General features: G+C 43.2%; 4 protein-coding genes across 13 annotated transcripts; 1 reads left to right on the plus strand and 3 right to left on the minus strand.

Annotated features, from left to right (window-relative positions):
- Window positions 1–433: 433 nt before the first annotated feature.
- Window positions 434–18,867, minus strand: TMEM170A (transmembrane protein 170A). Of its 2 annotated transcripts, none has more exons than XM_028502045.2 (3): window positions 18,589–18,867; window positions 7,025–7,126; window positions 434–4,062 (listed from the first exon to the last, which is right to left on the minus strand). In XM_028502045.2, the coding sequence occupies exons 1-3, from the start codon at window positions 18,719–18,721 to the stop codon at window positions 3,932–3,934; spliced, it is 366 nt and encodes a 121-aa protein (XP_028357846.1). In that variant the 5' UTR covers window positions 18,722–18,867; the 3' UTR covers window positions 434–3,931. The 2 variants fall into 2 exon arrangements, with proteins under 2 accessions (XP_028357846.1, XP_028357845.1); XM_028502044.2 differs by having other exon boundaries at window positions 6,956–7,126.
- Window positions 18,868–19,819: 952 nt separating this feature from the next.
- CHST6 (carbohydrate sulfotransferase 6) lies at window positions 19,820–33,827 on the minus strand. Of its 8 annotated transcripts, none has more exons than XM_028502063.2 (4): window positions 32,706–33,827; window positions 32,357–32,562; window positions 26,191–26,265; window positions 19,820–25,386 (listed from the first exon to the last, which is right to left on the minus strand). In XM_028502063.2, exon 4 carries the CDS (start codon window positions 25,369–25,371, stop codon window positions 24,184–24,186), a length of 1,188 nt encoding a protein of 395 aa, XP_028357864.1. In that variant the 5' UTR covers window positions 25,372–25,386; window positions 26,191–26,265; window positions 32,357–32,562; window positions 32,706–33,827; the 3' UTR covers window positions 19,820–24,183. The 8 variants fall into 8 exon arrangements, 7 of the variants coding, with proteins under 7 accessions (XP_028357864.1, XP_035868120.1, XP_035868123.1 ...); XM_036012227.1 differs by having other exon boundaries at window positions 32,684–33,827; XM_036012230.1 differs by lacking the exons at window positions 32,357–32,562; window positions 32,706–33,827 and adding exons at window positions 26,597–26,673; window positions 28,021–28,049.
- A 569-nt stretch (window positions 33,828–34,396) lies between these two features.
- Window positions 34,397–55,607, minus strand: TMEM231 (transmembrane protein 231). 2 transcript variants are annotated; one of them, XM_028502162.2, is made up of 7 exons: window positions 55,344–55,604; window positions 55,068–55,237; window positions 46,959–47,087; window positions 46,474–46,617; window positions 38,617–38,698; window positions 36,672–36,777; window positions 34,397–36,315 (listed from the first exon to the last, which is right to left on the minus strand). In XM_028502162.2, the coding sequence occupies exons 1-7, from the start codon at window positions 55,480–55,482 to the stop codon at window positions 36,135–36,137; spliced, it is 951 nt and encodes a 316-aa protein (XP_028357963.1). In that variant the 5' UTR covers window positions 55,483–55,604; the 3' UTR covers window positions 34,397–36,134. The 2 variants fall into 2 exon arrangements, with proteins under 2 accessions (XP_028357963.1, XP_035868127.1); XM_036012234.1 differs by lacking the exon at window positions 36,672–36,777 and having other exon boundaries at window positions 34,397–36,304; window positions 55,344–55,607.
- Window positions 40,904–42,068, plus strand: LOC114488450 (protein phosphatase inhibitor 2-like). Its single transcript, XM_036012235.1, is given in 2 exon segments — window positions 40,904–41,760; window positions 41,848–42,068. Coding segments are annotated over 2 exon segments (894 nt in total). The 5' UTR covers window positions 40,904–41,087.
- Window positions 55,608–58,596: the final 2,989 nt, after the last annotated feature.

Raw genomic sequence — 58,596 nt, forward strand, 5'->3', positions numbered from 1 at the left:
TATGTCAAGTAATTTAGCAAAGAGACATGTTTAGAAAAAAAAAAAAAGGGTTTACTAATATGTTCAGCAAAAAAAAAAAAACAAACCCAAAATTTTTGCCCTGGCTGGTGTGGCTCAGTGGGTTAAGCACTAGCCTGCAAACTGAAAGGTTGCTGGTTTGATTCCCTGTCAGGGCACATGCCTGGGTTTCCGCCAGGTCCCGGGTGGGGGCATACAAGAGGCAACTGATTGATGTTTCTCTTGCACATTGGTGTTTCCCTCCCCCTTTTTCTCCCTCTCTTCCCCTCTCTCTAAAAATACATACATAAAATGTTTTTAAAAAGAAATAATAAATTTTTCACACTATCAGCTTTCTATCATTTCAGTGTATAATCATACAAAAGTCTGCTGACAGTACTATATAGCCCACAAAGTGGAGTTAATAGGACTCAAATTCACATGTAAGTACAGTTTAATCACATCTTGGAACAAGAATTTTATCATAAATTAGTAAGAAGTTGAACATAAAAGGAATACTGCTAAACATGTTAAATACTAAGTTATAAAAAAGCCCCAAGAACTTAAGTCAGACAATTGTATTACAAAAGATTAAACTCATTGGCAACTGAAAGAGAAATAATAGTTCCAGTTCACAGAATTGAAAGTAATTCTTTATTGATAAACATTTATACCAGAATTAGAAATGTCAGTAGAAAAATAAAATTTAAATAATTTTCTATCATACAAATAGTTGATCAGTTCGACTGTAGCAGTTAGTGAAATAATCTAATACAAAAAGTTAAGCTGATTTTAGTCACAACCAGCCTCAGAGAGTGCACAAAAAGAAATGCAGGTACATAGAAGTTTCTGCCTATGGACCGCTCACGGCACCAGGGTTTCACATTCCAGGACACGGCGTCTCAGGGAAGGGTATATGCACTGCAGTTGTAGTAGGAACTGAATTGAAACCAGAGCAGTGAGAAAGGACATCCAGAGCCAACATACAACTTAAAAAACTTAAAAAACAGAAGGAAGGACTTCAAGGTAATAATTGCATGAACTTTTTCTCACTAGGTTAGACATTTCCTAAGAAGTAATATTTCCTGGAAAAAAAAGGCGGGGGGGGGGGGGGCGGGGTTAATAGCACAAAGAGCCATGGTTCTCTCCGAACATTCATTATGCATTTAAATGTGGACCTAAGTTTTTGCAAAATGCCTTTACCCTGAAACACCCATCGTAAAGAATCCAGAAATCAGCTTTTTGGTTGAGGGCTGTCTCCTTTCCCCACATTAAAAGAAAAAAAGTGAATATACAGCTGGGAGTTGGGCTAGTTGTGCATGTGTCTTAAGAAAACCAGGTGTTGGTAATAATTATCAAAAAACTGTGCAGTAAAATACAATGTTCAATACAAATGCCAGTATTTTTTTCATTTGAGCAACTATTCCCAAATAATTGTGTATTTGAAATGAGAAATTTAAAACAATCAAATAAAGAAATAAGGAGGAACAGCCATTTTTTTATCATTCAAATAGTTTGGTCCTAAAAACACTTCAAGCTGCAAAACTGAATTTATATGAAGTATATACACATATATTCACAGAAGAATGTTCACATACTTGGATGAAGGAAACATTCAGTTTGAGGATACATTTTATATTTGAAGTTTTTAAAAAGAGCAGATAATCAAAATATAGCAAATACAAAAGGATGAAAACAGGAAACACTTTTCAAAATGCGTTAATTTTTTGTTTCTTGGCTCTAAAAGAAAAATAACCAAACATTTAAATCATAGATCAATATGGTTTTTAAATTAGTACTCTAGGGGAGGGGTCCACCAATCACTGGCCCACTTGTTCAATTTGTGAAAGTCTATCCAAAAGAATGTTCTGGGGAGAATGCTGAGGCATCCTTCAATAGAGATTGTTAAAATCATTTCTTATAATAAAGGATATATTCTAAATTTCTTAGACTGAAGGGCTACTTTTCAAAATCACAGCTCCTAGAGTTGAAAAATGGAGTCTTTAATTAAAGGCTTAACAGTTGCTTGAGAGAAAGATTTGAGCATTGGAGAGTAACCATGGGTGTTTATAAAGACTTTTGTCTGCATTCCAACTCTACCTGTAATTTTCCACCTAGGCTGAGTATATGTCACTGTAACTTTGACAAGTGGTCTAATGGCCTTTAGTGGAAAGAAAATGTCCAGTTAATTTTTGTGATCCCTTTGTAATTTTTCTCTTTGACTATCCCTGGTAAATTGGTCCCCCTGGCTGTTTTTAATCAGAAGCCAGAATGTGTATTTCTTTGAGTGAAACTGTTTGTGTGTATGTGACCTCATGGGCTGTCAGCCTTACTCTCACAATAAAACTTTCCTTCAAAAAATGTCAAACTTAATTACCAGACGTTATTTTGAGAACAGATAACAACAACATTGATTGTATTCCATACAAAACAGTTTCGGTTTTTGCCATCCTTTCTGTTTTGAAGGTCACAGTTTTCAGGCCTTTTAATGAAAAAGATCATTAGGCAGTCAAAGAAAAATTTAAAAAGCTAAAATTGGATTTTAAAAGCCTCTTAATATTTGCCCCAGCAGGTGTGGCTCAGATGGTTGGAGCAATGTCTGTGAACCGAAAGGTGGCAGGTTCCGTTCCCCGTCAGGGCCTGTGCCTTGTAGCTGGTTCAGTCTCCAGTTGGGGCAGGTATGAGAGGCAGCTGATCAATGTTTCTCTCTCACATTGATGTTTCCTTCTCTCTCTCTCTCTCCCTCTCTCTAAAAATCAGTAAGCATGTCCTTGGATGAGGATAAAAAAGAAAAAAACCTCAATATTTAATGTTCTTTAAGGACATAAATTCTCTTAAAGGAAAATCTAAAGGACGCAGTGGAAGGCATATCTGAAAATTAAACTTCAGGCACTTTCTGGAAGTGACACCCACCACTAAGTAACTAAGAAGACTAAGTAGCTATTAAAACAAAGAAATCGATAACCCTAACACTAGTTTAAGCTGCACTTCTATTAATTTTTCAAGAGCCCGTAATAAACCAGTCACTAAGAAAAACTATAACGGAATGTTTTAAATATCTTTTTTATGTGCCTTAATGTCAAGAGTACCCTAACCCATGTGGGTTAAAATTTTCAACTTGAGTTATTTAATAGGGTATTTTTCCAATTAAACTAAATAAAATTAATAGAAGTAACAGGAAAACATGGTACTGGAATTCTGGAGGAAAAAAGTCTCAATTAGCTAGCTAATTTTGATAAAATGTATAAAACAACAAATTCACATCTTTTAAAATATATTAAATAATCAGAGGTTAAGATACTTATCCATAGAATGTCACATCATTCAGTAGTTAGCTCCTTTTTTAAAGAACAGTGGAATCAAAGCCACTACTTGTGTTATAGATTTTTTTCTGTTTTATTTCACCAAATTTGTTCACAAAGCTATATTCAATCATAACTATTTGGCACTTACTATTGTGAAGGTGTAGCAAAAAAAAGTCTGCCAAATTTCAATCAAGATTAGATCAAATAAGATTTTTTAGTACAGTATAGTCTGCTTAGAAATAAACCAATATTTTCCATAGTTTTTCTGAAATATGCATCACTGCATTTTCTCACGCAATATTGTGAATTTCAGTGCGAAGACTGCTGACCCAGAAGCACAGCTGACCTGGCTTTGGGTAAAGGTGCACCTATAAAACTGCTTAAATTAAATATCAAAACAAACAAACAAAATAAAACCTGATTTGTTTGGTTGCGAACAATAAGAGTCCAAAAGGATCTTCACTTCCTGGAGCTTCAAATTGAAGAAAAGGCGGAGTTGCTGTTCTTCACATACTTCTTCATCCAAGTTGCTTCCATTTGAAGAACTAAGAAAACACTACGTTCCATATTATATTATTTTTGAGGATTCTATGAAACTTAAGTTCAACATCATAGCATAAGGGTCTATGCTATAGAGTAGCTAAAACCCGTAAAAAGGAGACCACCACTACACAAAATGTCTGTCCGGTGCCGAAGGTGAGGGCTTCAAACGGAATCATTTCCTTTCCTGCTGCTCGGTACACTCCTGCAATGGCTGCGCCTGTCCAAGAGTTCAAGAGTGTTAAAAGAAAAATCAAGATTAATATAATCAGGAAATTATAGCACTTAAAATTCTACCATTAATAAACTGTTCCAGATTTTTTACATTAAAATTTAAACACTGTACAAATGTTTTTGTTTTCCCTATTCATTTGCGGACTGTTCTGTGTTTTAAGTATTCCTTATATGGTTTGCAAATTATTGATCTATGCTTTTAGATATTTTAAAGTGACACCTTAAAACTGAGAGCCTCCTAGACATAGTGAATAAAACCCATCTGGAGGTCATAAACCACATCACAAGGACTGCAATTTCCACATGACCTGATCACAAACTCAAAAACATCTCTTTCTTCCCCATGCACTTAACAGGCACCTAATACATTCTTGGCAATAAATAACAAAGCTTCTCCTGTGTGAGAGTGAGCAAGAAATATTTCAGGAAAAGCCACAGGGAACCTCCACTCCACCTTCTACTACACTTAAAGTTCTCTCTAGGAAGTGGATGTAGGAGGGAGGAGAGGGGTAGAAAAAGGAAGACAGGAGGACTCTAACCCTATAAAGTTGCTACTAATTCAAAGGGTACGAGGAAAGAAATACTCAGGGATTCCTTTCTGTTCCCTACGTCATTAATTATTTTTATTATGTTAGTCACTGTAACTCCCTAGAAATAGAGTAAACAGAACAAGCGTATTTGTATCTACTCAGGTACCCTGAGTTGCTGCAGGGACTCACCACTGTGCCAAGAAAGTTAAGATTTCATTAGTTTGAAAAGGAATAGATCTGAAGTTCCCAGATAAGCCCCCCACCAAATGCTCCCAACAAGATTCTCCTTGGTCACAGAGTGTTCATCCATTCAAATATTTATATATTTCTATGTTTTGTAAGGTATGATCCCTGTCCTCTTAGTACACAGAATCTAGCTGAGGACACAAGACAGAAAGCACAAGCATAAAAGAGGTTCTGAATGACTCAAGACATAGAGTGTCTCAATCAAATGTCTACACAGTTTATAACTATGATGTGAAGGTGTATTAACCAATTTAAGAAGAATATTAACTAATACCTGTGCTGGTTTCCTGCAACATTTGAACTGTGGAATGCCCATCTCCAGTGGCCATGCACACATACTGTGCCACTGTCATCTGAGAGGCACATGCTTCATTGAGCCCCTTCTAGAATTTAGTTCCAAAAAAGTGGGTTGGGTACAAAGAAGCTAAAGCAACCTGACCTGGGCCTTAAAGTGGGATCTGGATGATGAAGAAGGGAAGAAAAGAAAAAGCTTCCAAAAAGATCAGCAATATGAGAAGGGAACAGACTCTGTGCACAACATCTTAAAGACAAACACAGCATTTAGGGCACAATTACTGTGTGTTTGTATTATGTTAAACTCTTCGCATACACACTATTTCGTTTAGTCATCACATGGCATAGGAGGTGGGTAGTATCATCCTCACTGCATGGGTGAGAAATCTGAAACAGGTCCTCACAGCCAGTCATCCAGTAAAAAAACTGGAGCAGAGGGTCTCTAAAGACAGCTGATGTAGCTCAAAATACTGGAAAAGGCCAGTTATGGAAACTCCTTAATGCAGACAGGAGAAAACTGGCCTCCCTCCTGTGTTATCTCAAAGGTTTTATCATTTGCAGAACACAGAGAAAAGAGGCCACTTTGTCCCCAAAAAACCCCTCACGTCAGAGACAGAGGGAGACTTCTGCTTGAAGCTCAAGGCTTAGATTCACAGGAAAAGAAATAAAGTTACAAATTAGTAGGAATGTTATGTTTCTATTTTGTACAAATATATTTATGTTTACATGTATACCTAGAAAAGAGCTGGAAAGCACAGACCAAAATGCAAATTGTGGTTCTCATTTAGGAATGTGGCAATTGAGGATTTTTATTTTTCTTTTCTTATACTTTTTAATTTATATAAAATATACATGTTAGTTCTATTTAAGTATGAGCTTAAAAAGATTTAAACTTATTCACATCCCTGTGACATGAGCAAAAGCCAAGGGACAAAAAACAGGTAAAAATAATTTATAATATGAATGTTACTCTAATTCTTACTCAGGAATTCCTGAGAGGAAAAAAATTACCAGGTACTTTTTAAAACAAGCATTCTTGTCATTGGAATTATTCTTCCATCCTTAAAGTAACCACACCTGAATGAGTAGAAATGATTCATCAGCCATCCTATCATGCTATCCCTCAAGTGACAGCTGATGAGAAAGGAGCAGTAGCTTCCAGAAAGACAAATATCTTCCTTTTGCTGGTGACCAGTTAGAAGATTTAATTAACATAGAATTAACATAGGCCTCCCTGAAGCCAGCAAGAGGAAATCTGACTCAGGAAATCAAAGATGTTAGCCCAATGATAATGGGGGACGAGGGTGAGGAAAACAATACATAAAAAAGGGTCCTGTGCAATGGATCGATGTTTCTCTCACACCAGTGCTTCGCTCTCTCCTTTCCCTTCTTGAAAAGCAATGAAAAAATGTCCTTGGGTGAGGATAAAAAAAATTTTTTTTAAATGGGCCTGTGGTTAAAGACCACTCTTTCTCTGCATCCCACTCAGGCCTGTTTCTAAATGGGTCCTGAAATGAACTGACAAGTCATATGAAATATTTTGACTGGTATTTTATTTTTAGTTTTACTTCTTATTGAACTTACTAGGGTGACATTGGTTAATATAATTATATAGGTCTCAGGGGTATGACTCAATAACACATCATCTGTATATTGTATTGTGTGTTCACCACCCCAAGTCAAGTCTCCTTCCACCACCATTTACCCCCATTTTCCCTCTTCCACCTCCCCCTACCCCCATTTCCCTCTGGTAATCATCACACTGCCGTGTGTGTCTATGATTGACTGGTATTTTAATGTCTAACATACTTGTCAAGATTCCAGCAGTTATTGGTCCCACGATGCCCATCAACAGGATGCTTACAGACATGAACCTACCATATTTGTGATGTCTGAGGGTGAAGAGGGCCAGTAATCCAGCGGGGACATGAAAGAAGAGAGAGGACACCAGTGCCCACAGGAACACACCATACCACATCTCTACAAGGGAAAGCAAAGAGGGTCACAAATCACTGCCTTTCCCAGTGCAGTCATCACAGACCCATGACTGGGTCATGACACCCAGTTAGTCCATTTTCAAAACCATTCAGTCGCAAAGTAGGTTCATCAGTGAACTAGCCAAACAGTGATGGTTTTAGAGGGATCAGCAAACTGCAGCCAGCGCCTGTTTTTGTCCATAAAGTCTTACTGGACCACAGTCATGCCCACTCATTTAAGTCTTGTCTATGGCTGTTTTTAAGCCACAAGAACAGAGCTGAAATAGTGTCAGGGACCACATGGCCTGCAAAGCCTGGAATATTTACTATCTGGCCTTTCACAGAAAAAGATGACCAATCCCTGATAAGCTACCTCTAGCCCCAAACACTGAAAAAAAAAAAAAAAAGGTTCACTCAGATTTGAAAACTGCCCTAAATCATGTCCCTCCTGTAAGAACTACAAGCCTCAATCACTGACAGGGTGCCATGCAGTCAACACCTGTTGATCTTTCCTGGCGTTTTGATTATTCAGTCTCCTACAATGGAAAGCTATAAATTACATTCATTCAACAATCATCTTCAAGATAATACAGTAAATATCAAGCCACAGCCTCCTTTTAGGCTATCAAAGCTCCGCAAGATACGACATAAATACCAGGAAATAGGAATGTTTGGTTTGAAGACAAACAGTAAGTAAAGGGCAGGTTAGAAGAGGAGCTGGTTCCTACAGAGAACCTCTAAATCACTCTTAGGATGACAGTAATTCAGAAACATTAAAAACTTTGATCACCACCCATGCACGCAAACCTGTGCATGAGACACCTTGGAAAATACAAAAAAGGAGGCAATACCATCCTGCCCTCATGACTTTATAATTTGGTAAGTGGCAGGCACAGCATTCCCCCGCAGCGAGCCCAGGCAGCTTCAGATTTCTCCGAACAGCTCTCTAGCCACCCACATGGATATAGAGAAGGTGACAGACACATCAGATAAAATCTTGTCCATCCTCCTGCTAGAGGCGAGTAAGTAACAGGCAATTTAAGAGATCAGTCAATAGCTTAACTCAGGGTTTCTCCATCACAGCACTACAGCCGTTTGGACCACATAACCGGTGTGGGTGGCTGTCCTGTGTGCTTGTAGGACCTGGAGCACCACTCCTGGCCTCTACCCACTGGATGCCAGCGGTACTCCCTCCCCAGCTGTGACAGCCAAGCATTGCCAAAAGTCCCCTGGAGGCAAAACTGCCCAAATTAAAAACCCACTGGCTGAGGCCGAGGGTTTATAAGAGCAATAACAGTTAAAGGTGCAAAGATAGATGGGGTCACATTACCGTGAGCTTTGAAGCCCAGACTGGAATTCAACCAATGTGAAAGCCCTGATGTACCATTAAAGGTTTTGAGCAGTAAAGCTTTGTCACACATTATATTCCAGGTCCCACCTTACATTCTCAGTAGAACAAACTGGAAAACCTTTCCAGAGGGTAATTTGGACACATGTATCCAAAAAAGTCAAATGTGCACATGCCCTGCCATGGCGATTGTGCTTCCAGGAATACAGCCTACAGGGACACGCACGCAGGCAAGGACAGGCAACGAGACGTTCTCGGCAGCGCTGTCTGTAAGGGAGAAAGCTAGATCCAACGGCATGTCCGTCAATGTGGGATTACTTGTGAAACACATTTGGTGCGTCCACAAAGTCGAACATTACACAATCATATGAAAATGTAAGATAGATCTTTCTATAGTGATAGGGTAGGATGCCATCAGTATAAAAAATAATGTAAAAGAATGTCAATCGCAGAATAGTATATAGAATAAGATCCCATTTTGTAAAAACAAAACACAAACATTCACGTGTGAATGCTTCTGTGTACTCTGAGAAAAGTCTGGACATGTTTGTTTAATAAATATTTACAACATGCACAGGTGCTGCTCTAAGTGCTTTACAAACATCAGCACATGTAATCCTCTAAACTCAGTGAGGCATGTATCATTAATACCCCCAGCTCTCAGGCTGAGACAATGGAGGCAGAGGGAGGTGAAGAAATCTGCCTGAGCCTACCCCGAGCGCAAGGTAGGGTCCGGGTTCAACCCTGACTGCCCTCACTCTCCAAGCGCCTCTTGGAGCACACTAAGCAACAGAAAATTGTTATTTCTGGAGAGTAGGGTGGGTTGATGACAATTCACTTCTCACTTTGAAAGAAAACAACGAAACTTGTGTTTTAAAAAGAACTGTTCAGGAAGCCTGGTCCAACTGGGATGAACAGCTGAAGAGGGGCCAGTGAGGAGCATCAGTCGGCCGTTTTTCAAGCTGAATTTGAGTTGTAAGCTTCTGTTGTGTGTGTGATTTTTTTCCCAGATAAATTTCTTATTCTTCTTGGCGGAGGGGCAGGGTGTTTAAGGGGCTTACAGAGATTAGGGGTAGGGGTCAAATCCCCCAAACCACCCTCATCATTGCCTCTGATGACTGTGTTCTTTGCTCACTGAGTCAAATAAAGCTTCAGTTAATACCATATTCTACATATACCTAAATTAGGATGCCTAGCTCCTGTTTTGGATGGAAGGCTCTGAATGAAAGCATCGGAGGGGCACCACCCAGGGCTCAAGCCTTATTAAAAATTAACAAACAACTGAGGGTGTTTGGCACTTTTGTTCTGGTGAAAAACTATCAGATGGCTAAAAAAAGTTTCAAACGGTTTGTGAGCTTTTATTTTTTATTTCTGCTGAACAAGCTGTTATGTTTCTTTAGAATTGTTTTTTTTTTTAAAGATTTTATTTATTTATTTTTTAGAGAGGGAAGGGAGAAAGAAAGAGAGAGAGAAACATCAATGTGCGGTTGCTGGGGGTCATGGCCTGCAACCCAGGCATGTGCCCTGACTGGGAATTGAACCTGTGACACTTTGGTTCGCAGCCCGAGCTCAATCCACTGAGCTATGCCAGCCAGGGCTAGAGTTTTATAATACTGTTGAAATTGGTCTATTTTGTTTGATGATAGATGATTTTTTTTTTGCAAATTCTGTTAAAGCAAGTTAAATCATGCAATATGGAGTATAAAGTGATTAAATAGCTGTGTCCCAAGCTTAAAATGAAATATATTACATATAAATAACTAACATATGTATAATATATAAAAATATATTATTAACTATTGCCCTTTCTCTATAAAGAAATAACCACTTTTCCAGTCAAAGTGTCTATCAGCAATTGAGGGCAGGATTCTGAATCCTCAGGGTCTGGGTCCCATCCTCCTCAGAAATAAACCTACATCACTGTGGCCTCCTTTTCCAGCCTTGGGTGGGAAGCCATTCTTGCTTCCCCTGCCCAGGAGACTTACCCTCTCTTCTTGTCTGGTGTCTAGACCATGCTTCTCCCCAATAAAAGTGTACCTATGAGAGCTCTGACACCCACAAACCCCTCCTGCCTGGGCAGCTTCTGCTGCACCCTGGCTCAGTGATAGCAGCCTGGCCCCCCAGCCGAAGGCCCCCTTGTACACCACCCCATCAGCAGTTCATCCTCAAACCAAGGCACAGTACCATGCAGTTTCCTTCCAGAGCAGTTAACCCCATCTTAAATCCCACAGTCCTTACCAGCTATTCCCCAGATCACTCAGAGACGCCCTCCACGCACCACCCTGTGCGCAAACTAAGTTCTATGATGGCACCAGGAATGCCACTGCCCAGGGTGGACAAATAAGATTACAAATCTGCCTCAAAAACACAGGGCAGCTGCCATGGGCTTCTGGCTGCCACCACTGACCCGATACTGCTCTTGGGCCCTGCTGGAGCTCTCCAAATTTAGAGAAGCACTGCTCTCTGCATCAACTCAAGGCACAGTTGGCACACAACCTCTTACTGGCTGCCACACAACCACGCAGCAGTGAACTCCAAGGTGAGGCCTTCATCTGCCAGAGACTCACTCACTTCCACAAGAGTGGGTCTGGACACTCGGGTGTGCAACCCGACTGCCAAGAAACGAACTATGTTCCATCGAAATTCATATACCAAAGCTCTAATCAAGTAGGGCTATAGTCTTATAAGAAGAGGAAGAGATATCTCTCTCTCTGTCTCTCATTCTCGCTCTCTCTCACCCTGCCGTGGGAGAACATGGAGAGAAGGCAGCCCAGAGGGCCCTCACCACAGCACAACCATGCTGGCCCTCCGCTTTTAGACTCCCAGCCTCCAGAACTGTGAGAAAATACAGGTCTGTTATTTAAGCCACTTAATCTATGGTATTTTGTAACAGCAGCCTGAGCTGACTAAGACACCAACACTCACCTGGTCCCACTTCTGGAGCACAGGACCTGCCCAAGGGGACCTGCTAGGCTACCAACCCACGCCTCAATTTTCCTCAAGTTGAAAGGCCTGTTGGCAAACAAAGAAAGTCTGGCATATAGCAGGTCAGCACCTCTAAAGTGCTGAGAAGGGGAAGGTTGCTGCATCCTCCTGCAACCCTGAGCTGCATCCATTAGCTACCTCAGTGCCTACATATTTTATTCAGCGTCATTTACATCACTTTATGCAGGAAAAAAGGCTTAATTATATTAGATGAGTAGTGCGGTTTAGAAAATACTTCTCAGATGGATGGGATTATTATAGCACTCTAATAGCAAAGGCAAACCCCAATCAATAAAACACTTTAAAAGAAAAACTAAGTGATTTCCCTTTAATCTACTGCGCCTTAATTTGTTATCTATTTAATAGCTGTTTATTGATTATCATATGGTACTTTTTATTTCCCTGGCTCAACACACTGTCAAAAGTCTTTGTCTACACATCACACAGAACTTCCTTGTCCACTGTTTCAAACTAAGTGCATTATCATCAGCTTTGTGTATTTTGGCAGCTGAAGTCACATCACTTCCTGATGTTGAAGTATAAATTAGATGATCTGTAATAAAAGATTATAAGGGGAAATCAGCACTGGTGACAGAATGGGCCGCAAAGATTTCTACATACTTCTCCCCAAAGCCTGTGAATGTGTGTGGCAAAAGAGAATTTGCGGGCATGATTAGGTTAAGTATTTTGAGAGATTTTCCGTGGGCCTAATGTAATCATACAAGGGTCCTTGTAAGCAGGACGCAGGAGGGTAAGAGTCAGAGGTTTGAAGAGGCTATGGATTTAAAGACGGAGGAAGAGGCCAAGAGCCAAGGAATACAGGTGATGTCTAGAAGCTAGAAACGACAAACCAATTTGTCCTTGAGCCTTAAGAAGGAACACATCACTGATGACCTGTTTTGGACTTCTGACCTCCAGACTATAAGATGATAAATCTGTGTTTTAAGACACTAAATTTGTGATAAGTTGTTACAGTGGCAACAACACTAAGAGTTCATTCATTCAACAAATATTTATTTAGCCCATTCCATAAGCCAGGCAATTCAGTGGGGGAAAAAAAAGATAAAAAGACAGAGTCCTGCCCACAGGGAACTTATTATCTCTAAGAATCTATTTTTCAGACAGACATCTCAGTTAAAGAGAAAAGCCACACAGACTGTAGGATCCCCTAGGTGAGTTCTGTATTAACTAAAAGAGTTTATAATGGCGGGCTCCCAGGCCCTCTACCATCTACAGCTGAGTCATCTAAATTCCAAGCAAGGTCTCAAGGCCAACCTGGCCCCAGTTGGCAGAAATGGAAGAAGCCTATACCAAGTGGGCAGTGAGGCTCAGCACTCAGCCATCCTTTCAGCTGGCCTCCCACTCTATCTTACGTTCCAGGTCAAACGACTGTATGAACACAGTTCCTATGAAGCCAGGGTTCTAGGTAGACCACATCAGTCTTCCTGGGGACTGTAGTTCTCATCTGTCCTGCAGCTCGATGCTGGACTGCCTTGATACTAACTGCCCCAAAGCCTGCATCTCTCCACACTGCCCACCGGGAGACCCCTCTTACTGAATCCCACCCACCTGCCTAGGGGCCCATCTGTTCTCTTGTGAAATAAGAAATACAAATATATTGGTCTCTGCCCCTGGTTCCTGACACAGAGCTCCTAAATCCCTTGAAATTTCCAGAATCATCTTGTTTTCCTAAGGGGATCTTTCGTGGGCTCCTGGGTTGGGGCGAGGGGCTGGAACCTGAGTTAATAATTGATCACACCTACGTGATGAAGCCTCCATCAAAATCTCAAAGTACAAGTTTCAGAGAGCTTCTGGGTTGGTGAACACATGTACGTGCTCAGAGGATGGCCCACCCCGACCCCACAGGGGCAAAAGCACCTGTGCTCTGGACCCTCCCAGACCTCACCCTATGTGCCTCTTCATCCGGCATGCTTTTATACCCTTTAATATCCTTTGCAATAAACTTCTGATCTAGCAGTAAACTGTATTCCTGAGTTCTGTGAGCTGTTCTAGAAAATTAAACCAAGGAAGGGTTGGTGGGAACCTCTGATTAACAGCCAGAAGCACAAGTGACAGCCTGGACTTTTGACGGGCATCTGAGGTGGGCGATGCGGGCAGTCTTGTGGAATTGAGCCCTTATCCTGTGGGGTCTGATGCTAGCTCCAGGTAGACGGTGTCAGAACAGAAATGAATCGTAGAACATCCAACTGATGTCACAGAATTACCTAATGTGTGGGAAACCTACACACCTGGTGCCAGAGGTGTTGTGAGTGTGGCAGCAGTGTGAGGGGAAAGGAAAACAGTGAGTTCTCCCTAGATACCCCTCCCCTCCTCCTTAACAATGATAACCTGCTCACTGGGACTGCCAACTGTAGCTGTCGCCTCTCTGCCGACCCTACGGACCTCACCCCTGGTTTCCAAGTGTGCCCCCTGGCCGGCTTCACCCTGACTGCCGGTCTTTGTTCTAGCTGGCTAGATCTCGTCTGTCCTGATCTGGCCTTCCATCTAATCTCCACGCTAAGGCAGAAAGTCAATGATAATGGATGGGTATGAGGTTTCTTGCTGGGGTGATGAAAATATTTTCAAGTTCCTTGTGGTGATAGTTGCAAACTCTGCAAATATAGTAAAAATCATTGAACTGTACACTTAAAAAACAAACACACCAGTAAGTCAGATCATCCCTCTTCTGCTCAACACCCTCCAAAACAGTCCCCCCAGGATCTGACCTCCCCTCCTCCTCCCACCTTGCCCACACTGTTCCATCCTTTATGTTGGCCTCCTTTATGTTTCTTAAGCAAGCTCCTGTTCCAGGGCCTCTGAACCTGCTACCCCCTCGCCCACAATACTCTTCTCCCAACAGCTATGGGGCTCATTCCTCACTTCCTTCAGACTTCAGTCCCAACAGCATCCTCATAAAGGGCTCCCTACCTTACGTAAAATGACATTCCACTTGGACACACAAGACCCACCACCTACTATTCTCCTACCCCGCCTCACATTCACCACAGCTGTTCCCTTCCACACTTTTAAATTCTGTTTATTTTCTCTCTCTCCCCATTAGAATGAAAACTTCTTTGTTCACTACCACATCTTTACTTGGTGCCGAGAAAACGATAGGCGTGCAACAGGCACTGGGTAAATACTGGTTGAGTGAACGAATAAATAACTGGTCCTAGTGTGACCCATTCTTGATTCCAGCAACGGCACAACCAAATATTAGTGGGTTTTAGTTTAACTACAAGATACACTTTGGCATTGATTTAATGAAATTCATACCTTCAGAAAGTTACTGTCATTCCTGATACAAAGAAAAGATCTGCCTTTCTGAGCATTCAGGTTTGTTAAAAATGACAACAAAAGGAATCTGAACAACTTGGAACAAGGAAGGTTAGTCAGAAATCTAAATGGCTAAATTGCAAATGCAGGTTTTAAAAAAATCAATTCAAAGCTTCCTGATAGTGATAAACCACAGAATATTTAAGAGCAATGATTTTACTATATTGAGTTAGCATAATATACAAAAAACCTTTTCAATTGGGTCAAAATAAAAACTATTCCAGATCCAGGTCAATGAATGAAATTCACTGTCCACAGAATCAAACTTCATGCACCCACTGTATCCATCATTCCAGCTAAAGGTGGGACAGGGAGGTCAAGTGTCTACTCATCACATTCTGGTCAACGTGAGGTCCAGGGCTACATCTCCTGAATGTTTATATCCCCAGTCCGCAGCCTGCACTTTGCCAAATGCTTTCAGGTACCTCCTGCTTTTCAAAAGTTCACTTTCTGCCACTTCCCTTTTACAAAAGACTGACATTAGTACTGTTTTGCTAATCAAAAAAATGCAAAGAGGATTTTCACTTTTACCAAAAAAGGGGAAAAGTAAAAATACCATTCGGTGCTTGTTATGCAGTGAGCTGTTATTACAGGCTGCGTGTACCGGATCAGCAAGGGGGACCACCAAGTTTCTTCCCCAGAACTACACTCAGCATCAAGCCCCTATAGCTCTGAATGGTCTGTGAACATCTGTGCTTTAATCTTGATTCACTTTGTGCATCTGTTGGCAAGGCCTGCCCTAAGGTGATTACTTCTTCACTTGATACCATTTCGGCTTAGGAAAGGTTTCATAGGAACTCTCTGTCAGATAGCGGGGGAAACCTGTATTGCTGAATGAATGATTGCTGGTGATCAACACCTCCAATTATACCTCCACAGAAGTACTGATAAACTCAAGTACATACTGCAGTTTAATATTTTCAGGACAATTTCTGAAAACAAAACAATCACCCTGGCTGGCGTAGCTCAGTGGATTGAGCTCAGGCTGCGAACCAAAGCGTCACAGGTTCGATTCCCAGTCAGGGTACATGCCTGGGTTGCAGGCCATGACCCCCAGCAACTGCACATTAATGTTTCTCTCTCTCTTTCTCCCTCCCTTCCCTCTCTAAAAAATAAACAAATAAAATCTTAAAAAAAGAAAACAAAACAATCCTCATAGCTACAGATTCTCTACCAAGAGGTAATGTTAAAAGTGTTATCCCAAATCTACGTATCTCAATTTGTTTCTTAAAGAAAGAAGAGGCAGCCCTGGCTGCCATAGCTCAGTGGATTGAGTGCGGGCTGTGAACCAAAGCAATGCAGGTTCGATTCCCAGTCAGGGCACATGCCTGGGTTGCAGGCCACATCCCCAGTGGGGACCACGTGAGAGGCAACCACACATTGATGTTTCTCTCCCTCTCTTTCTCCCTCCCTTCCCCTCTCTAAACATAAATAAATAAAATCTTAAAAAAAAAAAAGAAAGGAAAGAAGAGGTAAGCCCTGGCTAGTGTGGCTCAGTGGGTTGAGGCATTGTCCTGTAAACTGAAAAAGGTCTCGGATTCAATTCCCAGTCAGGGCACATGACTGGACTGCAGGTTCGGCATCCAGCTGAAGCTCGTAGGAGAAGCAACCAACACGTGTTTCCCTCTCACATGGATGTTTCTCTTTCTCTCTTCCCCTCTCTCTAAAAGCAGTGAAAAAAAAAATGTCCTCAGATGTGGGGAAGAAGAGAAAGAAAGAAACTAAAAGCCAGACAGACTGAACAGTATATTCACAGTTTCAAAGTATCACCTCACATGACTTATCAATTAAAAAAGAATTAAGGTACTTTCACAGTGCAGGGATCTGATAAACACCATCTTCAGCAGACGTTGAATGCCTCCCCACATGCTGCACTGGGAAGTGGGTAACATCATCCATGTGGGAAGTATTCTGACCAAAAATATTTAATTTGAATGTAACCAGGAAGACACAATTAGATAAATTTAGACTGTGGGACAGACTGAAAAACAATTAGCCTGGACTCTTCAACAACGTCAATCTCAAGAAACTGAAACAAAGATGGAGAAACTGTTGTAGATTCACCCAGACTAAAGAGACATGACAGCCAAGTGCAATGCGTGATCCTTGATTAAATCCTAAAATTAAAAAGGAAACGAAGCTACAAATGATATCCTTCAGACAATTTGGAAAATTTAAATAAGGCCCATATATTAGATAATATTCTACTGATGTTAAATTTCTTGGGATAGAGTTTTCTGACTACAACAGAAAATGCTCTTGTTTGAAAAGATCCACACTGACGTGTTAGGCATCAAGTGCCATCACTTCTGTAAATTCCTTTCAAATGACTCTGCAGAAAGTAAAAATGTTATGGTTACAAATATACATACATATATGTATACATAAGCAAAGGAACATAAACACAAATAACAAATCTAAGTAAAGGGTATGTGGGTATTTGTTATACTATCATTTCAATTTTTCAGTAGGTTTGAACATTCTCAAAACAAAGAATTGGAGAAAAAATATGGAAATGAACAAAAACAAACTAATCCGGTTCAGGGGTGCCTGCAGACTGTCTGGCATTTCATTTTTTTTGGACAGTGTCTCCAGAATGCCATGTTATCACTGACTGTGTGAACTTAAGACCTTTAGAAACACGGTGAACTGCCAGGTTACCATTTTGGGCATGATTTCAAGCTAACATCTGCATCTGCCCCATTACCAGCTATTTCACAAACCTGACTGGGGCAAAACAAAACAAAACAAAAAACCAGACAGGCAATACAGAGCAAGTCTCCGGTGTCCACTGAATGGCGCCTGACAGTCGCTGACCAGTGGAAGAAAAAAATCACAGATGCCTTGTTTATGACTGCAGTCTGTAATCCAACCCTCCTTTCTTTGCAGGTTTCAGGCCCCATTCTCGCTTTGTTTACTAAGGCAAGGTATCAGCTTAGCTGGAGAGCCCAACCTTAGCCTTCAACTGCCACTGCTCTCCGTCTTCTTGCCTTTAAAGGTCCAACACAAACTGTACCATCCCCTCAGAACCTTTCATTAGCCTTCCCAAGAAATTGCTCCTCTCGGCTTTTGGAGCACAGATAGTTTTCTACCTTGCATTATAAATTAGAAAACCCCTTCTATCAGGCCCAGCAGACGCTCCAGGGCGGGTAAGAAGAGTTAAAAAGAAGCTGTGCCAAAGATCTGGAACGCGTGAGCGGAAGACTCGGCAACGTCTCAGAAAGTGTTTCCTAGAAAGAGAAGCTGATGGAGTGGGTGGATCCGGACGGAGGTGCGAGCAATCAGCAGGCAACCTCCTGGCGAAGAGGGAACCAGACTAGAAACAAACGGCGTGTGAGTTCTGACTGCCCCTCAGCCTGGCCGGGACGATTCGGCGTCGAGCTGCTAAGGCAGAGAAACCGGCGCCGACGGAAGGGGCCAGGAGCACCCTGCACCCTAAACAAGCGGGGACGATCTCCTCCAGGGCTCTTTAGAGATCAAGTCTGAACCTAGGTGGTTGGAAACCCCAAAGACCAAGACCAGTTCTGGAGCTGGCCGAGCTCCCTCCACCGACCCGTACACCCGCGGCCGCTCCCTCCGACCTCTCCCCCAACGCGGGTTTGGGGTGGCCGGAACTAAGGGGCCGGCAAAGGAACGACAAGAAAGGGGGGTAGAGCTCCCAGCTCTCGGCCCAGGGAGCTGGACCCTCCAAGAAAAACAGCCCCATGATTGCTAGGCTGCGGGACTCTGGAGAAAAGGCACGCCCCACCGTCGGCTGCCCCGGCAGGAAGTGCAGAGCGCAGGCGCGGGGTCGGTACCTGGGAAGGAGCAGAGAGAAGTGGAGTTGGGGCACAGGGTCCCGTTGCCCACTCGCGGGACGAGCTTCAGGCTCAGGATCTGCTGCAGGAGCCCGGCTGACCCCCCGCTGCCGCCGCTCCCCTCGTGCTCCATCCCGCCGCCATTCACCGCAGAGAGATAGGGTAGAGCGTCCGAAGTGTTGCCGTAGCTTGCTCTCACAGCCCACCCCGCTCTCAGTATCTCGTCTCAGCGTCACCTTCGGCCCCGGCCCTCTTCCTCCTACCCCAGCGGGGCTGTCAAGTGACGGTCCCTTCCTCCAATCAGAGCGCGCCGCAAATGGTAGGGGCGGGGCTATATTTGATCCCGCCCCTCACGTTGCGTAGAGGGAGACCCCATGGAATACTCCCCCTACCCGGAAAGTCTCTCCTGCTCCAGTAGGGCACGCTCTACTCTGCCTTTCTCGGCAGCGCCACCTATAACAAAGTTAGGGAATTGCATACGCCCCACCTGACCAAGATGAAGGTTTAAAACATTAGTATCTGGCAATGAAAAGAAGATGGTTCAACAGCCAAGTGAAGGAAGCTGAGAGACAATGCACAATAACTCCAACATTTGGAGGGGAAATGAATTTTTAAAAACTTAAGTAATTTACTTTAAATTTAAAAGCACTGTGTAGAAAATACATAATATTTTCCTTTTAATTCAAGATCATTAGCAAGATTGTTTATTAAAGTTCCCTCTTAAAACCTTTGCTCTGGAAGTTTTTTAATACCATTTTCCTAATACTACAACTAAGATTTGGCATCGAATCAAGAATCTTTTCTAAAACAAAAATAGTATTTAAAAAGTCATGAAATATTTAACAATGCTGCCTTTTGGTACATGTCCCAGACTAGCAGAATGTACAAGAAGTGGAGAAACCAATTATTTTAAGGTAATATAACAATCAATCATGTATCACATTAGGAAACATTATCTTGAATTTAGACTTCTATCCCTAGTCAAATTGTGAAATGAGAGATTAAAAAAAAAAGACATTTAGACTTTCAGGACTCAGGAAATCTATGTTTAAGAAAACCAAATGCCCTGGCTGGTGTGGCTCAGTGGATTGACCACCTGCCTGTGAACCAAAAAGTCATCGGTTTGATTACCTGGAAGGGCACATGTCCAGGTTGCAGGCCAGTTCCCCCAGCACTGATGTTTCTCCCTCCCTTCCCATCTCTCTAAAAGCAAATAAGTAAAATCATTTTTAAAAACTTCTTATAAAAAGAGAGAAAATGTGTTTCATGTGCCCTTTCTAAGGGAGCTGAGTATATATTCCAGTGAAGCAAAAGAGTGACAACCAAGAAAGAGAAAGATGTGCAATACAAGAAATGGTAGATTTAACCTGGAGGTGTAGACGGACTTCTGCGCAGTAGTCCTACTGAACACCTCATCAGATTAGAACAGAAAGAAGAGTGTCCTCAGAAAGGATAAGGGAATTGATTTTAAGCTATAGACAAAGTGGTTAAGAAGCTCAAATTTTTAATGGCAGGGTGAAGAAGGTACTGTTTCTTCTGTCAGTGAGTTGAAATTACAACTCACACCCCTACACATACACATCTCTAATCTCCATGATCCTTCCTTACTTTTGCCCTTAGCACTTGTTGGTGCTCAACCCATAGTGTGTACTGAATGAATGAATGGGTATGGAGGACTTGAAGCCTATGATCACAATAGTGCCAGAATTGCAGGGCCAACCAAGATCTCCAACGTTATCCTCAAGGGAGAAAATACTGAATCAGCTGAAGGACTTGCCACCCTGGGAAAACTCAGAGTCTAGTCTGTAGTAGTTGCTTCAGTCTCTTGTGCAGTTGGCCATCCCTCTCATTTTAGCAGCACTCCTACACCCTCCTGAGGATACCAAAGCTTTTTTTTCTCCAGTTCTTTTTTTTTTTGACTTATTTTTTTTAAGACAGTTTTAGGTTTACAACATTGAAAGGGAGGCACAGGGATTTCCCATATGTCTCCTCCCCCCACACATTCACAGGCTTCCCCATCATCAACATCACTCACTGGAGTAGTACATTTGTTGCCAAGGATGGCCCTACACCGACACATCGCAACCACCCAAAGTCTGTAGTTTACCTTCGAGTTCACTTTTGGTGCTGTATGTTCTATGGGTTTGGACAAATGTATAATGACATATATCCATTATTATTATTATAATAGAGTATTTTCACTGTCAAAAATTCCTCTGTGTTCCATCTATTCACCCCTTCCCTGCCCCTTCCAGACACTAGTAACCACTAATCTTTTTACTGTCTCTACAGTTTTGCCTTCTCCAGAGTGTCATATAGTTAGAATCCTCCAGATTGGCTTCTTCCACTTAGAGATAAGCATTTCAGTTTTCTCCATTTCTTTTTATGTCTTGATAGCTCATTTTTAAAGCACTGAGTAATATTCCATCAGCTAGGTGAGAATAAAAATGATTGATTTGACCCTATATAGGTAAGGGTGGGAGTTGTCAGTAAGAAGGTGACAAAGGCATTCTTGACCCCATTCCAGGTAGGAATTGGTACTCTATTTCCAGAGTAATTGGACAGTTTCACATTTCAAACATAAACGCTCTGATCCAGCAGTTCTTTTAGGAACTGCTATAGACAGGCAAATTCAGGCATCTCCTGGGGGCTTCTCCCATCCCAAGAACCTGGATTCTCAGGAGTATGTCTTTTGTTTTGTCAAGGAAACTTGATTCCAAGGGGACCAACAAGCCAAGGTTCCTTGAGCCACGGACCAATCCCTGTCTTTCTCTGTTTCTGTTCCTTCATCCTGTACTTGGTAAACTCCTATTCCTCCTTCATTTATTTAAACCAAATGTTTCAAAGGTCTTTCTGACTCCCCATGCTAAAGTACAATAGGTCTACCCATTCTTATTGTTTCTTCTTAGGGCACAACCAACATTTAAGTTGCATGTTTACCTATGGGGATATTTACATAGGGTCTGCACTCCCCACAAGAGTAAGGGCTGTGACTGCTCTGTCCCTCACTATGTCCCCAGAGCCTGGTACTGGGCCTGACTCATTGGGGCACTCAACTGGGTACTGCCTGTCTGTCCCGAACCCGCTCTAGTTTCACCCCAGGGCCAGGGAACTCACCCAGAAGCTTGCCCAGAGTGCCTGATATGCACGGAGCAGTCTGGGAGCCAGTCATCCTCATCCTGGGTCCTCAGGAGTCAGGTGAGAGTAGATGAACTTTATAGTAAAGGCCAATAATTATAGTCACTGATACAATTCGTGACCTAGCAGAGGCAAATGCAACTTGTGAGATGCCACAATCAGGCTGGGTCTGAGCCTGACCCTAAAGCCTTCCTCCTGGACCTCACTAGGGATCAGTCTCCACGTTCTTGGCTTCTGGCACCATGAACCTCTTGCTCACCCTCCTTTGTCTAAACATGCCCCGTTGCCTGGGAATGTCCCTAGGCTGGGTCCTCCACTCCAGTGTACTCTGTTCAGGCAGGGCCAGCAGAGGGCAGAGGACAGGGAGGAATGCAGGAAGGAAAGGAGCCTAGTGGCAGGGGCCCAACGCCTCAGCACTTACCCACCATACCCCTCAACATTCTGATCCTTGAGATATTTGCAGCCAAATGCCAGGACCACTCCCCAATACCCAGGGATCTATGTCATCACCAGGGAGAAATGATCTAGCTTCTCAAGGCTGTGGCGGGGTCTTTGCTGCATGCCCAGTTTGGTTTACTTGTTAGAAGTATTGAAGTCAAAGATGTGTTTGAGTCCTACCCCCAAAATTAAGCTATGTGACCCTAGCCTTTCTATGTCACAGAGCTCCTATTAATAAATCTGGGTTTTTTTAAATACTTGCTCCATGATATTGTGAGCAGGGGCAGACCTAGGTTTTATGGAGCCTGAAGCCCCTATGGCTTGATGGATCCTCCAATGAGGAGTCCTGAAGCTTCAGCTTCAAGGTCAATATATCACCGATCTGTGCAAGAAAATAAGCAGAAAATGCCATGCCCTCCTTGCCCTGCCTGCTTTGCAGTGAAGATGTGGGTCCATAATCCAGGTCCCACCAATCTAAAGTCACATCTAAGAATCAGAAGCTAGCACCCTCCACAACCCCTCCTGGCAGCTGATGGCAACAGTAAGGACAGCTCCCTTATTTCCAGAGGTAATTGGTACCGTAGTTCTGGTGGCAACTGTCAGGCCCCAGACCAACTCTCTGGCTCAGTGGAATTTGGTATATTCCATTTGTGTGGTCTCAAATCCGCTGCCTTGAGCTTCCTAAAGGTTTTGTGAGCTTTTTTTCCTTTTAGTCATTTTTTAAGCTCAGTACTAAGCCCTCTACACAGCCAGCATCTCTTTAATAAGATTTTGCAGCCTGAGCTAGGTGTTACAGTTGCAGTTAGGAATCCTACTCCACTCTCCTCTAGGGCTTTGGCCTGGAATGACCAAAGGAAGACAGAGCCTTCCCCCGCCCCCCTCCTGTGCTCGCAGCAAACCTGATCTAGTTACACTCACCCTGTGACCTGCCCTCCAAGCACTGATCCTGCTGCCAACCTCTTGTTCCACCACACGCTCTGCCTGGCTTGCCGCCCAGACCTTCCCAGCCTTCTCTCCCTCCACCTTTGCTCCTCTCTGCGTCCCTCCAGACTTATCTAGGAGACTCCAGATTCCTTACCCAGGACCCAGAGCTGACCACTTTCTGTATTGCACACTTGTGGTTCTAGCCATGGCTGACTGTTCTTCCCTAGGACAAATAAGATAGGAAAACCTGACCCATCTTTGTCCAGGAGACAGGTCCCTGCAAGCCTAATTTAGCAAAATCTTCCTCCTCCCTTCATTCTCCTTCTTACTGTGTGGCCTTGGACAAGTCCCTTCACTCTGGCATGTTGCTTGTCAAACTTTACAGGCTGTAAACTCTAACCTGTATCACACAGGTTAATTATGTTTATTTCTGTATGTAGGATCTTTCCTATCAGGACAAATCAAAGGTTTGCCTTACCTGGGCAGGTGATGGGGGGGTGTGGGCTCCTGGGAGATGGGGCAGAGAGAGACTAGGGAGAAGACCACAAGATAAGAGGCATCTGGTCTGATTTTTTGCTGAAGATACAAGTGGATGTAAATGTCAACAGCTTTGTTGGAGTATGGTGCCAGGGACATGGGGACAATGGAGTCTGAGGTGTGTCTGAGCACATAGATGTACAGACTTTGGGACCCAGCCCACTGCAGTACTCCTCCACTCCCAAACAGGGAGGAGACACCCTTCTCAGCTGCTGGGTGATGCATCATCTGAGGGAGGAGAGAGATAAGAGGAAAGGAAGAGATTGAGTAGAAGCCAAGTCGTCTGAACTATTCCCAGTGCCCAGAGGAAGTGGGGGCAGGAGCTTTGCTTTCCATGAAGAATGTGCCTATTGGGAACTTGGCTGGGAAAGAGAGCTCGAAGGAAAACCAAGCAATGGCAATAAGGAAACACGGAGTTTGGGGGATGCGGCCCTATCCTAATGCAAGGGAGGACGCCCGAACTCCAGGCCACTGCAGTAACGGCCTGTGCACTGGCCTGTGCACCGTGTTTCCCGGTTCCCTCCACACCATAGTTTCCTCCACAGCTGGGGCCCACTGCTAAGGCCCGGGGTGCTTGTTGGTGGATGATGCCCAGCTGAAGCTGCTCGGGCCACGCGGCAACACCAGGTCCAGGGAGAGGTCACGCTGCTCATCCTCGGAAAACACAGGCCGGTAGCCCAGCAATTGCAGTGCGCCAGCACACAGCTCCTGCACGCGGCGGATCTTGGTGAAGGACAGCGCATGGCGCCAGGCCTGGGAGACATTGAGTGCATCCCTGGACGTGGTCTTGAAGGCCTCGCGGCGCGCGCCAGGCCCGGACCCATGAGTGATGTTGTGGATCCAGGCCTCCAACTGCGGCGTGAGGCTCAGGCCAGCGAAGGCATAGAGTGCGCGGATCTCCGGCAGCGGTGCTCGCGCCAGGTCCTCGAAGCGCACCAGTCGGTAGCGGCCACGCAAGAAGGGCGGTGGCTTGTGGGTGGCAGCCTCAGCGATGCGCACGTGGCTGCGGCACACCTCGCGCACCACACGTAGGCCCGGGTCGGCCTCCACCCACGTGCCATTGGTGCCCAGTACGATGCCATTGTCACGTGCCAGTGCCTTGGCTGTCTGCTCACGTGAGCGCAGCACCGCCCGCGGGTCCCGCACGAGGTGCACAATGTGCAGGTTGAGCGCTGGGTCGGTTAGCAGTGGGTAGAGCACCTGCAGGTTGAAGAAGCGCACCTCCTTGAGCACTACGTGGCTGTAGGAGCGGCAGGCTTCCTGGGCCAGGCTGAAGGGCCTCCGTGCACACAGCGGCTTGCACACGGCCTCGCTGCTGATGGCTCCACGCTGAAAGGCATTGCAGGCTGGTGGTGAGCACAGTGCGCGGCTCACCGCCCACTGAAAGAGGTCGGAGAGGTTGCGACGCCACGGCAGGTAGGCGTCAAACACCTCCATGTCACACAGGAAGACCGAACGCACCAGGTCACGCACTGCCATGTGCAGCGCCGGCGCGCTGCCCTGTGACAGGGCGGACCACACGTGCCACGCAGGCTCCATTAGGTAGAAGACATCAGGGTGTTGGCTGAAGAGCTGGCCCACAAAGGACGAGCCTGAGCGCCAGGAGGACAGCACCAGCACGTGCACTCGCTCCTCGCCACTCGCTGGGGATGTCAGCCTGGGCCGGGAGACCAGGAAGAGCAGGAGGCCCGTCTGCGCCAGCAAGAGCACGGTCACTGCGGTGCTGGAGATGCGTGGCAGCCACATGCTGCTGGCCGAAGCCTGCAGGGAGGGGAGTTTACCTGTTAGGGACCACAGCCCGCTCACCCACTCCACACCCCAACTCCTGCCCAGTGATTGTGGGGGGCAGTCCTGGGGATGCGACCTTAAGCCCTACAGTGATCTAGTCTATGCAGAGCAAAAGGCCAGTGGCAGAATGCTACGGGAAAGGTGGTCTCCCCTCTCTCCTCTCTCTCCCTCTCCCTCTCCTCCTGCTTCCCTTCTTCTCTCCCTCCTTATCTGATGAAGGAAATATTTTAAAAACAAAACTCCTGCCTTTTGGTTAAGAATTCCTTTTGGGGAAACACTTTTAGGTTGTTTAGCTAAACAGCATGATGGATGATTTGGTTCCCTCAGTTTGAATCCTGGCTCTGAGGCTTCCTAGCCTGTGATCTTGGACCAAACACTTAACCTCTCTGTGACTCAGTTTACTCATCTGTAAAAAGGGGATAATACTGGTCCTGGAGTATTGTAATAAGCATGGGGGTGGGGCAAATGTGCTAAACTCCTCTAACTGATAACTCGCATTATTCCACACAGTGATCTTCTGCATTGTTTCATTTTTTAAAACAAGTAGATACAACTTTTGTTATTAAAAGTAAACAAATAAATAAAAAAAAAAGACAAAGGACACCAACTGTTGCCATCAGGAGACGTGGACTCACGGGTGGGCATCCTTCCAGAGCCTGTGAGTTTGCAGAAGAATCCAGTTCAGGGAGAGGTAGGACAGACCCAGAGAAGCTGGGAGGTGAGAACGGAGTCAGACCCCTGGTGGCTGCTTGCCCTTTCCCTGCTGAGGCTACTCACCACTGCCCAGGGCTGCTGGGATAGCTGCCCACCTCAATCACAAATCCATGGAAGATGCTGGAGGGCCCTCAGGTCCTGAGAAAGCAGGAGGGAGGCTGGGTTAGAGTCCCACGGAGGGGATAGTGCTGCACATTGGGAGGGCTTTGCCTTTCCAGACTGACAGGGAGTTCCATGCGGTAGGGGCAAAGCTGCCCTGCCCCTGGCTGCCACTGGGCACAGAGCAGATGCTGGATACATTTTTCCAAATGACTGAACTGACTGTCTCTCCTGCTAAGTGCAGGAGAGGGGACTGCCTTCGAGTTCCGACCATGCCACTCAGGAGCTGTGAGACCTGGGGCAAATGACTTGAATTCTCCAAGGCTCAGTTTCCTCCTTGGTAAGTTGGGGATAACATTTAACCTCTTACAGTTGTTGTGAGGAATGCTGGCATAGACACAGGTGAGGAAAGGGCTTGTTAAGGCATCATACTTATTTCCCATGTTACTGTTGTAGTGTTGAGCTGTGTCTGGAGAGCAGGAACCATGGAGGTCACCTAGAGGACACACCCTGAGGTCACCTATGCTTGGAATCCCAGCACTTCCCAGGCCCACCCCTAGCCCCTCAACCACCCCTGACTCTTTCAGTGAATCTTAAAAAAAAAGATTTTATTTATTTATTCTTAGAGAGAAGGGAAGGGAGGGAAAAAGGGAAAGAAACATTGAAGTGAGAGAGAAACATCAATTGGTTGCCTTTCACATCTACGCTGATTGAGTACAGAACCCACAACCCAGACAAGTGCCCGCGTCCTGAGAATCGAACCAGCGTCCTTTTGCTTTGAGGGATGATGCCCAACCAAGTGAACCACACCAGTCAGGGCATTTGGTGAATCTTTAAAATGTCATGTTTGTGCTACGGGAAGGAACACTGAGCCTCTCACACCCCAAGCTTCCCTAGTTTTCTTCTCTTTGCTCCTGAGATAATCTCAAGGATGAGGTGCTTTGGCAGGAAGAGGCCTGGAAGTTGCCTCCTTGCTTTCACAGCATTTGCTCCCTAATGACACCCTCTCTGTCCATGTCACCAATGAGAGAAGCCAGGGACTAGACTGTGAGCAGATCCCTTGTCTGCTCCTTCCCCTTATCGGGAGGCTGCAGGAGAGGGTGGAGGACGCCCAACAGCCGCCATCTGCTGGCTCCAGAAGATGGCCCCTGCCTCTGGGACCCCATGCCCACTCCTGGAAAACCTGCAAGCCACCCATCTGCCCTGCACTTGTTATTTAAAATAATTGATTTTTTTTTCTGTTGCTTACTACCATGAGTTCTGATTAGACAGTGGATCCCACTGGTGGGGTGGCCGGGGGGTAGCAGTACAAAGGAGCAGGGGCAGAGCTCCTGGAGGGCTGGCTATGCTCTGTTTCTTGACAAGGGTGCTAACTACATGTGTGCTCAATTTGTGAAAAGTCAGCAGGCTCTCCTTACATGATCTGTACTTTTTTCTGTATGTCTATTTCAATAAAATGTTTAAAATCCTGACTAAGATAGTAAGTGTCATATCAGAGAAGGTCCCAAAGACTGGATGAATAAACGATGACAAATATTTGCTGATTGAAGTCAGATGCTCTGTGATCCAAATCCAAAGGGAATAATTTCCCACTTATCCCGCATTTCTTTCTGCTGAGCATCTTAAAGTTTCAATACCCTCTACATATCCCTGACTATTTCTTGGCCTGAGAGATCTAGGAAGGAGCTATCATTCCACCTGATTTGCAGTCAGGAAAACCAAGTAAGCGCAGGGAATGGTTTGCCACGGCAGGGGCCGAGCTGGAGCCCAGGAGCAGTGCTGGGCAGCACTGACTTGTAGCTCAGTTCTGTGTGTCCTCAACTCCGCAGCATGTCCTGTCACCAGCCTCTCCCGGCCCTGGCAAAGAATCCAAGGGAGTGAAATATAATAGTAGGTACAAATTCCTGGCTTAGATTTCTCTCAGTTCGGCATCAGCTGGAGGCCAGCCCTGTTCCGGAATCCCAAAGGCCGGAGAAAATGGATTTGGATGTGGAATCAGTGGACCCTGGGTATCAGGGGTCACTGGGTCACCCCCCAGGGGGGAAACAGCTCCAGTGGAGCCCAGGGCATCCATTAGGGAGAAGGCTGAAAAGGAGGGGAAGAGAAAGAGAAAAGGGAGAGGAGGAAAAGAGAAAAGAAAAATAAAAGAAAGCAGAGAGGGAGGAAAAGAGAGAGAGAGGAAGATGAGTGTTTATGGTGGGGTGAGAACAAGAACCATCAGCAAATACCACCTACTGAGGGCTTCCTATATGCCAAGCCTTTTCCACCCATCCTCACATTTAACCTTCAGAACAACCCTGCCAAGTGACCTGTTGCTCATCCCTATTTTACGGCTGAAGAAACGGAGGCTTAGAAAGATTAAGGAATTTGCCTAGAGGACCCACCCAACAGCTGAACCCTAGTCAGTCTGTGAACCCTAGTAGTCTAAGTTTAGCACTTTTAACTATATAGTATCAAGTGAAAAAACACAAGTAACAAAACATACACACAAATACACACACCAAGTGTGTCAACTGTGTTTAACACCACTCTGTTATAAAGACATGCATATCAAAGGACACCCAGAGATGGGAGAAAGTATTTGCTAATCATATCTAGAGCGAAGGACTGACACCCGGGATATATAACATGCTGTTACAACTCCACGGTAAAAGAAAACTGGATTTGAAAATGGGCAAAAGATTTGAGGAGACATTTCTCCAAAGATATGCAAAGAACCTATAAGCTCATGAAAAGATGCTTAATGTTTTTAGTCATTAGAGAAATGCAAATCAAAGCTATAAGGGGAGCCCACTTTCCATCTACTAGGGTGGCTAAAATGAAAAAGAGAGAGAGTAACAAGTGTTAGTGAGAACGGGGAGAAATTGGAACCTCATATACTGCTGATGGGAATGGGATTGGTGCCGTTGCTGTGGAAAAAAGGCAGTTCCTCAGAAGTGTAAGGAGTTACCAAGTGATATAGCAACTCCAAAATACCCATCCAAGAGTATTAAAAACATATGCTTACACAAAAACTTATTTATGAACTGTCATAACAGCATTATTCATAATGGCCAAACGTGGAAACATCTCACAGGTTCATCAATTGATGAATAGATACAAAAATGTGAGTGTCCATATAACTGAATATTATCTGGCAATAAAAAAGGAAGGACGTACGGATGCATGCTACAACGTGGATGAACCGTGAGGTGCTTAACGCACAACACTGAATACACCACAAACCAGTGAACTGTATACTTTAAAAGGGTGCACTTTAAGGTATGTGAATTATATCTCAACAAAGCTGTTATAAAAAACACGCATTCTATACTCGGTCTCCACACACACCCGGTACGGAGGCAGTGAGGGCACAGTTAGCACGTTCCCCTTTGTTCCCCCAGATGTTGCCTGAGCCCTTTTGTTACAGAGATAATCTGGAATGTTCTCTGGTTTATTTTTGTAACCTTTTATTTTGCTGCATATTAGTGGTTATTTTGGCATGGCCAGATTAATGTTTTTTCTTGTTAATGTTTTGCTGTATTTTCCAGACAGTCTGTAATAAACTTTGATTACTGTGGTAATCCTAAAATCAGTTCTTTTCAGTTGGTTAAAGGAGGCATGGGTGGAGCTTGCCTGCTCCAGCGTTCACTGCAGGGAGAGAGGTGCCTGCAAATCTGTCTCCCAGCTGACATGGTACCCAGTAGACTGGAGAACAGGCACATGGGATGAATGACCTCCTACGCAGTGACACACACGCTCACTCAGGGGCAGAACATGTGTCTGGGCCCAAGCCTTGGCCACATCTGCCATCTCTCTGCTGGCCCTATTAGCAACTGCATGGCATCGGCCCGAGTCAGGGAGGCTGGAGTCGCACAGCCCCCGTGCTGCTGGAGGAAGCAGGTTTGCCTGCAAAAATCTATTGAGAAATGAAATCAAATTGGTCTGGGAAAAGAGCTTCCAGTCCCCCAGCTCAGAGGCACCCTGGGGGCACTTCTGAGAGGATAACTCATAAACCCCTTTCCCTAGCTCTGAGTTTTGGGGGTCCCCAAAGTACACTTTGCACAGCACCTAGTTTGGTCTAAATCATAGAACCTGCCAGCTGGAGGGCCCTCCAGTCTGGGGCTTCCACCTCTGCACTGTAGTAACGCACGCACAGGACAGAGGCACCGAGTGAGTGCCCTGTGTTCCCCTGTGCTCCCCCCGGTGTTGACTGAGCCCTTCTGTTACAGAGATAATCCGGAATGTTCTCTGGTTTATTTTTGTAACCTTTTATTTTGATTGATCGATTTTTAAAAAGTAAATCAATTTTACACTTCGATGACATAAAAAAAGGGATTGTTTTAGAAGAAATCAACTCAAAACACATAACAAGTGGTGGAACTTGTATGACTTCTGATCCAAACAAACCAACTGCAAGAAGATATCTTTAAGGTAATCAGAGGAATAGTAATATGAACAGAGTATTAGGTGATATTGTGAAATCATTGTTAATGCTATTATCATTACCCAGAATTCTCTTGTTCATGCATTTCTGTACCTATCTCCCCTTACTAGACTAGAAGCAGAGCCCAGTCAGTCTCATTAACGGGAATACAGGGTAGCACAGTGGCTAATAGTGTGAACTCCACTTGATAATTTATTGTGAGATCTTGGGTAGGTTACTTAATCTCTCTGTGCCTTTCCCCCCTAATCTAGAAGATGGAGAATACTGCCCTGGCTGGTGTGGCTCAATGGATTGAGTGCCTGCCTGTGAACAGAAAGGTCACTGGTTCAATTCCCAGGCAAGGCACATGCCTGGGTTGCGGGGCAGGTCCCTAATTGGGGGCATGTGAAAGACAACTGATGGATGTATCTCTCACACACTGATGTTTTCTCTCCCTCTCTTTTTCCCTGTCTCTAAAAAAAATAAATGAAATATTTAAAAAAAGATTGGGAAAATAATACAGGTATGGACAAGAGTAGGTTTACATAATAGAAATAAATGATATACTAAATAAATAATAATACAAGAATAAACTGTGTTTCACATACTCAAAACTGTAAACCTTTGGCCCACTCCTGTATAACCCAATGCATGGGTTTGATTTGATGATCAAATGAATATATATATATAGAGAGAGAGAGAGAGAGCGAGCTTAGAACAATGCCTGGCACATAGTACACTTATAACTACTTGTTCAAGTATGTTCGAAACCCTGGGTGACAACTATATTCTATGAATCCAAGGGAATCCTTGGATCTCATAAGGAAAACTCAAGGACAATAGCCTAATCAGGGTCAGGTGACTCTAGCACCCTAGCAACAGCAGGTGGCAAGTCGAGTAGGGGCAGACCATGTACATTCAAAACATAAACCAGTGAGTAAAGGCCAGAAGTTTGGCTTCTGAAGCCAGGCTGGGTTCAAATCCTCCCTCTACAAGCAGTGAGGCGTGTGACTTTGAGCCTGTCACCCCTAAGCTCTCTGTGCTTCAGGAGACTCCCGTGTAAAGAGGCTATCAGAGCAGCGTACTGGTTGGAGGGGAGTAAATGGAACAATCTAGCTAATAGGCAGCACACTCTTATTAGCTCTGGCACTTGGCTCAGGGTTTCAGAGCATCCAAACCCTTTCTGCTCGTTAGGCCCCAGTTTTCCCATCTGCATGCCTCCGGTACAAGAGGGAATAGAAAGGAGAGGTAACATTTGCTGGACACCTATGCCGAGGCCAAGAGAGGTCTCTGTTAGTCCAGGCGGGGGTGGGGTGGGGGGGCAGGCTCAAATCAGCTGGATCTGGTTCCAAATTCACTCACCAAGCTGCTTTTCCGCAAGAGTTCCGTGAAAAAAGCCCTTCAAGAGCTATCTAGATTAAAGCCATACCCTTTGAAACTCAAGTTTCAAGAGATAAAAGATCCCCAGTAGTGATCTCGCGGGCCGCTGAAGTCCCAGGAAGACACTTTTAAACTAGTGCTTGGGGCAGCGATGCCCTTTGCACATTTTTAGAAGAAACACCACCTTCAGCTCCTCCCCCACAACCCGACCTCCAGCTGCAAGACCAACGACCCCCAACCCCAAAATGTGCCACTGGCCCAGCCCCAAGCCCGCCCAGGGTGGGGGCATCCGCGCGGAGAGGGGACGAAACGAACGTATCCCTAAGCTTGGGGTCCTTGGCTGACCTGGCGCGGCTCCCGAGGCTCGGCAAAGGCTTGTCGTCTCTTCCACGCTCCACTCCACAGTCTGCCGTCTCTTCACTGGGAGTCCGCAGGGGCTGCTTTGCTCCGTAGGGTCCCAAGGCTACTAAGGGATACCCGGAGATGGCAGGGATGAGGCTTTACGGATACCAACTTATTGGAGGCACCTGGAGACCCACGGCGTAGGGAACCTGGAAACAAGGCAGGAGTCCCCGGAAAAAAAGAGGCGTCGTAAGAATGGGATGCTGCGGTGGGGGCAGTCCTGGGGCTTCAAGGACCAGATTCCCCCTAACCCTGGGTCCCCATCCGTACCAGCCCCGCGGCCCTGCGCTACCTGTGCGGCCGCCAGCGGCCCGCGCGCTGTTCCGCGCTGCCCGCCCGGAGCGGAGCGCACACAATGAAGAGCTTTCAGACGTGGCTGTGGTCCCGGAGCCGGCGGGCGGGAGCCAGGATGGGAGGGAAGGAAGAAAGAAGCCGGTTGGCCCCAGGGTCCAGCTACCCTGCCCACCACTGACCGAGGGGCCACGCCTCGGGGGAGGGGCGGCTGCCCAGGGGCGGGCGTAAGAGGGTCCCGGATAAGAGGGGGCACAGGTGGGCTTAAGGGGGCTGCAGGAGGCGCACTGTTTGGACGAGGATGTCAAAGGGCGACGGCAGCCCCCTCTCATCTCACTAATCGACTAAAGTACTGGTCTCCTTCTCCGGTCCCGAGAAGGCAGGCTCCCTTCAAAAAACTTGCGAAGGAAAATAAATCTTAATCGTGCTCCTCCTCGCTCTCAGAGGCATCCTCTCAGCGAGGTGACTTGGAATCCAATCCAAACGGGCTACCCAAGCCCCCGGCCTCAGCCTTACGCCAAGTCCAAGGCTCCTTGATGCCAGGCAGAGCTGTCTGCCCCTCTCCTCTCATCCCCTCGCTGCTCTAGCCCAGAGAGCAGCAAGTCCAGATAAATACAGGATGCGTTTCAATAAATAAAGGAGATTTCCCCTCCACCCTCTACAGATAACAGAGCAGACTCCAGGCATCTGAAAATGACAGACAATTCTGACCTCTGGTAATCTGCGGTGGGTTCTAAATGAGGTCTCTGCTGCTGGAGTATAGATTAGTGCATTCTTTCCAGAATGTGGCTTGGCAAGATGAGTTAAAATCCTTAAGAACTTCATAAGCTTTTGGATTAGTAATTCCTTTCTAGGATCTATCTTAAGGAAATAAACCAGCAACAAGGATTTACATACAGGGTTCACAGAAGTGTTTTTTTATATGACAACCAAAAAAAAAAAAAAAAAAAAGAATGCAGAAGATGAGAAAAATATGTGCCAGAATGCCAACAGTGGTTAACTTCTGGGTAGCAAAGTTACAGACAACTTATTTTCTTTAGTTTTCTATAATTACACATTTCCTCCAATAGGCATTTAGAACTTCTCTGGTCAGAAAGAAACTTCTTTTTAAAAGCACGGACATGAAAGATATGTTCGTGCTTTTAAAGGGGAAATGTGTAATTATAGAAAAGGGGAAGGTATACAACTGCTTTATTAACCTTACACGATAGGACCTAAGCGGGGCTCTGAGGGCTTCATCTGATTCAAACAGAAACTGGATCATCATTTGGCAAAACTAGAACTGCCCCCTCCAAACATTGGGTAGTTGTCTCAAACTCTGACTTAGCTATTCATTACAGCTCAGTTGATAAAATCCAGTATATTTCTCACCTTTTCTTTCAACTACGCTGTGTGATTCAGGTTCAGAGGCTACCAACATCTGATCTGTAAACAAAATGACATTCGCCAGACACACTTGTAATTTTCCAGCCTGTGGTTTCCACATGCCATGTGGATTCCACCGAAAACTCACATGTACCTGGGGCTGGACCAGGGGACTTTTGCCAAAGAGCTAACAAAAGCTCCACGGTCTTCGGGCAGAGCCCTGGCAAAGCGAGGCTGCTGGTGAGTAACTCGGAGAAATGTGTGCCACCTCTGCCCTCCCATTCTTTCCCTTCCCAAGCCTTCCCCTCTAAAAAGCCACACGCAGCCTCCATTTTGAACAGTTTAATTAGAAAGTTACAAAACATCATGGTTCTTTATACAAATTTTGCATGAAAATAAAATGCAAAGCAATGTTTATACACCTTTAGCTGTCTTTCCATAGCTCATCACCTTTTGGTAATTCAGAAGATTCGGCAACCAATTTTCATTTAAATCTCAAAAAAAATTTTTAGACATATAAATAAGCAGCCCTAAATTTTAAAAGAAAATCAGAAGGGCCAGTGTTAGGATATTTGTGCGCTTAAAATAGGTTTGTTTCCAAAACACTTATTTTGGCCAGCCTGAAAGAAAAAGTAGTTCGGAAATAAGAACTGGATCTCCAAGGTAAACTGAGGCACACACTGAAGTGTGTGTTTTTGAATGGGCCTGAAGCACAGGTCATAGTGGGTGTGTCTTTCCAGTACCAATGCCATCTCTGGATCATGAAGCGGATCCATCTGTCCTTTGAGGAGGCTGCATGTTTTCTCAGGGCGAGGACACAGAGTCAGTCTTCTGTGCGCAACAAAGACCTGTTCCAGCACTCTGCTCCTGCAGACACTCACTCAGTTGTGAGGGTTGTCTGGTGGCACTGCTTGTCATTTTGCTACTGGCCAGGCTGGGCTGGGCTGCCTGGGCTGGCATCCTCTTGTTCTCCTCACTGCTCCCGTGTGGCCTCCCCAAAGCTGCCTGCTCTGATGGGCGCCCTGTTCCGTGGTCAAGGGAAATAAATACAAGTAGCTGGGCTTCCCGCTAGCCCTCCAAATAAACTCTGTGGTTGTCGGGCAGGGAGCCAATACCAACAACAGGTCCTCTGTCACCCAATGTCCTTTTTGGGAGGGGGAGGGGCTGTTGAGAAGGACGAGTGGAAAGTGTCCAGGCTGTTAGGTGAGGGCCAGAGAGAAAAAGCCTGTTGTTACAATCCTTACTTCCCCCACGATTGCTTAGAGGATTGTGAATGAAATGGCACTTCTGACTTCAGCCTGCTATTCCAGGGGCACAGACAGAGGGCAAAGGCAGGGCAAAGAGCCAGCCACATAAGGGCAGGATAAAGGGCTTTTCAGCTAAGCTGATGACAGACGATGTCTGTTTGACTGAGGGCAGGTGGATGGTACTAGTGTCCTCAAGTTGCCCACCCTCCTGTGCACGCACACATGTGTTTGTGAGCACTCTCTCTCTCTCCCCCTCTTCTCCAACTCTCCAGTTAAAGGCCTCTCAGTTGTGGAAATCAAAGTTCTGAATGGGAAATTTCGGTGCCCAAGAGTAGAAAGTGCTAGTGATTTGCATATCTGTCACAAGAGCCCAGAAAAAAGAGTAAAACATGGTTTACAACAGGGGGGAGAAATGTATGGCATGTTTCTCAGTTCAAGAAAGAAAAAGTCTTTGCTTGATCAGAGATGGGATTCTCTCCAACATGTCTAAACTGATAATAGTTTTCAAGTCTATCCTGAAATTCAAGTCTAAGATTAAAAACAAACAAACAAACAAAAAAAAAGTAGGAGGCAAATTACAGCCTTCAGGAACCCTCAGACCTTTCTGGAAACTAGTCTCTGATGATTTCGGTAGGCACTTAGAAGACACAGAATTTGTGTAGAGAAAAATTAGAAAGAACTCTTCTTTGTCTCTGGTAAGAAAAGCGCATGTGCCGACACGTGTCCGGGGGCTCTTTTCAGAAGTGTCCCAGACGGCAGTTCTCAGGAGACAGCATGAGGTAGCTAGGGTCCTGCTCCGAGTTTCAGTAATGGTCTTCCTACGATAAGTGCTCCTTGCACAGTTCTCCCTGCGGCACTGCTGTTACAGGGATGGTGGTGACCACTTGATTCTGAAACACAAATCTTTTGATTCTTTCAAACACCCAGAGGAAGATAAGTAGGATACTGACATACTGGATCCAGGCAAACTTTATAATTTCCCAGAATCCAGGTAGATAAGTACACACAGTTAAGGATTCTCAGATGACATTTTCTAAGCAAATATTAAACTAAAGTTTAGACAGGATATGGCAAAAATGTTTCAAATACCTTTAAGATAAAAGGGATAATAAAATATTATTAGGACATAAATATGGATGATTCTGACCTAGAAAAATTGCTCATGAAGAAACAGAAACAGGAAATTAGTTTTCTTTTCCCTGTGTGAACAACACACATGGTTGTTTGTGTGGGGCCACAGCGCCGTAGCTGTTTCCACTCTAAGGCTTCCTGCGCATTCCTTCTTGGGACAAGTGAGGAATCCGGTTTTCTCTTTTGAAACTGAGCTACTGTTGGCTCCTTCACAGAAAGGATATGAAATAACTTCTACTGGGTATCGGATGACAGCATTAATCACAAATGGAGCTTCGGCAGCCCTTCCCACCAGCCAGACGGGGTTGGGGTCCGTCAGGACGGTGGTTACTGCAATGCAATCCAGAGTTAGATAAAACATTGAGGGCTATGAAAATACCAGTTTGACCTCTCAGGAAAATTCTGTACTTCAGAACTCATCTCAAAGAAACGATCCAAAAGGAAAGTGAAATTGAATGTGAAAAGTTGCTCACACATTATTTGTTAAAACACTTGTCAAAAAGCTTATGTTAAAATAAAGGGGATGCTCAACATCACTAATCATCAGAGAAATGCAAATTAAAACCACACTGAGATATCACCTCACACCTGTCAGAATGGCTACCATCAATAAATCAACAAACAGCAAGTGCTGACAAGGATGTGGAGAAAAGGGAACCCTAGTGCACCGCTGGTGGGAATGCAGACTGGTGTAGCCGCTGTGGAAAGCAGTATGGAGATACCTCAAAAAAATAAAAATGGATCTGCCTTTTGACCCAACTATCCCACTTCTGGGAATATATCTGAAGGAACCTAAAACACTAATTCAAAAGAATATAAGCACCCCTATGTTCATTACAGCGTTATTTACAATAGCCATGGTGTGGAAGCAGCCCAAGTATCCATCAATAGGTGAATGGATAAAACAACTATGGGACATTTACACAATGGAATACTGCTCAGCTATAAAAAAGAAGAAAATTTTACCCTTTGTGACAGTATGGATGGACCTGGAGAACATTATGCTAAGTGAAATAAGCCAGTCAGAGAAAGACAAATACCATATGATTTCAGACATACTTGGAATCTAATGAGCTGAATTAACAAGGAAAATGGGGACAGACTCATAGATGGAGAACAGGACGACAGCTAGTGGGGGGGGGGATGTGGAGGGATTGAGCAAAAAGGAAAAAGGACTCATGGACATGGACAACAGGGCAGTGATTGCTGGGGGAGGGGGTTAGGACACTAAATAGTAATGGAAAAATACAATAGAGATTAAATTTAAAGAAAAACGTGGAAATAGTCTATGTGTTCTTCTACAGTTCTTGAGTGGCTAAGCAAAGGAATACTATACTACCACTAAAAATAATACCAATTAAAACTTGGTAGCAGCAGGGGAAAATATTTATATTTCAAAGTATAAAAATAAACTGGATTCAAAATTGTCTCTAAACTATGATAGCAGCTGTATATAAAAAGATTTGCATACAGACAAAAACTAGAAGGAATAAAGAAAAAAACTTGATTTGTAGGTTTCTAAGTTTGGTCAATGTTTTTATTTTTAAAATTTGTTTTTAAAATAACGCTGTTAGTGTATCACTCAAAATCAGGAAGAAATACTAGAACTGCAGTCCCCCCACTTGCTAAATGTCTGTGTGGTAGGTACCCATGATGTCTGGTTGCCAAGCAACACTTTAGTGCCTTTGGAGAAAACCTCAGACCACCAACCAGCCAAACATGCCAAGTTGAGCATTTGAGATAGCCAAACAGCCTCACCTCTGTAAGGGACAGACACACTTTTCCTTATAGCCAGAACCTTGGGTGCATCACGTCTATTCTCCTAATTCAATTGTTGGCATGGGGTGAGTCACTCACCTTCCCTATTTCTATTTGAAAACTATGGGCAGTAATTTGCCTTTTTTAAAGACAAAGGAAACCTGTCAAACCAGTGGTGGGATAAATATAGCAATGAGGCGGCACTTACCTGCTGAATCATAGAAGTGGGGGTGGGTAGGGTGTGGGTCTTTAGATCGGGAGGAAAAGGACAAATCCTGGGTCTGCCTCCCATCACCGAGCATTCACTGGTTTTGACATTTTCATCATGACAAGGGTTCCAATTCTGTTTCTCTCCAAAGACCCCACCAACCCGGAAAATCCTTGACAGATATCTGAATAAAGTTTACTCACCATTCCTTTCTTGATAGGCAGCAACAATGTGGGTGAGGTCATAGTCATAGGCAAAAGGGCTGGTCCCGTTGATTACGGACACCTGGGATACAGCAGGAGGGCCTGATGTGAGCACTAGAGCAGCTTCTTCTCTGGTCTTTCCACCTTCCTGCCCACCCAGGCAGATCTCAGAGACCACCTTCTTGTTTTGGGGGGTCTATTCCAGTATCAACAATCTTTTCTTCAAGGATGAATGAACTCTCTTGCAGTAATTTACTCTCAATCCTTCCCCTTATGCACACGATGGAAACAAGGGCCAATATCCACCTTCTATAGGTTTTATAGGTTTCAAAGCTACTTATAAAATACCTCTCTCTATTCCAATGGGAGAAATAAGTCCTTTAATTTTTAAAAATAGACCATATTTTCTGCCTTGGCTGGTGTGGCTCAGTTGGTTGGGTGTCCTACGGTAACTAAAAAGGTTGCAGGTTTGATTGCTAGTCAGGGCACATACTTCGATTGCCCAGCGGGGCGCAAAAAGAAGGCAACCAATCAATGTTTCTCTCTCACATTGACGTTTCTCTCTCTCTTTCCCCCTTCCCCAATATCTAAAAGCAATGAAAAAATGTCTTGAGATGAAGATTAAAAAAAAATAGACCATATTGTCAACTCCCTTGTCTTTTCCTTACTTTTCTCTGGATGATGCCTAAATGTATCCCTTCTAAATGTAGATTTGGAAATAAGGTAAAGTGCAAATAGTAAGTATTTAATCCTTTAAAGAAAATGACTTCCTGCCCTCAAATATCATGTTCCTGTTGATATAAACCTTCAGATAAAAGGTGATATGGGTTTCTAGGTGAAGACAGGACTCAGAATGCTGAAAACTCTGGGGAGGCATTAAAAAAATGTGGAGAGAAAAAAAAAGGTTCCAGTCCAAGAGAGCAACACCTGAACTCACCTCCTCTCACTGACACACTGAAGCCATGGCTATACATGGAGCAATTCCCTCTGAAAGAAATCTAGAAACTAGCTGAGTGACTCCTACACATTGGGCAAGTGAAGAAACACCCACATCACCCACACTGAAACAGTCTTAGCACATCCTCAACTATGGTGAGCCACAAGAACAAAGAAGGTAGCTTGGACAAGGACCAGGTCTGACAGCAACCAAGAGCTCTGGCTGGGCTGATTGGTAAGATTCATTTCCTATATGAGACCCCTCCATCATGACTGGAAGAGGGATATGTTTTATCTAATGCACAAAAACCAACACAGAGAGTCAAGGAAAATGAAGAAATAGAGAAATATGTTCTGAACAAAAGAACAAGAAAGAACTCTAGAAACAGACCTTAATAAAATGGAGATAAGTGATTTAGCTGATAGAGTTTAAAATATCAGTCACAAAGATGCTCACTGAGGTCAGGAGAACAATGCATGAAAAGTAAAAAAGGGCATTATAAGAAAATCACAGGCAAATATTCCCGATGAACATAGATGTGAAATCCTCCACAAAATAGTAGTAAACCAAATTCAACACCACGATCAAATAGGATTTATTCCAAGGATGCATGTATGGTTCAACATCCACCAATCAATAGATGTGATATACATTAACCAAATGAAGGATAAAAATCATCTCAATAGATGTAGAAAAAGGATTTGATAAAATTCAACATCCATTCATGAAATAAAAAAAAAAACCCTCTCAATAAAGTGGGTACAGAGGAAAGGGGAACACACCACAATGTAATAAAGGACATCTACGACAAGCCCACAGCCAACATCATAACAGAGAAAAGATTTCCTCTAAGATCAGGAAGAAGATAAGGATGCCCACTTTCACTACTTTTATTCAACATAGCACAGGAAGTCCTAGACAGAGCAATTAGAAAAAGAAATTAAAGTCATCCAAACTGGAAAGAAATAAAATAGTCTCTGTTTGCATATGACACAATATTACATATAGAAAATCCTAAAGACTCCACCAAAAAAACTCTTAAAACTTACAAAATGAATCAGTAAAGTTGCAGGATACAAAATCAATACACAAAATCATTTGCATTTCTATATACTAACAATTAAGTATCAGAAAGCAAAATTATGAAAACAATCCCATTACACTGTATCAAAAAGAATGTAAGATATATAGGAATAAATTTAACCAAGGAGGTGAAAGATCTGTTCACTGAAAATTATGACATTGATAAAAGAAACTGAAGAAGACACAAATTAATAGATATTCTCTGTGCATGTGTTAGAAGAATTAATGCTGTTAAAATGTCCATACTACCATACTACCAGTGGAATCCTTATCAAAATTCCAGTGGCATTTTTCACAGCTCTAATAGAAAAAACAATCCCAAAATTTGTACAGAACCACAAAAGACCCCCAAATAGCCAAAGCAATCTTGAGAAAGAACAAAGCTGCAGGCATCAAACTTCCTGACTTAAAACTGTATTACAGGCTGCTGGGGCGACAGACTGGCTTCTTTATGTGGGCTGCAGCGGCAGACAAAATGCGGGTGGCCAAGGGCGTGCATAGAGCCGCCAGCTGGGCTGGGCCAGACACCAAAGCAGCGTGGTCATTGTGCTGTGAAAAAGACACCGTAAGCCGTCTTCGCGACAGCAGGTGCGGCCACGTTAGCCCCAAGTGGGCTCAGCGACTGCTTGGCCAGTCTAGGCTCGCGCCCAGCCCTTCCTGGACCCAACGTCAAGCAGTGACTCCGAGCAGACAACCGACCGGAGCTGCGGACAATGGCATGGCGGCCTCGCAGGCCTCACTCAGGCCCACAAAGGGGATCCTGAAGAACAAGGGCTCCACGACTTCCTCTGTGGTGGCCTCGAACGAACTGCAGCCCGAACTCCTGCCCAGCAGGAGTGGGGACAAACGGAGGAAAAAGTCCCAGAGGTGGGATGAAATGAGCATCCTGGCGACATACCATCCAGCAGACAAAGACTATGGCTTAAAGGAAACAGATGAAGCAAGCGCCCCATACCATGCAACGCGTGATTCAGAAGCCACTCAAGCACTGACCCCGGATACATTAGCTAACAAATCGGCCGCTGCTGAGGGCTCGCAGCCAAAATATCGGGTTCATGAACAGGGAAGAAGTGATGAAGACTGTGCCTTCTCACCTCAGGAACAAGGTAAAAAGTCTTTATTGAGTGCCTGCTGTTTACTCTTTTGTAAGTGCTCTGAAGGAAATGCGGAGGGGGAAGAAAGGACCCAGCTTCAGGAAACTTCCACACCAGCTATGGAAAAAAAGTGACAGTTTGAAATGAAAAGGAAGCTTCACTGCAGTGAAGGACTGAATATTAAATTAGGTAGGCAATTAAGTTCAAAAAACCTAGATAATGATGAGGAAGATGAAGAAATGTCAGAGACGGCAGCTGGAGAAAGTATGGATATGAAAGAATCAAATCAAGGATCTACTAGAGGTGACCAAGTGCAAACCAAATCACAGAGTTCATAGAAGAGATTTGTCGAACACTGTAATTGTCTGATACAAACCCTGTTACTATATTATACTGCTCCTTGTTCTCTGCAATTCATGACTTAAGTACCAAAATGCATACCAGTTATTACATGTTGTCAAGAATTAAATAACTTTAGAGACTAATTGGACTGGAAATGCCTAACTGATACATATTCTTGTACCTAGTACTTCACCAGAAATACAGCACATTATCACTCCAAAACTGTACTACTTTTGTAAGAACATTAGTTAATTTGTATAAGATATTATATAGTTTTTTATGCTTGGAGGTTAGTATTTTGGGGAGAGGGACAGGATCTAATTTATTTTCTTCACTTTTAGATGTGATAGTTCTTATATATATTTTAAGTTGAAATCCATTTGGAACAACAGGTTATAGAGGCTGATAAATATTCAGTCTGAAAACTATTTTAACACACATCTCACCCTGATTTATCTGTTTAATTGAAAAGGATTATTATAAGAGTTACCGTTGCATTTTTAGACCTACTACATTTAAAATCCCTTTTGAGTTTCTTTATATTTACAAGGAAAAGACTGAATTATATCTCATCAAAACTAGCTTTATTCACAAACAAATTATCAGGTTGAACTTGCACTAACAGCTGCTCTTTTTTTGTAAGCCCTATTGGCAGACTTCAGGTCAGTTTTTGAAGTAAATGTAATTATAATATAGCCTCAGCATTCCCTTTACATGCCTGTCCTCACCACATGCCTTTGTTTCTTACTCCTTTCCACATATACACACACAATAACCCTTCACCTTTATAAAGGGTCATCGAGATCGTCCCAACATTAGGAACTCTTCCTGCACATATTCTATCATTTACTGCAACAATGAAAATCTTATTTTGACTATCAGTGCCTGTTTTTTTCTCCTGATACATGGAGAAAATAGAGTTAATAGCAGCAGTGCTATAGACAGGAAATACAGTTCAACTGCAGAATTTCTACACTGCTCTGATTGATTTACAGCTTGCTGATTAAATTGCTATTATTAGTTGATTGTTTGACTTCAATAGACCTTAGGAAACAACTGAGGTTCTTTTGCATGATGAGAGAACTGGGTGTCGGCAGTGATATGATGATAGGTCCTGCCTGTACAGGCAGGAGTAATCCTGAACACATTCCACTTTAAGACCTTTAATCTCTGCTTTAAGGGATTATGATAATGTGTGCTATCACAACTGTGCTGTATTCTAACACAGTAAGGTTGAGATGTTTTTCCCCCTGAAATGAAGTGCCATTCCTGTGTATCTTGGTTTAGTAATAGTTTATTTGTAGTCAATTATTTGTATCTTAATTTTTTGTTAGTACTCAATGAATCCATTATATGAACAGACTTTTAAAATAATTTCTGTATATTGTATATATGAAATGGCTTTTATGGAACAGCTTACCTTCAGCTTACAAGTTTATGGAAATATCAATGTCAAAATAAATAAAGTGGGAAGGGAAATCTATATTACAAAACTATGGTAATCAAAACAGTACGGTATTGGCATAAAAACAGACATATCAATGGAACAGAATGGATAATCTAGAAATAAACCCACCAATGTAAGCTCAGTTAATTTTTGACAAAGGAGCCAAGAGTACAATAGGGAAAGAACAGACTCTTCAATAAATGGTGTTACGAAAACTGCACAGTCACATGCAAAAGAATAAGCTGGACTCCTATCTTACACCATACATGCAAATCAATTCAAAATGGGTTAAATTTAACTTAAGACTCATAACTGTAAAACTCCTAGAAGAAAACAAGCGGTATACTTCCTGATATCAGTATCGGCAATAATATTTTTGTATTTCACACCAAAAGTACAAGCAACAAAAGCAAAAATAATAAGTGGCACTATGTCAAACTAGAAAGCTTCTGCACAGCAAAGGAAATCATCAACAAAATCAAAAGGCAACTTACAGTATAGGAGAGAATATTAGAAAATAATATGTCTGATAAGGGCGAATATCCAAAATACAGGATCCAGCAGAAGTAATGCCTGCTTGAGTATGGTTGGTAGGTGTGTAATATGAGTGTGATAAGTTCTAGTTTAAATTTGAACATTTCACCTAAGATGTCATATGGTGTGCTTGAGTGTGATATTGTTATGTTACAGAATTATAGGCTTATGATTTTATAATAAAGGGGGCATTATTTGTGCTGGACTCTGTATACAAAGAACTCACACAACTCAACAGCAAAAAAAAATTAATTAAAAATAAATAAATAAATTTGATTTAAAAAATGGGCAGAGGAACCTAATAGGCATTTTTCCAAAGAGGACATACAGAAGGCCAATGTACTCAACGTCACTAATCATCAGGGAAATGTAAATCAAAACCACAATGAGGTATCACTTAAGGGCTGTTACCAAAAAGACAAGAGATAACAAGTGTTGGTGAGGATAGGAGAAAAAGGCAACCCTTGTTCCCTGTTGGTGAGAATGTGAGCTGGTGCAGCCACTGTAGAAAACAGTGTGAACGTTTCTCAAAAAATTAAAAATAGAGCTACCATATGATCCTGAAATCAACCCACTTCTGGGTATATATCCAAAGGAAATGAAAACAGATATGGAAGAGATATCTGTACTCCCATATTCACTGCAGCAGCATCATTTACAGTAGCCAAGATATGGAAACAAACTAAGTGTCTGTAATGGTTGAATAGATGAAGAAGATGATGTGAGATGTGTATGTGTGTGTGTGTGTGTGTGTGTGTGTGTATCTATATATATTCAGACATTACAAAGAAGGAAATCCTGCTATTTGCAATAGCATGGATGGACCTTGAAGGCATTATGCTAAGTGAAATAAGGCAGATAGAGAAAAATAAATACTGCAGAGTATCACTTATATGTGGAATCTAATTAAAAAGTCAAACTATAGAAACAGTAGAAAATCGGTTGCCAGGAGCTTGGAGCTGGGGGCAATGGAGAGAGGGTGAAAGTACAAAGTTTCAGCTATAAGATGAGTAAAGGCTGAGGATCTAATGTATAACATGATGACTATAGTTAATAATACTGTATTGAATAATTGAAATTTGCTAAGAGAGTAGAACAAAATGTTCTCACACATATACAAAAAAAGATCAATATGTGTGGTGATGGATATGTTAATTAACTGAGAGGAATCCTTTCATAATGTACACGTCTATCAAATCATCATAATATATACTTTAGCTTACAGTTTTGTCAATTATACCTCAATAAAGTTGAAAAACACCAGCAAAGACCTTTTCCAAGCCATATTAAGATTATACCTTATAGTCCTCCTTTTTTTTTCAGCTTACATTGATTATAGCTAGGGTAACCATAAATCCTACTTTGTCTGAACCAGTCCTACAATAACATAATGTCCTTCTTCCCTTTTCAAAAATAGCCCAGCCCAACTTATACAGCCCTTCTTGGGACATAAGAAAAGTTAGTAGTAATGAGTGTTTAGATGCATGAGTTCTGGTCTCGGACAGAAAATTCATGGCTGTTACTTTCATGCTGTGGGACTCTGGAAAAAGTAATTCATCCCTGCAAGTCCCAATTTTCTCAAGTGTAAAATGAGACTTCATTCTTTCAACAGATGTGTCTGAGTGCTTACTATGCGCCAGGCACTACTTTAGGTACTGGGGTGAAAGTACAGATGCCAGCGCTTTTTCTGCTGAGTGAGACAGCAAAAAACCAAACTGAAAACATCTTTACTATTTCCGGTGGAAGAAAGTAAATCCAGGTGACAGAGACAGGTGGGTGGGGGGGCGGGGAGGAAAGAAGTGTTAGGGAAGGACTGTATTCAGAGACATTTGCACAGGGAACTGAATGGAGTGGCAGATTAAGCTATGTGCGTCCTTAGCAGAGGGAAAGGTAAGTGCAAAAGCCCAAAGCCCTGAGGCAGTAGTTGCTTTGTGGAACAAAAGCCAGTGTGGCTAGAAAGGAGCAATGGGGACAACGATAGGACAAGCAGCTGCAGAGCTGGGAAATATGGAGTGGACATCCCCTGGGGTCGCTGTGATGAATAAATTAGATGATATATTTAAACCTCTTAATGCAGGACATATATTATGTGCTCAATAATTGGTCATTTGTGTTATTTTTGAAATGTTTTACATGAACTGTAAAAGATCACTTTCAATATGGGATGTGTGTGTACACATCCAAAAGCAATGAAATATCTGGTCCTTAGATAAAAACAAAGATTTCCTTCTCTTTTTCTAGATATAAACACAGCTATGTCTGTCTCCATATTTTGAGAATTCACGGCAGGGGTTCCTCAGAAATCCTCTTCCATGCCCCTACCGAGAAATACTATTTCCAACTTCCATTTGCCCTCTGCAAAGAACTGTAAACACTGGCATGTAGAAACAAAGGAGATGGACAAGAAGAAGCATCCTTACATTGTATCGCACGTCTAGGCCACTGTAGCTCAGGGGCTGCTTCTGCTGCAGCCGCAGGTCTCCATTCACGTATAGCTGGGACCCCGGAAGAGCGAAGGAGGACTGGAGAAATGCCATGCTCTGCATCACGAACGTAGACATCCTCTGAAATCATTAGAGGGAGAGACAATATCAATTTCGGTCAGACCTTAAGGGCTTTGGGTTCTCAGTGCCACCTGACTGTGGCTGAAGCCTAGTGGTTCCTCACATGCCTGGCTTAGCTCTGCAGGAAGCACTCTGCCCAGAACGCTCTGAGGTGTTAATAGCTTGTACAAGTTAATATGACCCTAATGAAATACATTTAATCTGCCTAAGTTAAACCCCAAACTACACCTCAGAAAAGAGCCTTATTCTACAGTGTGGGTTTTCCTAGAAATCAGAAGGAGGGCTCTGATCTATTGAAAGACAAAAGGAACAGGACAGGCTTTCCTCGGGAACTGACTCACGTGCAATTGGTAGGAGAAAGTCAAGATGAGTTGCACACCAAGAACGTGCTCCGTGGACTGCAGCGGAAGCTCCAGCTTAAAATGTAGCATGTCCATTTTCCCATCCTGGTTCCTGTCTTCTTCTCTAGTCTAGGAAACCCAAAGAGGGTCAGAGACCCTGGTCCTTATTAAGTCAGGAAGAATCTACATCACGGCGGTATATACACAGTGACCCACTGTTCCTCTATACACAGGTATTATGCCCCTCATCAAAAGAAAAAGAAAAATAAATATGTATAAGTGGATCAATATTGGAAAAAGAGACACAATCTTCATACTTGTGCTTCTCAAATATCCAAGGGCCATCCTGAACGGGAATTTGAAGCGGTGATAACAATAAACATCTGGATGGCACTTTTCTTTTTCAGTTGTCTCATTTGACCTTTTTTGTTTGTTTGTTTTGTTGCTGGCATCTTCTGAGGTTGTATGGAAAATTTAAATAGCACATCAGGATTGTCTTCTACTTGTCTAGAAAAGAAACTAATACTAATCATTTGTACTCCTGACTTAGCAAAAAAAAAAAAAATCAAAACCCACACAAAGCTCTATTTATACATCCCTAAACCACAAGTATCTTTGCTTCAGATTCTCAGTGTCGGACCTCATCTCATTACTGTCAGCACTTTAAAGCCTAGTGCATCTTTTAGTACCAATCAATAAAATGAAAAAGGAAGCTCTGCAAAATCAGTAAGCTGTTAAATCTACACAGATACTTTATAAATTATGGACATGAAAAGTAGGGAAAACAGGTCTTAAGAGGGAAAAAGACAGATTACAGCTCATAAAAACACTGGTCTCCAGTCTGCCCATCTGTAGTCTTATCTCACAGTGTTCCCACAACGGCTAGCAGGGAAGGATGGTTACTGAAATGTGACCACTGCTTCCTTGACGTGCTTCCTCGGCACAACTCTGGGCCTTGTTGCTACAGCTGATCCTTTTTCAGTGTAGGTTTCCAGAGGGATTTTACTGCGGTGTATCAGCATTCCCATCTGAATTCTCCATCTACTGGTTCATTTGTATTTCCACCAATACCATTATGCAAGGAAGAGGTTCTTTGTTCTTATGGAGATATCTCAGTTTTCAGAAACTTTCAATTGTTCCTTTCCTTCTAGACAATAATGTCCCTGTCCTAGAACTTGTCACAGGGAAACCTGCCCTCTCCTTTCCATTGGACACTGTTTTCTCTGTCCTGCTCCATCCGCTTGGCAGGTTCAGGGGAGGGATCTGTTATCAGGGATGATGATCAAGTTACTGAGGCAATTACGCATTAGCAGTTATGATAGAAGAGAAAAGAGACTGCCTTGTCTTTCTGTGAATCTTCCTCGGTTGGTATTTGGGAATACCTGGAAGACAAAATCAGGTTAACTCTCTGCAGTGATCTGTGCCTTCTGGGTCCTTAGTGTTAAACAGAAAGACAGAGATCAAATGTCTCAACTTGCAAGTGAGGATAGTGGCCAGGAGGGAATTCCCAGAAGAATACAGACTCCAACACAGTGTGGGAGGGAAAGGAAAGCAACTCATTTGACTTTGAAAATAAGTTTAAGCTAAGCAGAGCAAGTATTATCCCCATTGTATAGATGAGGAAATCAAGGCTCAGGGAGGCGAAGGGATTTGTTGGGTATGGCTGGTAATGGTAAAGACAGGACTTGCAACCACACCTTTGACTTCAGATCTGGTTCCTTCCAGAGCTAAAATGTCCAGACAAAACAAAACAAAAACCCAAAACAACTCAAGATGTTGAGTAGGACAAATATTTTTGCAAAAGCCAGCGTCAAAAGTATAAGTCTGTATATACTTGTTTGACACACTTTGACTCCAAGGTCAGAGAAGACAGAGATCTGACATAGCACCGTAATTAGCATCTATTTGTTAAATTCACTTATTAATCTGTCAAATACTATTTGAGGATCTACTATATGTCAGGCACATAGTAGTGCTAGGAACGTAATGGCAAACAAAACAGACCAAGTTCCCTGCACCCGGTGCCCCCACTCTCTGCCAAGGGAGCTTATATTCCCAGCCAGGGAGGCAGATAATAAATCAATAAACAAGTAAATACATACCAACATTAGGTAATGATAAGTGCCACAAAGACAAATGAAACAGTCTAAAATTAGAGAATCACCAGGGTAAATTTTTTTTTTACAGAAAATTTTTTACAGAAAATATTCAAGACCTGACTGTTGGGAACCTGAATGGAGTGAAGCGAGGAGGCACAGAAATGTCTGTGGGAAGAGTGATCCAGGCTAGCAAAGTGAACACACACTGAGTAAAAGCGGGTCAGTGTTTAAAAGAGTGCGACTCGGCCAGTGCAGCTGAGCACAGGAGGGAGACAGGCAGCAGCAGACGAAGAAGGCCAAGAGACAGTCGTGGGGACGAGAGGGGGTGAAAACGGTGCATCTCCCACAGTGACCTATCACCGAGTTAGAATCTCACTCCTCTAAGGCTGGCAAGTTGGGCTACATTTCTACACTATTACTTGGACAATTAATGAAATCAATTATTTAATTCCATTTAGTTCAAATTAATCTTAACACATGTGTATCAGCTATAAAGGCAGGCATTCAAAGAGTTAATACTTCTTTAACACAAGTTCAAGGTTATTATTTAAAATCAAATTGTTGTGCCTGGCTAAGACACTTCATAAATCACATCACCTTATTTCTGTAAGTGACTTATTTCTTTCTGACTTCTGATTCAGTGCTCCTCTGTAATAGCCCACAATAACTATAATTTCAAAGATTTCTGATACTTTAAGGAGGATAATCCTTTACAGATATATGTGAAATCAATACTAATATACTAGATAGGATAAATATAGCCATTGTTGGATTTAGTCAGTGCTTATCAGTCTACTTACATGAATCGGAAAAACAGAAACTAGCCCTGGCTAGTGTAGCTCAACGGATAGAGCACAGACCTATGAACCAAAAGGTCTCCGGTTCGATTCCTAGTCAGGGCACATGCCTGGGATGGGGGCCAGGTGTCTAGCTGCAGGCGTTGCAAGAGACAATGATAGATATATCTCTCACACATAGATGTTTCTCTCCCTTACTTTCTCCCTCCCTTCCCTTCTCTAAATATAAATTAAATCTTTAAAAATAAAAACAGAAACTAAACAGTTATCTTAACAGAGGACTAAATAGGCAAAAGGGAATGCTGTTGATAACACAGAGTAGGCAGCTGCAGGAAGCAGCTCCAGTGCCTGAAGCTGGAGAAGGAAGGGAACCCAGAAGAGGCTGGCGTTACCTAAAGGAGCTGGGACTCAGACCTCAAGAAGGGAGTGCTGCCCAGCTACCTCTGGTACTTCCAGAGCTGGAGGAGGAACCCAGTAGAGGAAATCAATAAGGCTGGAGGAAGACTTACTCCTCCCTGTTTGTATCAGCCCAGCAAGGGTTCTTCACCCTGGTAGTGGCAACTGGTTGCAGTTTCCTTTTTTCCTATTCCCAGAACAAGGGTCATCACGCCTCCTACTGGCAGAACCTAACAGGGAGTTAGTGGCCAGACGAGAATGTGGTTTTCAGCAACTCCGCATTGAGCATCACAAAGCAGAGGGATAGGAGGGTAAATTTGGAGCTGGGACAAAACCTAAAAACAACACACCACTGACTGTAAAAGTTGTTATAATTTTAAGGAATATAATTGTTTCCAAATGCCCTGACTTGCAATATTTTTTCCCATAAAGGATTCTACAGTATCTCGTGCTTTTGAAAGGTTTTTAAACCTTTCATTCTTTTGAGTCGTATTCTTTTAATAAAGGTTTCCTAGTTTCTACCAGTGTTCATTTTACCATGTATTTGTCATCACTGAGTGTTCCACTTTTTTTCTTTTTGTGCTAAAAACACTCTTTGGCATCAGCCTTTGGGTCTCCTGTAAAATAGGGACCACTATTTCAGGGTTCCTAGACTCATCGTATTCTTGCCGCCTGTATTTCGGTGAATCTAAGATACCATCAATCATAAAATGCACCATTATTTTATGCACCAGTAAGAAAGGAAAAATAATTCAAATTAAACTATGACACCATGTTTCTAATCACTTAGAGGATTTATTTTATACTTATTTGAAGAGTTTTAGTGCACTCTCTGCAAGCATGGGGTGCCTTTCCCTTCCCTTTCTTCTTCCCTCCCAGGAGTGCACATCCTAAATCCTAAGGGACCCCATGAGGCTTGCAACCAGGGGAGCAGCAGCAGCAGCCTGGTCCCTGGGCTACCCAACTGAACCTGTCTTCAAGGCCCCCTTTCCTGAGTCTCCAGGGAGCCACAGCAGCCCACCTAGTCCCTCTCCCGTTCCTTCTTCTGTCCTCAGTCCTTCCTGGTTTCACTGTCCCCAGCTTTAATAAGCAGGCTCTCAAACTGAAAAAATAAAAAGAGCTTTTAGACTTAGGCATAGTTATATCAGATATCATATTTACGCACACAGACAATTATAGTGAAATAAATTGATCCACGGGCTCCTAAAAGTTCTTTACATCATGATTCTTTTGAGTCACTTTTTGACCCAATGATATTCATATTTTTCTAAGCAATTTTGTCCTTTGTCATGAAGCACATTGGTGATACAGCATTTTTTAAAATTTCATGAAATCCATTGGTCTGGGCTCCTGAGCAGGCTTTAAAATTATGTGGAGCTAGCCTATTTTGAAACGCCTCTTAAATCTTCTGTTACCCACTCTCCATTTGGCTCTTAGGGGTTAAAATAATAGTATTTTACTATCTTACTATTTTGTCAATTACCGTTATTTTAGGACTATAAGATGCACCAGACCATAAGATGCACCTTGGTTTTAGAGGAGGAAAATAGGAAAAAAATTTTTGAAGCACATATGTGGTAAAATATTTAATAACCTGTGACCTCGCTGTACCACTGCTGCCCCCCCCCACAACCAACAGCGAGCCAGGTAGGCTGCATTCAGACTATAAGACGCACCCTCCATTTTCCTCCCAAATTTGGGGGGAATGTGTCTTACAATCCGAAAAATGCGGTATACCTCAATAAAGCTGAGAACAACAACAGTGTTTTACTATGGTCTCTGGGGTTTTCTTTCATGTTGCTGATGTCCCTGCTGAAACTTTTAGTGCTGGCACTTTTGATGTTTGCACCCATGTAGGCAATGAGGACTATGCAAAGCCTGTCCCCTGGCCAACAGCCGTCATAAGATACTATAGGCAGGAAGACACACTCTGATTTCGGAGATGTAAAAAAAATAAAGTGCCTCAGATATGTGGACTCTTCACTCATCTTCCTATAGCCTTCAGCCCCCAGATTCTGTGGGTTCACAGATGCCTTAAAGAGCCACGTCAGCCTCGTTGAGGGAAAAGATCTAGCTGTGTTTTTTTTCCCTTCTCTCATTTAAAACAGCAAGAAAGTCGACTTTTAAAGCATTAAAAACATAGGAACTTCAGAAGAGATTCTGTCCAGGGTGACCTGACCAAGGCAGAAGCAAGGTCATTTCTGACTTCTGAGGCATTTTCCCAAATTAGCAACAGAAAAGCCACCTCCCAGCATTTAGCCACACTTTGATCTAAAACCACTGCTTTCTTGGCTTCCTGGCTATTTCTCAGTTGGGCTGTAGTCAGTCTGTTTATGTTCAGAGTTAGAAAAGTAAAGAATTTCGTTGTAATAAGGGTTAAGAGTTTAAGATATGGAACAAGAGATCCTTGAGCTCAGCCAGGAAGGCAGCAAATCAGCAACAGAGAAAGACTATAGATGACAAGGTCATGCATCGTGTATAGACACTGGCCTAGAATGGAGGGGGAAAAAGACTAACAGAATGAACTTTGGTTTTGCGTTTTTGGGGTACAAAATTGCCCAGTATTAAAGAGGACTAATACTTGTGGGTACCATAAAAATAAGAGGTAGTCTTGCCCTGGCCAAATAGCCCAGTTGGTTCGAGCATGGTCCTGATGCATCAAGGTTGCAGGTTAGATCTCTGGTCAGGACGCATTCAAGAATCAACCAATGAATGCATTAATGAGTGGAACAACAAATCAATGTTTCTCTCTCTCTCTCAAATCAATAAAAAAAATTCTAGAAAAATATACAATGAAGGTTACATTAAAACTTTTTTAAGTAATAAAAGGTAGCATTGGCTTTGCAGATTTAAAATTAGAACACACACTCACCAGAAGCAGGGGGAACATGGGCAGTGCCTCAGGGAGCAGTTGCTGGTTGCAGAGATTGGAGGCTAACTAGCAGTCCAGCTGGGGAGTCAACCAGTTGTGGCAGATGAATGAGTGAAAAGAATAAGAAAAAACTAATGCTATGTACTTGTTTTTAGGATTATTTTAATTTTCCATGATTATTTCTTAGATTCAAGTAACCAGAAGAGTATGACCGAGAGGAATATACAAATGTCAAAACAAAATAAAACAAAACACTACTACTCAAAATTTAAGAGACAGGGAATGCTAACCTGAAGTATCATTAATGTGTTACACCTCTGTTTGTTTGGAATTTAAAAAAAAAACTTTCCTTTCCACGTCAGAAAAGGAAACATGCACACGGAAACGGAAGGTAAGCATTCCTCGATACCGGCCTTTCATCCAGTTTCCCTTCCTCAGAAGCATTATAATCTCAAATAAGAATAAAAATGGGCAACATGTCATGAGTAGTGAGCAACTATTGAAAGAAATGTCTCCTACTCCAGTTCTATTTTTACAACCAGTTTAAAACTCCTGACCATTTAAAGAATCACAGAGTTCAGCAATGCTTATTACAAAACCCAGCAGACTTCCACCCCCATGGCAAATGTTTTCATCTCATTGCAGGCATTCTCTGTTGACTTCCCACAAGAAGAGATCAAGATTTCGTTTTCTTTGCAGCACTGTCCACCAACCCCCCTGCTGCCCCCACATACTCCATCCCATGACAGAGTTAAACTCTCATTTGACTATGTAAATCCTATTCACAACTAATTACCTTTGTCACTTATTCCTTACTTTTTACTTCTCTGGAGTTAGTAATTATTTTGTTCGCTTGCTTAGTTTTCCATGTACTTATAAATTTTAACACACAACTTTTACCGAAATTCCTCACAATTTAGTCTTTATTCAAAATCTTGTTTGCTGCAATATTCTCATAGTGGAAAAGTGAAAACAAATCAAATATCCACCAACTGGGAACTGGTCAAATCCATTACAGTTCCATATCATGAAATACCTTGTAGATCTTAAAAAGAAGAAGGTTGGTTAACAAGTATTGATACATGTACCAAACTGAGCCTTTAACTTTGTCATTAGATATAGTGGTAATCAGAAAAATATAAGAATATTTAAAGTAATCAGAAAGAAGTAATCTGAATCATATTTTGTTTGTAGTTATTCATATAACTAATCAAATTTAATTGTTTTCCATTTTTTTTAGTTGCTGGAAAAAAGTCTGAAATTTTTTTTTTTCAGTTACACAAGTTTGTCTTGCAGGCCAATCATCTCAGGGATGTTTACGGAAATTCAGCTTCAGAAGGAAAACCAGAAGTTTCACATGTTCTCCAAAAAATGAGCGGAAAGGGAGTGCTTGTAAAGGCAGCACTCACTTACCTGAAACAAATACTAAATCACAGACAGTAAAATGCTTCATTTTCATGCTGGACAGCTGCAGAATGGAGCAGCATCTAAAGAGACAAGCCCAGGATGGGGGAGGGCCATTCCCAGCAGGTCGCTTAACCAATCAGGGCCTCGGCTTCCCGGTGTCAAGTCTGCATAAAAATGCCTGTTCTTTCAGCAACACCACGGGGTTCTAACAAGAATACCACTTGTCTGTCTCGACTCCTAAAGGGCCTTTCGCGATCACCTTTCTATCAGGCCAGGTCCATGTAAGTGACGGGAGCTAGAAATAGGCTGCCTCGGGCTTCTGGACAACTTGGGGAAGTCGAATGAAACAAGCGATTTACTCCCCAGGAAGTTAAAACATTTGTTCAGGCCACTGAGTCTGTGTACACAACTTACTGTGGGTTCGAGAACCCTTAAGACCTAAGCTGGACTCTCCCAGGGCCTGGCCGTTCACCCCCCTCCGCACCCCTCCCTCTGCCCAGTCTCAGTGAGCAGCTAGGCCCCGGCAGGAACCACGCACCGAAACGAGTGGGATGCGCAGGTGATCCCCTTGCAGCCGGTTGAAGGCGGGGAACGTGCTCCAGGCCAGGAACCCGCCGCGCTCCGGTCCCAGCAAGGCCAGGAACAACACCTGGTGCTGGAAGCGAACGGTGGGCTGCTCTTCGTAGCTGCTCCTCTTCAGCCAAAACCCTGGGGTAAAGAGGGCGGGAAGGATGTGGGAGAAAGTCAGGAAGGCCGGCGCTTGTGCAGCGAAACACAGGGAGTTGTGGAGCGCCAGACATCAGGGCAGGCTCACCATGGCTCCGGAAGGCCACCAGCAGCGGCGGGATGTATGTGAGCGCGGTGGCCAACAGCAGGAACACTGCGGCCTTGGAGCAGAGCCCCGCGCGGTAGCTGCGCTCGACTGGTTGAGAGAAGAACTCGTAGAGCGCCATGAGGGCAACACACAATCCATCCACCCTCTTTCAAACCCCTTCGCGGTTGGGGAGGGATGAGCAAGTTTGGCTTCTCCTGGTTGCCATAGCCTTGGTCGCCAAGGCAACTGGCCGCACAAAAAACGGGAACCAATAGCCAGGACGCGGGGCCCTGGCAGGGGTGGAGCTAATGAGGGGCGGTGCCCAAGCGGAGGGTCCACTTTGCTTCGCATTGTACTCGCATTTTCCCAAGGGCTCTGAAAATAGTGTTTCTTTGCGCCGAAATCGTAGCTGTCGTGTTAATATTTGCGTAAGGTAAGTTCTTCATAAAAGTTGACTCAAAATAAATATATGTCTTTCGTTATGTATGAATCAATGGTTACGTCCGGAGTTCCCGCACACCTTATACATTGGAGGAAAACACACAACATAAATGTGTCCATGGTCTTGGACCTGGTCCAGTGCTAAGGCCAAACCCAGGTCCCTTTGTCTCCAAATTTTCTGTGGCTTTTACTATACTCCATAGCATCACAGATGGAAACACAACACCAATCTCCCAGTTCTTCGTAGGATAAAGAATAATTACTACATAGGTCTTTCTGTTATACTTTGTTACCCTTTTGGGTACAAGCTTGGCTACCACCTTCAGGGGAAAATGTGGTCCTCCTCAAAATTAACATTGGCTTATCACTGAATTGACTGCTTCCGTCTCCTGCCCCAAATCAGTATTTCGAACATGGCAGAAGAATTTTTTCTTTCTTTTTTTAAAAAACATGGTTCATATCCAAGTTCATCAAAAGGCCCTAAAGGATCACATTACAGTGCCAAGACAAGAGTGTGAGGTTTGCACTCATAGTGGAGTCCAGTAGTTGATGTTACTATTTTGAAGGCAACCTAGAAATGGCTTTTAGACGAAGAGCAGAGCCAAGATCCTAACACAGAGAGAGGTCAAGACATGCCCATCTGGAAAAACTATCCAGGATCCATACCACAGTCTAAGATGACAATGTCATCAGCCAAAAGATGCTTTTGACATCTGGTTTAGTACTACTCATCCTCGCTTTAAAGCTTTTCTGGGTGGCAACAAAAGCTCTTAAATACAGCAGTTGTATTTCTTAAATTTTGTGCTATTATTGTGAGACTGTATTGTATCTATGCTTTAAGTGGATGACTTTCATTTATTTAAATAACCATTAAAATAAGATTCTAAAATAGATGGTTCTAGTGCCATCTTTTGAGAGTGGCTGTGCTCTGGAAGGAGGAGTTTGCCTTCTAAGCTCCTTCCTTCAGCAGAAGGACACACATATTGTAGCTAGCGTTAGTTTAGCCACTTTTGAAACGGGGAGGTGACTGCTAAGAATTTAGGTGTATCAAGTGCTTCAGCTTCCGTGAGATGTCATGAGCTTTGCAAAACTGATTAACAATCTTTATTTTTTGTTGCCATGAGTTGAGGAAGCTAGTCTTTATGGTTTTATTTCAATTCTTTAAGACAGAATGTTAGATTTATTTAAGTGCTAAAGATATTTGTATATTGTGTCATTTTCACACATACATGATTTTTCAGTTTATATATCCATAATTGTCTCATGTTTCATACAATTTACCCCCTAGGACAAAAAGAGTTGTTCTCTTAAAACTACATATTTTAATCATATTCTGTTCCTTTCTAGATGCTCCCATTCAGGGTCTTTTGAATCAGTTTAGAACTCTTGCATGTTTACTTCAAGGCTTTCCAACATGTCTTTCACCTTGACATTTACCTATACCACTGAACCTCTGGCTTCCCATTTTCCTCTTCTAACTCCAGCTTTTGTTTCTATGTGTCAAGGAGAAGTTATCCTTTGAAATATGTACCCTTCCCAAAACATGAAATTCACATTTTTCTCTGAAGTCTTTCTTGATAAGCCTCACTTGGCTTTGTGTCAGCCCCATTGCCCTAAGCCATCCCTCAATATCCATGTCCATGCACCTCTCCATATTTGAAATTTATTCTGTGTGTTTTATAGGTCTGTTAATGTGTAATTGCATATATTCAGTATCCTATTTCTTCTCCTGACTCACCTCTTCAACTAACCACCCGCTTAAGGAAGGCATCCAGAGCCCTTAGAACATTCAATAAGCCAAATATAATTACCCAATAGGTAAAGAAAGTTATATATATATATATATATATATATATATATATATAGTTTTCAATCATCAAAGCAGATCAGAGAAGCCAGTTAGAATGGTGAACTTGAAAGACACATCATGAAAGCAGGTAAAGACAGAAAACAAAGATAATACACATCATTGAAATCATCAGGTGTCATGCCTATGGATTGGTGGGTGGTGGATTGTTCCCCTGAGAAGTGTACTAAGCTCCTCCATGTGCAAGGTAGTGTACACATGCTTTGGATTAGGACACAATAACCAGCTCTGTAAAGGGAAGCAGGGGTTCTAGTCCAATTTCTAACTCTTCCACTGATTCACTATCAGATGGTGAACAACCATTTTCATTCCTCAGTGTTTAATTCTATTTGTAAAAAAAATGTACTTACATTTTTCACTCACTCTCTAGCTAATTCCATCCAGTTCAATAATTTCAAATACTTCTCTCCTGAATTTGAGACTCACAGATCCATTCACCTGCCCTACATCTTCACTTGGATGTGTCTCTTGGACATCTTATATTTAATATACCCAAAACAAAATGCTTAAAATTTTTTTATTGATTCTGGAGAGGGAAAGGGAGGGAGAAAGAGAGGGAGAGAAACATCAAAGTGAAAGAGAAACATCAATCAGTTACCTCTTGCATGTGCCCTAACCAGGCACCAGGCACCAAACCCACAACCCAGTCATGTGCCCTGACTGGGACTCGAACCAACAGCCTTTCCATTTGCAAGACAACACCCAACCAATTCAGCCACATTGGCCAGGGCCAAAACAAAACTCTTAATTCGAGTTGGATCCTCAAGCTGGATCCATTCTATTTCAATAAATGGCAGTTTCATTCTTCAAAACATCTTGACTTTGACTTGTCCCTCACATCTCATATCCCATCTATCAGCAAATTTTGTCAGTGCCACCTTCAAAATATATTTAGAGTACAACTGTTTTCCACACCTGCACAGACATTTTCTTGGTTTAAGCCAT

Source organism: Phyllostomus discolor, chromosome 12 (assembly GCF_004126475.2).
Source record: "Phyllostomus discolor isolate MPI-MPIP mPhyDis1 chromosome 12, mPhyDis1.pri.v3, whole genome shotgun sequence".
In the NCBI taxonomy this organism is placed as follows: Eukaryota; Metazoa; Chordata; class Mammalia; order Chiroptera; family Phyllostomidae; genus Phyllostomus; species Phyllostomus discolor.

Bases quoted from the DNA above. Each gene is read 5' to 3' on its own strand.
- TMEM170A (XM_028502044.2), bottom strand. From the start codon at position 18,721: ATGGAGCACGAGGGGAGCGGCGGCAGCGGGGGGTCAGCCGGGCTCCTG. The intron at 7,127-18,588 runs GTACCGACCCCG...TTTCCCTTGTAG, and splicing joins TTCTCTCTGCTCCTTCCCAG to AGATGTGGTATGGTGTGTTC. The intron at 4,063-6,955 runs GTATGTTAGACA...ACTCTTGGACAG, and splicing joins AACTGCTGGAATCTTGACAA to GCGCAGCCATTGCAGGAGTG.
- CHST6 (XM_036012231.1), bottom strand. From the start codon at position 25,371: ATGTGGCTGCCACGCATCTCCAGCACCGCAGTGACCGTGCTCTTGCTG.
- TMEM231 (XM_028502162.2), bottom strand. From the start codon at position 55,482: ATGGCGCTCTACGAGTTCTTCTCTCAACCAGTCGAGCGCAGCTACCGC. The intron at 46,618-46,958 runs GTGAGTCAGTTC...TAATGATTTCAG, and splicing joins CTTTCTCCTACCAATTGCAC to AGGATGTCTACGTTCGTGAT. The intron at 38,699-46,473 runs GTAAGGATGCTT...GCTGTATCCCAG, and splicing joins GCCTAGACGTGCGATACAAT to GTGTCCGTAATCAACGGGAC.